This window comes from Meleagris gallopavo, chromosome 31 (assembly GCF_905368555.1).
Source record: "Meleagris gallopavo chromosome 31, MGAL_WU_HG_1.1, whole genome shotgun sequence".
In the NCBI taxonomy this organism is placed as follows: domain Eukaryota; kingdom Metazoa; phylum Chordata; class Aves; order Galliformes; family Phasianidae; genus Meleagris; species Meleagris gallopavo.
In genome coordinates, this window is record NC_139434.1 from 693,328 (window position 1) to 754,674 (window position 61,347).

The 61,347-nt window shown below is 50.0% G+C and overlaps 4 protein-coding genes across 4 annotated transcripts; 3 read left to right on the plus strand and 1 right to left on the minus strand.

Moving 5' to 3' along the window:
* The first annotated feature begins 4,053 nt into the window (after positions 1–4,053).
* On the plus strand, positions 4,054–8,447 carry AQP2 (aquaporin 2). Its single transcript, XM_003206002.5, has 4 exons — positions 4,054–4,495; positions 6,429–6,593; positions 7,380–7,460; positions 8,232–8,447. Exons 1-4 carry the CDS (start codon positions 4,130–4,132, stop codon positions 8,445–8,447), a joined length of 828 nt encoding a protein of 275 aa, XP_003206050.1. The 5' UTR covers positions 4,054–4,129.
* Positions 8,448–16,892: 8,445 nt separating this feature from the next.
* AQP5 (aquaporin 5) lies at positions 16,893–20,535 on the plus strand. The gene is made up of 4 exons (XM_003205980.5): positions 16,893–17,382; positions 18,578–18,742; positions 19,137–19,220; positions 19,765–20,535. The coding sequence occupies exons 1-4, from the start codon at positions 17,020–17,022 to the stop codon at positions 19,948–19,950; spliced, it is 798 nt and encodes a 265-aa protein (XP_003206028.1). The 5' UTR covers positions 16,893–17,019; the 3' UTR covers positions 19,951–20,535.
* Positions 20,536–33,818: 13,283 nt separating this feature from the next.
* LOC100542684 (exendin-3-like) lies at positions 33,819–35,503 on the plus strand. The gene is made up of 3 exons (XM_031553298.2): positions 33,819–33,919; positions 34,660–34,794; positions 35,434–35,503. Exons 1-3 carry the CDS (start codon positions 33,819–33,821, stop codon positions 35,501–35,503), a joined length of 306 nt encoding a protein of 101 aa, XP_031409158.1.
* A 4,864-nt stretch (positions 35,504–40,367) lies between these two features.
* On the minus strand, positions 40,368–59,666 carry SLC4A8 (solute carrier family 4 member 8). Its single transcript, XM_085212104.1, is given in 26 exon segments — positions 40,368–40,532; positions 40,707–40,818; positions 41,015–41,115; positions 41,526–41,663; positions 42,045–42,218; positions 42,765–42,833; positions 43,586–43,837; positions 44,370–44,531; positions 44,864–44,977; positions 45,852–46,013; positions 46,793–46,898; positions 46,994–47,239; positions 48,045–48,178; positions 48,476–48,650; positions 49,297–49,388; positions 49,477–49,493; positions 49,496–49,622; positions 50,131–50,218; positions 50,668–50,825; positions 50,963–51,051; positions 51,215–51,367; positions 52,270–52,430; positions 52,502–52,637; positions 53,557–53,691; positions 54,838–54,919; positions 59,490–59,666. Coding segments are annotated over 25 exon segments (3,204 nt in total). The 5' UTR covers positions 59,535–59,666; the 3' UTR covers positions 40,368–40,532; positions 40,707–40,730.
* Positions 59,667–61,347: the final 1,681 nt, after the last annotated feature.

Below are 61,347 nucleotides of genomic sequence, written 5' to 3' on the forward strand. Positions count from 1 at the left end.
CTCTGGGAGTCTGGATCACAGATGTGATTTGTTTTGCAAACTTGACACAGCGTATGCAGTGAAGGGTGACACTGAGGTCTCCTGCTCACTCCTGTCACCTGGGGATGGTGTTGCAATCTGATTGATTTTAACTGATGTAATATTCATGCCTGAGTAGGTAACGCTGAGCACAAATTACTCACACAGTCTGATAAGACCAAGGGGTCCATCTCGGATCAAAATCTAATGGCTACATGGGTGTCCTGGTCTATGGCTTTGTTTTATCAATCCAAGGGAAAAAGCAATAATTATTTTCCTACAAATGTTTGTGCAAAGTATGTGTTAGCCTTGAACTTCATCATTCAGACAGGAGGAAAATGTCCTCCTTCCTACACCCCTTAAGGAGTGACTGAAGGGAGCTCATCCCCAGGCTCAGCCCTCTCTCTGACCTTGCAGCGTGTTGGGATTGGCCACATTCTCTCCATGCAGTCCCTCTGCAGAAAAGAAACCGTGATTTCTCCCTCTCCTCATTTCTCATTTGTCTCATTTGGGACTCATTAGCAAAAGAAAAACGATTTTTCCTTGCAATAAGACCAGCAGAGGAATGCGGTGATCCTGTCGTGATCCATAACCCAGCTCCACCAACACCAGCCTTGCTATGTACCTTGAACAAAGCCCTGGGCAAACATTCAGGACTGAACTTGCAAGCCCTTAAAATGGGGTAAAAAAAATAAAGCAAAGCCCCAGCCCTGTTCCTGGTCTGTGCTCAAGAGCAATTCATTGAAGTCAGTGAAGGAAATCAGAGCTGCATTAATCCCTCTACTTCAATTAAAACGAGAACAATAAACACTACAAGAGCCAGCAGAAGCTTTTGTATGAATAGGGGTTTAGGCTTTGGCCTGAAATGTTGGAAAAGGTGTTGATTTTCTTCCATTTTACTGTGTCCTTTTGAGGCGACATGACAATGGGAGAATATGATTACTCCTGATGGCTCCTCTCCTTGAGGGACACAGACATTTCACCCCCATCCTTGGAAAAAAAATAAAACAACACATCACAAAGAGCAGAACCCCTCAGATCTGGGGTGCTAGAAAGTTTTCTCAAGATTCAGTCCTGCTGTGGGTTCTCCTGTCTCTAATACATCCCCATGCACAGTATTTGGATCCTTTGTTGTCTAATAAACAGGACATTGGGATTCTCCAGTGTCTAATATTTGCTGAACAGATGAGAGTTCATCTGTCAGGGAGAAAGCAGAGTTGTCTGCAGCCTCTCTCCATCTGCAGAAAAGAGCCCAAAAATGGAGCTTTGAGGTCTGGGCAGCACCTTCACCTCCTGCATCCAAGCAAGAAAACCCACACAGCTCTTTATGCAGTAAATCTTTTATTCTCTGTAGCTCAGAGGTATTTCAGATGGAATGGAGATACCTGAAGGATGTTTATACTTTCCTGAAAGCCAGGGGAGCAGAGATATCTGAGCCATCTAAGTCACTTGAGAAGTACACTGTTGTGCAAGCATGGTTCCCTTGCTTGCAAAACGTTCTTCAAAAACGTGTTCCTGGGCCATGCTCTGCCATCAGGAGGAGGCACAGTGCATCCCCATCCCCAGGGGAGGGCTGATAGTACCGCTATGCTCCACGGGATGTAAATTGAAAGGCAAAATAATGACGTTCCCATCTCCATTTCACTGCAGAGCTCTTTGCTGCTCTTAAGGCTGCAGTAGCAACAAGGCTTTGTTCCTCCAACCAGCACCAGCAGCTCCAGAAACCCCTCCTTGCTACCAGCAGCCCCACACCAGGCTCTTTAGTCTTCCCCATCTCCCATTCTCTGTTTTGCAGTATGGAGGTGGCACAGCGCAGCAAGGCAGGAAACACAGCTCTGCCTGGATCACTGCCTGGCAGCAGCAAACCTGGCTCCGTTCCGTGCTCCCTCTCTGCAATCCAGAAGGATTACATTCCCTGCAATGCTGGAGCTCTCTGGGTGAAAGCTGGAACACATCACTGCTCTTTGCTGGAACGCATCCCGCAGTGATGGTTTGCTCAGCCCCACAGCAGAGACTGCAGTGACAGAGCTTCTTTCAGCCCGTACAACACAGCTCGTGATGCAACATCATGTTCTTCATACGTGGCAGGAACCCACTGTTCATTGCACACAGAAATCCCAAAGCACCGGGTAGGCAACAGCTGCAATCAGCCTTCACATCACCAGCTGAAAGCCAGGAGCATGAGGCTGTGTCAGGGTTTTAAGTTGCTCAGAGCTAATCCTGCCGGCTTCTCTTGCTTTTTTAATTAGTCTTCATTAAGCAGGGACACATCACGCCTTGCTTGCCATGAATAACTATTAATCAAACAGGGTATCAGTGCCAGGTAATTGCCATATTAGTTATCTGACATTCCCTACGCCACTGGCAGCCTGCACCTGTAATCAGGCCCTGACGTAATGCATTTTTGAGCAATGCTAAGTTTGCAAATCCACCCCAGGCAGAGAGCAGCAGGAGCCTGCAGCCGGGATGTGACCACATTTCTGTGCCTTATCAGCACCCCAAATGTAGGCAGCCTCACAGTCTGCTGTATGAGATCTGTTTCAGTGCTGGAAAACCAGAGCCTGGAGCCAAAGTCACTTCTTGGCACTGCCAAAGTCACCGAGGAAGTCAGACAGAGAGTTTTCAGAGGAAGGGGCTGAATCCACATCTTCCATCCTCACCCTGGAGTTGTTTTCCCTACAATTTCTCCTTTGTTAAGGGCAATGCTCTCATCAGCATCTTTATATGCAAATAGAGAGCCAGTATTGTTACCCACCTTCTGTGGAGGAAGGAGCAATACAATTTGAGCGATGTGGAACATTTTATGCCAACTTTTCACATCCATTCAGTGGCACTCACACATTTCCTTTGGAGGGGAAATGTTTTGTCGCGCAGCGGAAGCCTTTGCTGGAGCCAAATAGAAGATGAAACGATCCTCTCATCTCCAGCTCTGCCCTGGGGGAGCACTCTTCCCAAGATGGCTTAAGAGTCTGTTAAGGAGAGGAAGAAAAAGAGGAAAAAAAGACCATTTTTAAGCAAACCAACCAGTCCTTATAGCATAGGGAGCAAAAGGTTTTAGTGACATGGCCAGTCCTAAGCAATGGAATAGAAGGAAATTGGACTTGTTGAGCAATTGGTGGATGGTTTGATGGGAAGGGACCATACTCTGGAGAGGAAAATGTTAATGGGGATCAATGCCAGGAAGTAAAAAAGCGTTTCTGAGCATTAAGTTGGCCAAACAGTTGAGTTGGTACTCCAGCTGTGAGTGCCATTTTTTCGACGCTAGAATTTCTTTCCTGGCAATCATTTATTGGGGTTGGTTCCCATTTTTCTGTGTAGGAAATCTCTGCCTGAGCCATATAATTGTGATTCTCTGAGTTCTAGTAAGTCACATGGAGGTTGGTGCCTCTGTGCATTCAGTTTTGCCTGACTGTTCAATCATGCCCCAAATCCCCCTTCTCACCACAACCTGAAATTATCCATACTCATCAGCAAGACTCATGGAGTGTATCACTTTAAGCTTATAAAATCTTAATTGGGATTGCACAATCTTGAGTCAAAAGCACCAAAATCATTCATTGTCCTTAAATGGATATAGCTATAGATACTAAAGAGAGGAGAAGGGAAAAATCTGTATATATGTGATGCAGGATGTGAGATGGTCAGCACTAAAACAAGTTGTCCATGACGTTGGGTGGGTGATGCAGGGCTCCAGGTCAGCTCCACCTTAGCCCTACAGATTCCTCATTCACTTTCTCTTCTCCCCATGGTGCAGGTGATAGGGAGACAGAGCAAGGAGCACTTCCAAAGGCTTGGTAAGAGAACACTGGGAAGAGGAAACAGCATTTCCTGGCATTGCTCAAGGCTGATTTATGGCCTCCCAAGGATGGTGAGCACTGCATTTCCCAGCTTTAATAGTGGGGGCAGGCTCTGAAGTTCCCTCAGCTGGAACACAAATGAAGGAAAGCATCGGGTTTCCCAGGACCACAACCCCACCTCCTTCAGCGGGCAATCCTCCTGCATCCCATACCCTTATATATAGGGCTTGTACCCCCATCATCCTCTCTGAACCCAGCAGTGCTACAACAATTGCCTGAAGTCCCTGCAGGCAGGGCCAGTCTTTGCAGCCTCCATGATGTGGGAGCTCCGCTCTGTAGCCTTCACTCGGGCCGTCCTGGCAGAATTTCTGGCGACCATGGTCTTCATCCTCTTCGGCCTGGGCTCTGCTCTGAACTGGCCCTCAGCTTCTGCCCCGAGCATCCTTCAAATTGCGTTGGCTTTTGGCTTGGCCATCGGCACACTGGTCCAAGGCTTGGGGCACATCAGCGGAGCCCACATCAACCCGGCGGTGACGGTGGCTTGCCTCATCGGCTCCCACGTCTCCTTCCTGCGTGCAGTCTTCTACGTGGTGGCCCAGCTCCTGGGGGCCGTGGCAGGGGCTGCCATCCTGCACGAAATCACCCCAGCCGACTCACGGGAAGGCTTGGCCATCAACAAGGTGAGGCTGCAGCCCATGGCGGGTGTGAGAAGGAGCTGAGAGGTTTGGGATGGGGCTTGGGGAAGGCTGAGGGGTGTGCAGAAGGACTTTGGGATCAGCAAGGACTTTTATTAAACATTGGATTGGCAGGGTCAGGTGTAGCATGGGTTCTCCCAGCAGCAGGGATGAAGACAGGGCTCCAGACTGGCACCTCTGTTTTTAGGGACTGAAAACAGACGTGATCCAGATGGCTGGAGAGACAGCCAGGTAGGAGACAAACGCTCATCTCAGCCTTATCTCAGGCCCTATTGAGGAGGATCTTGATTCTGTGGAGATACAGGTTAGGGAAGGACATGAGTTGGGTGAGGTTGGAAGCGGATGATTCTAAATTTCCTCTCCAACCTCAGCCATTCTATGATTCTGTGACATTGTCTCTCAGCTCCTCTTTTCCCAGTCCCATCCCTTCTACCACTCTTGGTGTGGGCAGGGGAAGCCTTTTCTCCCCTCTCCATTATACTGTGCCACCACCTATAGGGTGTAGCTGTGTTATGAGATTCCACAGCCTGGATTTTTTTGTCTAAGCTCCAGCTTCTCATCAGATAGCACTGTTCATTTTGTCACTGTGGAGAGATAGCCATCCCAGCTCCACCTACTCCACCCCAGTGCCCAGAACACAAAAGTGCTCCAGCAATGCCACCAGGCAAAGACACAGCATTCTGCAACCCACAGCACAAGGATCTCCCTTTACAGATGTGAGGAGAATAAAGAAAATGAGGAAACACCAGGAAGCCACAAAAACTCCCCAATAATATCCCAAATCCCCTTCTCAAACCATGCACATAGTACAAAGAGACTGAAAGAGAAAGTCAGCGTTCACTGTAACTCCCTTCTCCATGGATAGGAGCAGCTGTGCTTCTGCAGAGATGCTCATGCCAGCAGCAGCATCATCCAGAACTGGTGAGGAGGAGGAAGGCAGTGTGTTTTAGGAGTCAGCACGGAGAAATCCTTTCTCTTGCAGAAGTCAGCTGGCACTGCCAGACCCAGCTTCACTGCCGAAGAGATTAAAAGGGTTGAAAAGGAACTGAGGATTAGTCTGAACAAGACTATTTATATTGATAATGGCTGAGGTTTAATAAACCCAACAAAGTTCTAAGACACTTTCAAAATGCTGTTTTAAAACACAAAGCACCTGAAAGAAGAGATTTTTATTTTCTTTTCCCCTGTGGGCTGTTCATCATGCAGCTGCCTGCACAGATCATCCTTCAAAAATTAGGGGAATATCAGAGAGAGAAGAGCGAGATCCCACTCTGGGTTTGGGCAGGAGGACAATTGCTGCAGTGCTGTGTCACTTAGCAAAGCATTCTTGGGATCAGCATTTGGGGGGGCACCCAAAGCAGGGGTGACATGGGGCAAGAAGATGTAGAGATGTGCCAGGATGGGCTGAGGGAAGAGATAGATGTTTCCAGATCCACCCAGATCCAGATTGAAAGCCTTCAAGGAACTGTAAAGTGCCAGAAACCAGAGTTGGAGGAGAGGGTGTGCAACAGGCACAGCTTTGGACCAATAGAATGGTCCGAATATTTTTGTAGTCTAAGCAAGATGGGATTTTTTTTTTCCTTTGCCAAAGTACCTCTTTTTCACATTTTTGAAAAGCAATTCACATTTTTTTTTTTTCCCAAAAAGCATTTTGCATTTCAAACATGAGGCAAGGAGAGAAAAAAAATCTTCTGGGGGAAAGAGAGAGTGGAAAACAATGCCCGAATGAGTGACACAAAAGCATTTCCTTCCATGTCCATCAAACATTACCCACCGAGGCACTTTCCATTTTTCCTGAGAAAATTCTCCTCCTCTTTCAAAAATCTCACCCGTTTCCTCTGCCCTTCTGGGTTTCCTCTCTAAATCTCCAGTCCAGCACTGAATTTTCCCATTCCTGAGATGTCTTCTCCCCTTCCAGCTGCACAACGAGACGACAACGGGGCAGGCGGTGACCGTTGAGCTCTTCCTCACCTTCCAGCTCGTCCTCTGCATCTTTGCTTCCACTGATGAACGCCGGGAGGACAACGTGGGGTCTCCTGCACTGTCCATTGGCCTTTCCGTTGCTGTTGGACATCTCCTTGGGGTGAGTAGAACGGGTTAAAGAGCAATGCTTGGTGGAGTGTCTTTGTGTTTCTGCCCAAAGGTCTGTAACTCGTGGGGGATTTGCAACTGATGCGGTACTCATGGTTTTGAAGTGGGTGCAGCAGGAAAATTCCACCAAAGCCATTGTACAGCCATAGCCTGAGCTGAGCTCTTATTGGTCACAGAAAAATCCATAACCTGCTGTATCTGCTGCTCCTCAAGTCCCAATGAGAGCTCCCACAGATCCATGGGGTCCTCTATCTTGGAGCGAAGATGTTAGCAACTGTGACTCTCAAGACCATGATAAACTGGGAATTATGTAGGATGTATAGCCAGGGAAATCCCTCACAGCTAACTTTTGCAGGGAAAAAAACACATTATCCTCCAACACTCCCAACCTCTTGGGATTAGAACAGCAATGTTTGCATCACATCTTCCATCCTTAATGATATGCAAGCCTGTGTGGCTTGCTGTGGGATTACTTTCCTTCAATCCTCTGTGGCAAGGAGTAGCAATGTGCTCCAGGAACAGGCATGGCAGAAACGAGTTCCCATTGCAGTATACGTCACCCAACTTGCACCATGCAGATCCATCTGCTTGCACCAGAGATGCACAAATAGGACTCAGGTGTGTTGACTCAGGTGGTTGCATTTCTTTTCCTGGAATGGGGTATGCTGGGATGTGAAACACTGGCTTGGAGGATGAATCATGCTAATAACACACCGGGATATATTAAAATGTGGTAAAAGGGCTTAATGTTAGCACTAAGTGTGATGTTTCTCTGCAGATCCGTTACACTGGTTGCTCCATGAACCCAGCCAGATCCTTTGCCCCAGCTGTAATCGTTGGAGACTTCAGTGACCATTGGGTAAGAATTGTGCTCTTGGTGTTGAGTCAGTGGGATGGGCCCCCCAGGTTATCAGTATTATTAGAAAAACAAAAAGCCAACCAGGCCCAGCACCTCAGCACCAGCTCCTGTTTAGAGGAGAGATGTAGAGATTTGCAGAAAGAGGTGGGGCTGCCGGGTGCTTAATTAGCTTATCTAAGCAGGGTGAGTTGCAACAGAAAAAGGGGTGTGGTTTGTTGACCATGACTTAACAAAAGAGGTAAAACCAATGGAGAATGAAGCTCTTCTCACCATCCTGGAGACCTTTCCTGGTTCCGGTTGGATCCAGGCATGCATTTTCCATCAGCTCTTTTAGGGTCACTCCCAGGCATTGCCAGTTCAGCACTGAAGCTGTGGTCGTGCTTAGAGGTGTCCAAGCTGGGAGCCTCTTCCTCTCCATAGGATTGTGTAAATAGGTAGGATGACATCTTCAGAGCAACACAAACAACTACTGTGCTCACAACAGTGCTGTCATAAGTGGAGATCTTACGGCATGCACTCTCAGAGGAGGAAGAGACAGAAGAGAGCGGGCAAGTACATTCAGGCATAACAACAAGGGAACAGACAAGAGGTGGCCAAGTCAACAGAGAGGGCCAGGGCAGATCTGTCTTCTGCATTTTGTTCTTAATAGCAAAACAGGATGAACAGGTCCATAAGATCCCTGTAATGCTCTCAGAGACCCAGGCTCCTCTTCATCCTCCAAGCACGGGCAGGCTTCTACTTACCACATTCTTCTCTTTCCTTTTTCCATAGGTCTTCTGGGTGGGTCCCCTGGTTGGGGCAGCGGCCGCATCCATCATCTACAATTACATTCTCTTCCCACAATCCAAAACCTTCTCAGAGCGGCTCGCCATCTTCAAGGGCATGGAGCCAGAGGAGGACTGGGCAGAACGTGAGGCACGGCGACGGCAGTCAGTGGAGCTGCATTCCCCACAGACCCTGCCAAGGGGGATGTCTGAGAAGGTATAGCCGAGCCAACCCAGGGACAGGAGAGGAGCTGAGCGAACCCCGATGTTCCAAGCAGTTCTTCACCTCTCTCCTCTCTCCGTTTTTATTTTGCTGGGGTCTCATGTTGCCTCATCATGGGGAGATGCGCTGTGATGGCCCAATTTTGCCACCCAGCTTTATGTCTGTAGGTTTTCTAACTTTAGAGGAAAGCACCTTTAAAGCAAAGCCACCAGTGTAGCAGCAGGGATGAGCACATGCTGGAGTCCCACCTTCAAGTCCCCCTTGCAGGAGGCAGCGCGCGGTGGAGCTCGTTGCCCTTCTCGAGGCGCTGCAGAGAGGTGTTATTACAGGTGTTTGCTGGGTGTGGAGGTTGCCACCCGATGCCTCATTGCTTTTGAACTCTACTCACCCTTCTCCCACTTCTTCTCGCTGCCCAGCTGTTTGCACACACTGGGAGCATTGCTCCTTGCCACGCGGATCTCACCACCTGCAAGTTTTGCTGCTGCAAGGAACCCAAGAACATTTATGACCCACAGTGGAATGCAGATGCCCTTTGCTTTTGCAGATTGGAAGAATGCTCTCGGGTCCCCTCTGACCCCACTGGGGAGCTCTTGCAACTGCTCCCTCCCGTGATGTTGAGAAACCTTCTAATTTTCCGCCCCAGATAATCCACAGCTTGGCTGCTCTTGGACCACTGCTGTCCCTCAGCTTCAATGCTTCTTCTTTCTGCCCAGATTTTGCTTTCTTTCCTCCATTCCTATCCCACCCTGATTTGGATGAGTAATACAAGGCATTTCAGATATGAGGTTCTCTGACTCTTGCTTTCATAGATGCACCACACCAATGGCTCTTGACCATCCCATCCTTTCATCAGAACCTGGTTACAGCCACTAGAATAGTCAAAGAATCTGGGTTTGTCTTTGGGACATGCCTTAGCTCTTTTAAGCATTAAATTTAATCTCATTTCTATTACTCAGCCTCAAAGTTATGCACTTCCCGCATGACATCCTCATGCTTCTTTCTGTTGACAATGTCTCCCTTGCATTGCACCGTCGTAGAACATCTCCACCTCATTCGGGATTCTTCTGCTAAGGTTGTTAATGAAAGTATTCAATAAGATGGTCTCCAATTCCAAACCCTACAGAACGTTACTGATTGTTTTCCTTCTCCCACTGTTTTGACTGGAACCACCATCAAATGATGCTCTTCCTCTGTCCGCTGTTCTCTACCTGTACCCATCACCTCCTCCTCTTGTCCCAGTGGGTCTAGTCCTCCACCTTGATTGTTTAGTGACAAAGGAGCACTTGAATGCTATTTCAAAAACAGTTCGTTTTGCTTTTTAAATAAAATCTGTATCTGTTCTTAGACTGAGCAGTGAGAAATGAAATCGTGGAATTATAGAATCCTCGGAGTTGGAAGGGGCCACTGAAGGCCATCCAGTCCAACTCCCTTGCAACCTTCAACTACATCAGGTTGCCCAGGCCCTGGGCATTCATCACTGATCTCCATTCAGACATGGAGCCATTGGCCACCACTCTCAAGATTCGATCCTACAGTCAGTTCTTCATCCATCAAACCAGCCTGCCCATCAAACCCATCTCTTTCCAATTTGGAGAGAAGGATGTTGTGGGGTACGGTAGGCCTCACCGAAGTCCAGATAGATGACATCAGTGTCTCTTCCCTTGTCCATTGTTGCAGTGACACCAACATAAGAGGCCACTAGGTTGGTCAAGCAGGATTTGCCCTTGGTGAAGCCTTGCTAGCTCTCTTGTATCACCTCCCTGTCTTCCATGTTCCTTAGCTAGCTTCCAGGAGAATTTGTTCCAATATGCAGATTTTTGCTTCATGAAGCTCCTGGACTTCTCCTTTCTGGTTGAGGTACATGTAGAAGCCTTTCTTAATCTTGGCATCCCTTGGCTCAGTTCAAGCTGGGCCTTGACCTTTCTGACCCCTTCCCTACACAGCCTAGCAGCTTCCTTATGCTCTTCCCACGATACCTGCCCCTATTTCTACCACCTGTGCATTTCTTCTTGCTCTCCAGTTTGACCAGCAGGGCCCAGTTCAGCCATACCGGTCTCTTGCCTTCCTTTCCTGACTTGCTATACCTGGAGATGGAGAGCTCTTGAGCGCTGAGAAAAGCTTCCTTAAAGATCTGCCAGGTTTCCATTCAATCACGTTTCTATTCAAACAGAGTGTAAAGTCATGTATAAATCACCAATTATTCATTTTAAAAATTATTTTTGCTGCTATTTGAAGGAAAAACAATCTATGTGTTCCAGGAAAACCCAAACACATTTACCCAGAATTTATCCTGCCAATGAGCTTCTATAGACAACACCATACAACTGATTCATGACTTTTTTTTTCTCCAATGTTGAAGTTAATTGCATGTCCTCAGATCCAACCGTTTAATTTATTATGTACCATGACAATGTTTAAGACACATAAACTGCAAAGAGCCCTACAAATGAGTTTTAGAGTCTAGTAACTCACTGTGCTCTTTCAAATAAAGTGCTTTACATTTACTTCTACCCAATGAATTTATATATGTGTCATTATTCGGTTCACATTTCTGGTCACATAATATATATGTGGTCATATATGTATTATGCAGCCCAGCTTCAAGCCAACAGCCTATCGATCTGCAAAAATAACAGTAAAAACATAGCCCCCATCTTCCAACTACCAACCCACCAAATAAGGACCATTCTTCCTTGAGCACCTAACGCTGCTCCCATTCCTGGCCTGGCTGGATTCAGCTCTTGGCATGCAGTGTTAACATGAAACAATCTCACTGAACCAGATTTTCAGATGGCTAAAGCAGCCTGAGTCCTCTCGAGGCAATCAGGCAGGAAATTTTCCCTCTCCATGCATCTATCATTGTCTTCAATGACACTTCCAAAACTTGCACTGTCAGGAAACCAAGCCAGTCATTCCAGACTTACACCAATGCTGTTCAAATTAGAGATCTCAGCCACCCAGAGATCAGAGCTGCCACAGACCAACCAAAACCCTCCCTAAGCTGATAACACTTTTTGTATTAGACCTCAATGGGAATGCTTTGGCCCAGGATTCAAAACAAGCTGTGCATTCCCACCCATGAATTCATTACTCCCCAGAATGAATATCTACAGTGTTCACTGCACCATAAATTAACCCTTATTAGTGTCATCACAGACTTGTGATAAATAACATGACCATGAAATCCAAACATAAATCACTGTACAAAGTGCCTCAGATCTTATTGCTTCCTATGCCCTGCAATCACTTGTGACCACAAACCTTTTCATCCTCTCCTGTTCGTTCCACCTGTACATTGTCATCTTGACCAGGTTTGGGGCAGCCATCCTGCAAAGCCCTATTGGGTCCTCGAGTTGCTGTGAGAATTTAAGGGCATTTTGGACATGCCTCGACCCCTTTCCTTGTTTGCCATATATTCAGCTCAACCCATTTATTTAAGATATCAATGAAGTGCCGGAATACAGTAGGTGTTCAGCAGGAAAATGTGATTTCATGTAGATACCAGTTGGACACCTACATTGCTACCCAGGGGCATAGTGACACTCTGCCCCATGATGATTTTAGGATGAGAGGGAATGGCCTGAAGTTGTGCTAGAGTAGGTGCAGTTCGGATATTAGGAATAATTTATTCTCCAAAAGAGTGGTGATGCATTGGTGCAGGGATGTGGTGAGGTCACTATCCCTAGAGGTGTTCAAGAGCTATGAGATGTGGCACTTAGGCACATGGTCAGTGGGCATGGTAGGATGGGCTGGGGTTGGACTGAATGGTTTGGGAGGCCTTTTCCAACCATCATGATTCTATGATTCTACAAAACCTCTGGCCCGAAGAAGTGGCTGGCAATAGTGGGGGTCCATAGGGAAATTCAAGTCCCCAGCTAATTCCTACAGCTCCAGAGGGGTCTGTCTCCCAAGACTCTGCCAATGAATCTGGGTATGAGACCAGAGGCTCTGCTTCAAATTTCAGCATGGTTTTCCAGGAACATGAGGAATCTGAAGGTAATCAGGCATTTATCCAGGGACTACTCAATGCAAGTCTTCAGCTCCAACAGCACATGATCATGAGTCTCTTTAAGTCCCAATCAGTGTAAATTATCTGTAACTTCTTAGGGTGAGAAATTTCTCAGTGCCTCCCACCTGGGCCTCAGAGGCAGAACGGGGTAAAAAGAATTGTTTTCTAGTTCACCAGCTAACAGCATATTGTCACCAACATTTTGCTTGGCAAAGTCCTAAGCTCTTGGAGCCAGGATGCAAGAATTTCAGCTTTTAAGAGATTCCTGACTGTGCTTTATTATGTTACCTGCTGCATCCTACTTGCTTTGGAGGCTGGTCATGTTTTCCAGGTCCCTTCTACCCTGATGCAGCTCAGGCTCCTTGCAACCCTACAAAGAGACTATGTGGGCAAAGATGAGACTTCCATGGCAAATACATTTCAAAAGGAAAACCATCTCACAAATGCAGGTCTGTCTAAATCCCAGTGAGTGGCCACTGGCCTAAGAATGCAAAGTATTTACCTAGATGAGCAGAAATGCAGCCTCCCAATGTCACAGATGCAGGTGGCTTCACTGGAAAGGGCTAGACCTGAAAATCAGGACACCAGGGTTTCAGGCCCAGCTTTCATCCTGATCTGCAGAGATCTCTTTTCTAATCAGGCTTTGCTTTCCCTACTACACGTGATTGTCCCCATGTGTCAACTTAATGATTATTATGATGCAAATTAATTATTAAGGATGCTGGCATTTCCATTGCAGACCAGCCCCAAAGCGTTTGCATCCACTTACTTGGATGCCTTAGAGACTGCCAAGTAATTTCTAAGCAAGGAGCAGAGCAATGCTGTTAATTGTGTTAAGCATTAACGCTATTCAGCATTTTGATGGCATCAGCCCTACTTACACACGAGGTCTGGGTTACAAGGTCTGTGACCAGCAAGGGCTGGAGGGCAACTTTGCGACCATCTTTGCAAGCCAAAGTGGCATCTGCTGCATGGTGGGATGGCAGCAAGAGAGATGAGGACATCTCAAGAGTAAATCTGGCCCACAAAGTGCTGTAGCCCATCCCTTCTGCCTGTCCCAAAATCAAAACCCAGAACTGAGTGCTGCTCAACCAACCCCAAAGCTGCCAAGGTTGGACACATCCACAGCAAAGGCCATAGCCAGTTTTGGGTGTGGGTTGGTGGAGCTCAAGGGCTTTTTGCTCCAAAGCACCAGATCAGGTTGCTGGGGGAAACCAAAGCCTCCAGGGCAGGGGAAGGTGGAAATGTCACCTGCCTCAAGCCAGAAGAATAATCCCTTGACTTTAAAGCAAGCACGGGCAGATTGTGAGGTAGATTAGAGAAATCCTTGAAAGCCTCATCTGAACCTGCCTGCACAGAGACACCACGGTGCAATGAGGCTTTGCCCCAACCCCATCGCAGAAAGCAGCAGCCTCAGGAATAGGTTGAAAAGCGAAAAGTTTGCTTGCTCTGCTTTGAATTCCCCACCTGGGTTATTTCATACCTTGCTGCAATATCCCAGAGCTGAGCCAGCAAGAAACAGCCTTTCTTTAAAAACAAACCAAAGCAAACTTTCTCCTCCAGCCATCTAATCCCAACTAATCACAGATTCCAGCAAAAGGAGTTGGCTGCTGTTGCAGCTTGCTTGTATTCCTGTGCCAGCTGGAAGGTCCTTGGTCAAAGTATGGAGCCAGGTGAGAGGGCAAGCCAAAAACTCGGCTAGTCTGGATCTCAGCAGCACTTACAGCCCAAACTCAACCCCATGCAAGCTGGTCTGTTGGGCTTTGAGGTCTGACACAGAGCTGAACCCGTCAGAAATTGGGGCTGCTGTGGAAAAGACAAATTAATAGAAGCATGGTGCAGGTCCAGAAATGCAACCAGCAACCCAGGGACGACAGGGGCTGGCACACGTATCCAGTAATGACACACACACCTCCGTGGGTGAGGCAGAGCTGCAGGGCCCCGGGCAAGGATGAGGCATGGCTGCCTTCCTCCCGTTCAGGCAACGCAAGCAGTGGGTTCAGGTCCCTGTCTGCCTCCTGCACGCTGTCCCCAAGGTGCCACCAAGCCAGGTGGCCCTGCAATGCAGTGGGATAAGTTGGTTGTGCTTTGTTTGCTTGCATATGCCAACGAGGAGTAGAGTGGTTCAAGCCATTCTCCTCGTGATGGCAAAGCCTCCACGTCTCCTTACCTCCTAAATCCACTGGGAGAAGTGAGGTATGCATGGCCCTGGCACGTGGGAGTTCATCTGTCAGCAGGGCCCTGTGCAACGCCTGCTTGCCCAATTCAATTACATTTGACACATCCAAGACACTTTCAGCTCACTCAGGTTCTTTGGAGGGCATATAGAAGAGAAGAGGAAGGAAGCCTTCCCAACACCTCGTGGTCAGACATCAGAGAAGCCGAGCAGGAACACCATGACAGAGTAACAAAAATCATAAAGCCATGACAACCCTGGAAAGTCTTCAAACAACCACGGGAAAACCATTTTGCAAGGTCTATAGTTTGAGAAACATCCTGCATCTCTCTCTCATAAGATTTTCCCCATCATTTTCATCATGATTTCATTACATCCCCTGCTCTGGTGGGAGGACTTTCTTACTTTTGGAGGTTCTTATCCACAATCTGGGAGAGTGAGTTCAAGCTCAATGCTGCCAGTGTTGAGCTGAAGCTGCTCTGTCCCCCGAAATCACCAGCCTATATCAATACACATGGCAAAACTCGGCCACCACACAGGCAGAGCCGTGTTATGAAAAGGGTGGGAGGATGAGAGCAAGGTGCATCCAATCCAGGAGGAACCACAGGAAGATGGAAGGGAAGTGGTGAGCAATTACTCCAACTGGAATCCGGCCAGGGTATCTTGAAAAACCAGCTTGCAAAACTTTCACCAAAACACGCCAACGGACCAGGTGCTTCTAGGATAACAGAGCTGTTTTTTCACCCGACCAGAACCCCAGGACCAGCAGAACCGGGAGGAAATGATGAGGAGGAATTGTGCTGTAAGGAGTGCTGGATCTGTGTGCTGAGCTCAGGACTCTGGGCCCAGCTGGAGGAAGAGGGTTCCTTTATTTTTTGGCTCTGAAGAAGGGAATCCCTCCTGGCTTTGACCCCAAACGGAACGGCTACGTGCAAATCTGACTGCACCCAGCAGAAGGCAGCAGTGAATGCAATTTTTCAGCACTTTTTAAATTCAAAGAGGGATTTGAAATGCTTTTTACCAAAAGTGCACGTGGAGCTTTGCCTGCTGTGTGCTGGAGGGTGGCTACTTCTGCAGAAGTGCACTGCAGCCTTGGATATTCCCTGCATGGAGAGATCAGTTTGCCTGAGAAAAGCGAGATGCAATCAATCAGCTGTGCTGGAGAACAGCAAGGTGAGCAGAGGAGAGCACCCAAACCCATTTGGAACAATTGTAAATCCTGGCACACAACTACAAACGGATCAAGAAGTCGTTGTGAAGTGTCACCGGAGCCATTTTCTGCCTCCAAACCTCAGCCCCCAGCAGCTCCCTGCCAGCCAAGGATTTCCAGCCAGATGGATTTGGAATGGAGTCCAGTGCCGTGCGAAATGAGAAGAGACATGTAAATGTGGCTTGTGTCCATGCAATGCCTGTAGCTTTGTGCTGGCATTCCCATGAGTAAAATAATTGACTTTGTTGAGCAAGAGCTTGGAAAGCAAAAAGAAAAGAAAGGACCTGAGATGACGGGGTAGGATGCACCCTCCCTGGTATTGGCACGGAGCACCACCGACTGCCAACGCTGGTGAAACCCACACCCGATGCTTATCGGTCTCTGGAAGGAGCAGCAGAGTAGAAAGGCAGCAAAGGGGCTCAGAGAGTGAAATCAGCCTCCTGTTCTTGGGCCACACCATCTCCTCCAGCCCCCGTGTGGGCACCTCGGGGAAGCTCCTGTTTGACAGTGTCCCCCAAGCCCTGCCCTTGGGGTGATCACAAAACACTTGCTTTCTGACTCTGAGCTATCTTGACAGCCCGGGAGCAGCTCCAGGTGCTTAACTTTGTTTAACATTTCGTTTCTTATCTAAATCCAATGCACTTGGCCAAGCGTGGGAGCACAGCCCTGGGACAGCTCCTCCAGCCCAACAACAGCAATGGGAGTTTTCAAGCAAAGCTGCAGTGTTCTTTGCTCCACGAGCACATAGAGGAAGGGAATAACAGCTACACCTCAGCTAACAAAACACTCGGCACCTGACAAGAGGTAGTAAAAGGGAAAAGCAGAGGAGGGAGCGCGGCATCGTTATGCAACCGTGTTATCTAACGACCACGGAGACACCCTATAGGGGCTCTTTGTTTGCAGAGGGAAGAAGAAAGAAATACCACCAATATCTGAGTCATTGGTTCACCAAGAGGCTCCGAAGTTATTTTCAGATGGAAACTTTTCCAGTTTCACATGATAATTTGGGAGGACTGGCTAACTCCTCGGCTCCACCCACCGCCTTGTAACACAGCTCCCTGCTGCTGTTGCATATATAGATAGGTATGGCCCTACAACTCGGTGCAGACAGAAGAGCCTGGAGACAGAGGAAACCTAAACTTTCTTCCTTCCCAGCTGCCCTCCCCCCACTCCCGCCATGAAGAGGGAAATATTAACTTTGGCCTTCGCTCGAGCCGTCTTCGTCGAGTTCATCTCCACTCTCATCTTCGTCTTCATCGGCCTCGGCTCGGCACTGAAGTGGCCATCTGCACTCCCCAGCATCCTGCAGATCTCGCTGGCCTTTGGCCTGGCCATTGGCACACTGGTGCAGGCTTTTGGCCACATCAGTGGTGCCCACATCAACCCCGCTGTGACCATCGCCTTCTTCGTTGGGAATCAGATCTCCTTCCTCCGGACGCTCTTCTATGTGATTGCTCAGCTGGTCGGGGCCATCGCTGGGGCTGGCATCCTCTACGGTGTGACACCAGCCAATACCCGTGGCAACCTGGCCATCAATTCGGTAAGTCTCCGACTTGGAGATGATCCACTTGAATGCTTACCTTACGTGCAAGCTTTGCTTCTCTGGCACCAGTGCCGACCTGGAGAGCCAAATCCTTGAGGATGGTTGGTCTTGGCGTGTTGTCCCATATGCAGAGGGGACGGGAATGAGATTGGAGTAAATGCCGATGTAGCCAGAGAGCACTGACAGATTTATTGTGTGGTGTGATGGATGGTGTGGTTTTTTTTCCCTTAATGAGCGCTTCCTTTATCCTAAGGGCCCCAGTGAGTCACCAGCACCATTGAGCTGTTCTTGACTGCATCCTCTCCACCTGGAGATTAGTGTCAGGAAAGGAGCTGCGCCAGGAGACGGAGGGGGGCAGGGAGCAGAGCCCAGCCAAACCAGTGCAGGCAGCGGGAGCTCAGCAGGACCACGGGGAGCTGGGAATGGGAGTGAATGGAGAGGATCTGTGAAGAGCTGGTGAATGTGCAATGAGGAGCAATGCATGGGAGGGCACGGAGGGGCTGTGAGGGGCAGGGACTTCTCCTGGCAGAGGAGGGGATGTGGTGAGACCCTGCAAGAGCAGCAAAGGCAGACAGTGTGTCCCAAACCCTGGGGGCAGTGCTGGGAAACAGCTGAAATGGGAGCAGTAGGATTACTGCTCTGCCTGATCCCAGTTCAGACCCCTCAGAGTACTACAGACACTGTGCAGAAGGTTGGATCGCTGGGATGAGGTGCCACAGTGCATCCTGCTGCCATGCAATACGTGTCCCAAATTGGTAACCTTGAGGTAAAAGAAAAGAAAAAAGGGGGGAAAAAAAAAGCAAAGAAAATAGAACAAGCTCAGATCGCCTGGCTTTTTCCATGCCTGACGAGGTTGAGTCCACCTCGCAGCAAACAGCCCTCATGTATTATCCCTGACATCCCCTGTTCTTCTGGCAGTGAGAGACCTTCATCTCAGCCCCCTGCACCCGCTGCAGTGGTTGCTCCCCCACCTCTTGGGGAGTTCCTCCACAAAGTGGATGGGGGATGAATCAGGTTAACATGGCTTGCAGCGAGCAAGACGGGGAGAGAAATGCAGGGAAAAAGTGGATTAAGCATGCAGGTGGGAAAACATCAAGTCCTGAGGGAGCAGACTCAAATCCACCATAAAGGGAGCTGAGAGCACTCCCAGCCTGGCTGATGGTTAATTATTTTCATTCTCAATGGCTCACAGCTCAACAACAACACAACCCCTGGCCAGGCAGTCGTGGTGGAGATGATTCTCACCTTCCAGCTGGCTGCTTGCATCTTCGCATCCACGGATAACAGGAGGAATGGCAACGTGGGCTCCCCAGCACTGTCTATTGGCCTTTCTGTCGCTGTGGGCCATTTGGTGGGGGTGAGTGTCCAGGGAGGGCGATGGGGCTGGCATTTCTCTACAGTGGGACTCCCCAAAATAGTCTCGTGCAGACAGCCCCGGAGGGATTTGCATTAAACAGACCTCATAGGCTCCTTCTCCATACCATGGGGATCCCCAAATCTCTGCAACAGAAATAGCATCGAGGGCCGTTTTGGAATTGGGTTAGAAGGGTTCTTAAAGATCACAGAACCATAGGATGGTTGGGTTGAAAAGGTCCTTAAAGATCACAGAACCATGGAACTGTAGAGTGGTTGGTTTGGAAGAGATCTTAAATCTCATCTAGTTCCAAGTCCCTACTGCAGGTAGGGTAAAGTCGCTCATATTTGTTAAGTGACACAGCATCCTGACCCCCATCTCCTTTCCTCACCGACAGATCTACTTCACTGGCTGCTCCATGAACCCAGCACGGTCCTTTGGGCCTGCAGTCATCGTGAGGAAGTTCAGCTCCACGCACTGGGTGAGCCTCAGCTGCATTCTGGGGTGGGCAGGGTGAGGATCCTCCGGAACCAGGCATGAGTGACAAAGGGACCGGGCAGTAATTCCTATGGGAATATGGGACTGGGAGTTTCAAAGCTGATTCTGGAGCTGAAAGAATAAACAGAGGGAGGTTGTTCATCCCAAACACAGAGTGGAGAGAGGAGGTCAACCCCTGGGACAGAACAGGAATACAAGGATAACCCTTGGTGCAATGAAAAACATCACATAGGACATCACATGAGGTCAGCACAGCACACAGAAAAGCCCTGCTCAGGCTTTCCCCTCACCCAGCACTGCCTGCAGGCTCACCATCATCCTTCCAGAACATCACATCGTTGCCCTCAAGGAGCTTGATGTCTTCAGTTGAGGGGACTTCAACATAAGTCCACTGGAAGGGGTATTTGCACCTCTCCCGGGGACAGGATATGTGGAGTAGTAGTGGATGCTGCGTGATGGCTGCATCTGGTTGTGTGGTGTGCTAGCCTCCAAGACCCACTCTCACTCTCTCCTCTGTTGCTTTCTAGGTGTTCTGGGTTGGGCCCATCCTTGGGGCTTGCCTGGCTGCTCTGCTGTACTTCTACATCCTCGTCCCCTACTGCATGAACATGTCAGACAGGGTGGCCATCGTCAAGGGCACCTACGAGTCAGAGGAGGAATGGGAAGAACAGAGAGAGGAGAGGAAGAAATCCATGGAGTTGACCCCACCATAGGAGCTAACGGAAAAACGAAGCAGTATTGGAGGAGGAAACTCCACACATGGGCTCATGTGTGCACATGAACACATCCAGCTACAGCAGACTCTTAAGCAAAAGCCTTCTAACTCAAAGGCCATCCGTGACTAAGAAGGAACGGAGCATTGCAGTGTGTATATAACCCCTCTACATGAGCATGAGCACTAGTAGCTCTCCCAGCTTTACTGCAGCCAACTGAGCCCAGCAAAGGAGGTTGCCCAGAGCAGCCCTCCGTGGTGATCCCACACCCAACAGCTGCATCCCTTCAAGCCCTTCAAGCTGTGAGATCTGCACAAGCCAGGGATGCCTGAGACCACGCATTTGGCACACGCAGGATCTCACCCCGCCTTTGGTGACCCAGGAGATGGAAGCACAGTGCAGACACCAGCAAGAGAGGAACGACCACTTTGGGCAGGTGGGCACAGCAAGTCCCCCCTAGTTCTCTCCCCACCTATGCTGCTCATCAATGCTCTTTCTCGCGTTAGTTGGTGCTGGTGCATCCTGTTTATTTGTTGCTGCAGAAAGAATGCGATTATTATTATATATATGTATTTTTTGATTTTGTGTGAGTTCTTTGTAATTTCATCTATTATTTATTGTGAATAAAGGAAATTCAAATCAAACTATGGGTGCAAGCACACTCAGATATCAAATTTTAGGAACAAAAATGGACTAAACCAGATGCAAACCATCCCAATGAGTGGCACTTGATCCCAAGCCCTGGGGCACCCAATGGCTGAGGCCACATAGGCCATAGGGGAAGCAGAACACCAAGGGTTGCCTTCCCCTGAGGGCATCTCCCAAAGATTGGAGCTGAAACAGAGATTGACTGGAGAGGTAACATCTTCAGATCATGCTAGAAGAAAGTCAGCCCTGGGCAGGACCCAAAGGGGGATTTGGCAATGCAGATGTCTTGGACACATGAAGCAGAGAGCCCATCCCAAGGTCTGGTTTGATCATAGTCTTAGAATCATAGAATTGTTAAGGTTGGAAAAGACCTCTAGATCAACTAACCCAGCTATCCACCTACCACCAGTATTGCCCACTAAGCCAGTTCTTAGGTACGTGCTCCTTAGTACCACATCTCCACCCTCATCTTGCTGTGGGTAAAGGAGGGCGATGAGCAGGGTATAAAGGCATCAATCCTGAGAATGGAGGAACAGGCACCAGTGTGGGGTGAGAACAGGACTGTGCCCAGCTCTGGGCATCCTGAAGCCCTTCTGGAGGAGGGTGCAGCTGGGAGGAGCCCCGAGCACTGCTCCTTCCCTGCTTTGACTCAGGCATGGCATTCTGCCATTCCAGTTCTCCCACACGGCTCCACGGGTGCCCTGAAAAACTGACCTGCACCACTCCCCAGCCCCCTCGCCACTGCCAAACACACCCCTTCACCCTGACCTTCACCAGGGCCCTGCTCTTCCAGTTCTGCCACAACCTTCTGCCAAAGCATCTCAGTTCATCTATCCCGGGCTGCAACACGGCACGCTGCACTGGCACTGCGGGCTCATTGCATCCACCCTGGGCAGAGCTCGACCACCGCAGCCCCTCCGCATGCTGCAGGGATGAGGAGAACGATGCTTGCCTGCGTGCACCTCAATACCATTTGCAGCCTGACTGCAATAAGACAGGTTATCCCCAGCTGTATTTTAGCATGCCAAATTGTGCGCCAGCCAGGTGATGGCACTGCATGAGCCTGGATAGCAGCACATCCCTGTGCTTTGTTTTCTTTTGCCACCCCCACATTCTCTGTAGGAAGGGTAGATGCCAAGCAGGAGGAGAAAGGGATAGGGAAGAGACTTCAGATCAGTGGCAAGAAGCAAAACCATAGTGACCACGTGAAAGATGAGGCTGGAGAAGCACCCAGCGCTCATGGAAGCAGGTTGGCATCCCAAGAACTGCAGCACACAGCCTCTGGACCCTGAGGATGTAGGGATCATCCTTGTCCATCACTCCTTGCTTCACTGCTCCAGATCCCATCCACCTTTACGCTGAAAAGAGACACAGCATTGCTCTGGCAGACCACACACCCCTTGGCATGGTGGGGAAAGGCAGGAGGGGATTGTACCCACTGAGGAGCTGACCCCACAGCAGCACTGCCATGTGATCTCAACTGGGAGAAGAAGCCCAGCCTGGCTGTGAGCCCTCCATGGGATGAATCAGAGGATTCTGAAGCAGCAGCTCTGTGTCAGCACTAAAATCACCCAAAGCACAGATGGGAAACACGAGCGGGACGGACACACGCAGGGCTGGGGGCAGGTGGAAGGGGGGCACTGGAGGTGGAGACCCTTCCCCAGTTCATAGGAGGGACTGGTCTCTGCTAAGGCAGAGGGAATACAGGACATGGGTGATGCCAGCAGCATCCCCTTGCAGGGGAAAGCCTCACATCCTTTCCAATGGTCCGTGCTGCATTAAATCTGGGCAGAAGTTGCACTGAATGCATCCAAAAGACATCAGGGTGGGCTCAGAGCTCATCACCTGTCCCAGTCAGAAACCATGAGATCCCCCCACCTGCTCCCACCCATCCATGGGAGAAAACAACGCTTTAAAACATATGAAAGATGGATTTTTGTTTGTCCTCCTTCCCCCAGCTCCACCCCCCCCAGCGTTCACAGTTTGTCCCTGCTTTTAATGGGATTATTACACCCAAGCACCTTCCAGGGTTTTCTGCACCCCTTTGCAAAAATCTCCATTTCACGGAAAACAACAATTTCAGCAACTTCTTAAGGGCTGGTATAATCCCCACACATTTGGAACCAGATTTACCTGTCGTGCCTATTATGGGCTGCGTTACACAGACGATAACACAAGGGTGGCTGTGCCACACTCGTTCCCCAGCTCTGCCAGAAACAGGAATTTCAATGTCGGGAACAGTATCTCCACTCTTACACTGACTGCATCTCCTTACGGCCATACACAGTGCTTATCAGTCAGCTATAGTGGTGGGTTCCATTATCAGCTGTCTGGGTTTTAAGAACACGTAGATATACAGTCAAGCAAAACACATAAATACACCCCGACACACCGTTCTCGTCCATATGTGCCATAATTAAAGGGTGGGAATGGATGCAGTTATTTCCTAAAAGTACCTACAAGCAATTTTTTTTCACACTAAGAAGATTATGCAGGTTGTTTCTCATCCTTGAGCATCTCTTCCATTGGTTGGTAGTTACTGCAAAGCTTTCAGAATTTCGTGTTTTTCTGGCAGGGAGGAAATACTCAGCTATTTTCACGTGTTGTGACAGCTCAAACCTCACGTGTTTATATGCACCAGCAGCCTTTATTCTGTGCAAAGAAGGTCTGCAGCGGCTGTTTGTGAATCACTTGGTGTCCATCAGGTTGTTGAAAGGGCAGGGATGGACCAAGTGCTTGAGAAACAGTGAGATCCAATGGGAATATCTCAAGCAACCAAAGGTTTTCAATGTGTTGCATGGGGCGGAAGCACAGAGGAGGCTGCAATGGGACAGTCCCTGCTTACTCCAACACCACCCAAGTGAAAACTGCTGATATTTGGGATTGTGTCCACTCTGAGAGTGGGCTGCTCTGCAGCCCTCAATGCTTTGCTTACAGCCATGGTTTCCAGCTTCACGGGGAAAGCATAAGGCTGTTTTTCAGCTGGAGAGCAAAGCAGAATGCTGCTGGTTGGAAAGAGGATGATGGATGAAAAAAGGCAGAATGACACAGTGCTGCAAAGATATTGCAACACTGAGTGCTGCCAGAAAGTCAGAGCAACACAGGACAGCAGACCCCTCCAGGAGCACTGCCACAGCTTTGCTGCAGAGCACAGAGCACCCAGAGACCAGTGTAGGATCTCCACAAACCACCAATAAGCAGAGACATCCTCCTTCTGCACTAGGAGATACCCAAGGCTTGCAAATAAATAGAAAACTTACAGTGCATCCTGCAAGGATTGTGCAGAAACCCTGCATGCAAGCATGGCACAAGCTGGCATGGGTGTTGGCATGAGTCATGGCACAACCCATACCAGCACCCATCTCCTGCTGGGCACAGAATCCAACCTCCCCTCCCACTCAGCCCCTGCCCAGCCCATGGATGCTGCGGTGCTGCTTCGTTCCCAGCCAACAGACAGCTCACAGCCACCCTTCCTGTTGTCAACAGGCAGCACCCCGGCTCCACAGCCTCCGCCTGAATATCAGATGCTGCCATTTGTGTTGGGGTTGCTGGGCACATACCAGGGTTTGTCTGGGGTTGGACAGAGCTGAGTGAGCACTCTGAGTCAGGTTGTGGTGGATGTGGGGCACTGGGGCCCTGCTTGGTTCTCGCTGCTTCCAGCAGTATGCCTAGTCCTTCTAATTGCATGGGTGGGATGAGGAGGTGCAGCACTAGCAGCACTAGCACTGGAAATACAGGTAGAGATGAGTACTGCACCTGGAAACACATGCAATTACGGAAAAGATTGGAAGGAGTTGTCCAGGGACCAAGTAGGATTGAAATAGATCTTCATGGAGTCTCAGTTCCCACCTCAACATCTCCTACAGCCCCAAAGTGCCTCTTCTTGGCAGAGCTTAAAGTTATCAGTGTCACTGTGGGACTGGAGAGGATGGGCTCAGCACACCCAACACCCAAAGCAGCACCCATAGGTGCCCAGGGCACCTCCTGCTGCCCTCTGCTGGGATGCACCAAGGAAATGGGAAGCAGCACCTGGAAATCCTCACTTGAGCCCATGGAAAATCCTAATGCTCCCATCACAAAGCTCAGGTAGAGACCTTGTGTGAGAGCAAGGCTTCCTTGCCTGGCATGTGGGAGCACTGCCTGGATCATGGCTGCTTTCCCTGTGCCAGCATTCCTCTTACTCACAACTTTGGCCTCAGCTCCCCATTATATCTCCCACTGCAGCTCCTAATCTCCTTTTTGCCACCAAGCAAAGTCCGGTGGCAGTTGATATAATGGGTCCTTGTGTGGCTGGGTGGTGGTGACATCAATAAAATAAAGAGTGATAAAGGAAAGAAGGGAAAATAACAAAGCAAACCTCAGCCCCAAGGTCTGTCTGACAAAGGGGCTTTGTTGGGAAAGGTCAACGCAGAGCCAGGAGGGTTTCCCCGAGCAATGAGGATGCAGAGACTTAACAAACAAGGAGAGGATTAAATGCATCTTTGTTACACCACAGACCCAGAGAGCCGTCAAGCTCCCATCCAAAGAGCAATACATGCTCAGCATTTAGGTCTGCAGCAAAGCAAAAGGTTTCCCAGGTCAGTGCCTGCCCTCAGCCTCCAGCAGCACAGTGTTTTGGGATGATGAAGAAACAAAGAACAAATGCAGAGCTGCACACAAGGGCTGGGAAACCAGCTCCAAACCCACCCCTAGAAGCAGCCATTAAAGCAAAGCCTCTGGCACACGTCCTCCAGGATACAGCCCTCCTCTGCTGGCACAGCACTAATCCTGCTTGGCACGCCAGCAAGAGCTCTGTGCCCACGAGCAAGGTGCAGCTGCAGGTTTGTATAATGCCCTCTTGTGCAGCCTGGAAAAAAAAAGCCTGGATGAGAACGAACTCAAAGCATCCCACACAATTCACCCTTTAATTCGAGGCCACAAATAAATCGATTCCCCTTCCCCAGTGGTTCCTTCAGCTTTTGGCAGCTGTGATTTTCCGCCTGTCCCAGGGCGGCATTTCCTTGGTGGCAGAGCAATGGTAGCTGCAGGCAGCGAGTCCTGGCTCTGCTCCTTTAGGACTTACTAGTTTATAATCTGGTTATCAAAACGGCCAACTGCTTTCCCACACCGAGAGCCGTTGCCCACCCCTCCCCTCCAAACTCAGAGTTCATATGAATTATGGACTCTTTAATCAGCACTAATTGCCATCAGAGAGGAAAAGGATATAAACGCTATCAGCTTGCTTTGTTCCAAGGGCATAAAAAAAAAACATTTGTCAGGTGTTTCACAAAGAAATCCCATAAGAGCACTTAATCAGCAGCTAAAGCCTCCCATTTAAGTGGAGTGTGTAAATATGCACCTATTACCACCGCTGACATCAGCAGGCTTGTTTTCCATACGGCTTTGTCCTTGATTTCGCCGCGGTGACCATCTCATGATTTTGCTTTGGATTTTGAGCAAAAAGCCACTGCTGAACGTCAGCCCCCCGCAGGCAGCATCCCTGTTCTCCAGTTTACTCATCCCTTCTGTATCATCCAGCCTCAAAATACTCTTTTTTTTTTTTTTAAACATGGAAATAGCAACGCACCCAAAGAACGCATCTTTGCACCGGCAACCGCCGCATCTCAGCAACACCAGCTTCCCAGTGGTTCAGCAGAGCAACACGTTCTGAGTTAATAAGGCTCTTCCTCACCGCAGAGCACATCCACCCACATCAAAGCGTGCTGCAGGACTGTCTGTAAATGAGACTTCCTTTGGCACTAGCATCACCAAGAGCTGATTAGCTGCTGGGCTTCAGCTTGTGTCATTGCCACTTAGCACCAGTTCTGATGTCTCAGACACAGACCAAAGCAGATAAAATGGGTGTCCATGGCCTCCAGGAGGGCACAGGAGCTACAGGTCTGGAGGCAACCATTGCCTTCTACCTCCTACCTACCTCTGCTCAATTCCATCTGCACAGGGCTTGAGCACGTGTGGAAAAGGTGGGGAGTTTGGCAGAAAATAAGCCCCATATATTCTCATTTGTCTTCAGAGGGTTGGGGGTGGCTGGGAGTGGATTCTGAGCAAAGCCCAATTTGGTGCATAGGGGTATCATAGGGGGTGCAGGGGACCTCTGGAGATCGTTGAGTTCCCCTCCTGCTAAAAGCAGGTTCACTCCGATAGGTAACACATGCAAGCACTTCAGATGGGTCTTGACTATCTCCAGAGGAGGAGATTCCATCCTTTCTTTGGGCAGCTTGTTCCAGAGCTCTGTCATCCTCACAGGAAAGGTCTTCTGAGCGTTTGTATGGAACTTTCTGTCTTCCAGTTTCTGCCCATTGACCCTGATCCTGTGCCTATCCACACCTCTCACAAGAGCCTGGTCCCATACACTTGACTGTCGCCCTTTAGGTATTGATCAGCACTGATCAGATCTCCCTTCAGCCAGGCTGAACATTCCCAGGGTTCTCAGCCTGCCTCCAAACGGGAGATTCTCCAGGCCCCTAACCTTTGTGGCCCTCCGCTAGACTCTCCCTAGAAGATCCTTGGTTGCTTTGAACTGGGAAGCCCGGAACTGGACACAGCATTCCAGACGTGGCCTCCCCAGGGCAGAGCAGAGGAGGAAGATCATCTCCCTCAATCTGCTGGCCAGAGCACCCCAGGGAACCATTGGCCACCTTGGGCACCAGGGCACACTGCTGGCTCACAGACAACCTCTGGCCAACTGTTGGTCAAGTGTTGCTCAATCGCTGGTCAGCTGGGACACCACTGCCCTTCCTGGCCGTGAGAGCACACTGCTGGCTTGTGGTCTAACTGTCGGCCACCAGAACACCTCCACAGAGCTCCTTTCCAGCAGCTCAGCCCCTGACCCACGACTGACGTGTGTGTTCTTCCTCCCCAGGTGTTCCCCACGTTGAACCTCGTCAGCTTCCTCTCCACCCAACTCTCCACCTGTCCAGCTCACTGAATGGCAGCACGGCCTTCTGCTGGCTCAGCCACTCCTCCCAGCTTTGTGCCATCACTGAGCATGCTGAGGGTGGACTCTATCCTTCATCCAGGTCGCTGATGAAGATGCTGAACGAGACCGAACGCGGCACTCATCACTGGGGAGCAGCACTAGGTACAGCCTCCTGCCAGGCAGCACGGCTGGTTGCAGCCCTCTGAGCTCTGCTGGCCGCCAGCTCTCAGCCCACCTCACTGTCCGTTCATCTACTGCACACTTCCTAAGCTTCATCACAGAATCGCCAGTGTTGGTTGGAAGGGACCTCAAGAATCATGAATCTCCAACCCCTCTGCCACATGCCAGACCAAGCTGCCCAGGGCCCCATCCAACCTGGCCTTAGATCACAAGAATGTTGTGGGAGACAGTGCCAAAAGCCTTGCTGAAGTCAACTATCATGATTACAGATTTGCAAATAGCACAGTGCCCAATCCATCCAACCATGTTCCAGTGGGCTCTCACAATCACCCTCAAGGAGTTTGGCCATGCCTAGTGAGACCTGTCATGGCTTGATTAGTGAATGATGCAATTTATTAAAGCAACAGAACGTATGTTCTTTTTATTATCAGCAAAGCATGTGAAGTTAACCAAGAACATGAGTAATATGGCTGACTATGATCAATTTAAGTCACGGAATAACTCTACAGAGATTTTTAGATTCTCTGGGGGAAGCACTCAGCACAACTGAGTATGCAAATCTCACCTAACAGCCTTCCCTATAGGGGTGAAGAGACCTCAGCCCATTGACAGGTCCTGGAAGTCAGCAGTGCCTTGTACCTTCTTCCAAAATCCCTCTCTTAAGCCATTTTATACCATTTCTTACTTTCAGGTGGAGCTTCAGTGACTCCATTCAAACATACCTTTGTCTTGTAACATTTACTTGAGAACTTGCTTTTGTGTAGGTGGAAAAGTGCTGGCTCAGGGCTGGCTCAGAACAACAAGATAGTTTATCAGTTCCAGTGGTACCATCACATCTCCATCCCTGCAGGATCTCCACCCGCCCCACATTTTGCACTGGCTTTATCTTCTTGTCAGCACACCAGGCTCCCAGGTGTTTGCTAACAGCAAGGTCGCAGGTCATGTTGCTTAGGGAACTATCACAGAATGGATTATCCCCTGCATTCCACCATGGAGGTTTACCTTCTGTTAAGAGGTGGACGTACGAATAAGTCACCTCCAGGAAATACTCCACAACGTTGCAAGAGTAAACTATTGAATCATTAAGGCTGGAAAAGGCCATTAAGATCACACATTCTGCACTCACGTCATAGGGAAAGGAGAGCTCAGATATTCTGGTTATCCGAAGCAGCACTGATGCTTGGTGCAGGCAAACCTTGCACTGATGCTTGCAAGCAGACAAACCTCCAGTCTGCAGGGCAAGGAGATGGAGCTCTGAGTTCTGAGATGCTGCTCCCTGAGTTTATCACTCTGCATCCCCTGGGGTGGATTGAAAGCCACAGCCAAACATCCCTGGCTGAGCAAACACAGCTTCCCTATCTAAACAAGCAAGTGAATCTCGAGGCATAATTTGTCATCTAATTGCATTAACACACCCAGGATTAATTGTTACATTTGAATGCGAAGAAGTTTTGATTTATGGCAAGATCAGGTTTAATCAGCTGGTTAGCAGAGGCGGCTGCCAAGCTGGAAGCTGCATTGCAAACAGCAACAGGAGGACTTCAGGAGGTGTATTTTTGCAAAGCTGAAGGGTTATTGGATCACACACAGCCTGTGAGGGGCACATAGAGACCAAAGGGGTGAAATTAAAGCCTCTAATGCATTTGTCACAGACTGCACTGTGGACTTTTCAACCTGTGCACAAAGGTAAACTTCTCTCTTAGCTTATATAAGATTTTGATAACATTATGGACAGAAATAGAAAGCCAGTAAGAGAAGGCTGCCAAAGTTTTCCACATATCAAAGCCATTAACCACCACCCCTCTGCCTCAGATAAGAAAGTGTAATTAAACAAGAACCTGCAGCCCTAAATTGGGATTTTGGCTGCAGGCACACAGCTGCTGCAGCGACCAAACCCCACAGCCTCACAGCCCCGGGAGCAACCAGTCCCACAGGCAGCTCCCCATGTGCTTTGCATTTCCAAATGCAACAGGGAAGCACCCACCTTTCAGTGCATTGCAGGGCATCGTGCTGAGTGCCCACTAATGCATGAATTCACCCAGTAGTGAGGACAGAGCCTCTGACTTGCCTTCACGTGGCCCCCAGTGACCATCACTTCCACTGATGAGAAGTAGCAGAGAGGCTTTTCAGGAGGTGTCACTACTTTCTCCTCCCTCTACCAGCTACCAAAATCCATTCCACTTCTCCAGGCTTGCATTCCCATATGGAATGCATGCCCTTGGCCATGACAACCAACAGCATTCCTTTTCATGGACTTCTGGTGCTCGTGGAGGATGCTCAGGGCTAGGAGAGCAGTGGGAGCTGGGAGATCCAGAGAGATCTCATCCAGTTTCCTTCTGCTTTGTTGGCACTAAAGGGAGAAATACTACAGATTCATCCAAAATGGGGATCCACCGTGGGGGTGGATACAGCCTGGAAGTGCTTTTGGGAAGGGCTACACAGCAATGATTCCCCATTCTTATGGAGTTATGGTTCCCACCCAGCTCATCGTAGCCTGCCCCACAGCTCAGCCCCATCTCTGCCCCTTGTTACTCTTCCTCCTGGCAGTGAAGGTCAACTATGAGCAGGAGGCTGCAGCATCAAAGGCAGATACTGGGTTCTGCCCCAAAAAACATGCATGAAGGTGAAAAAGAGGCAAAAAAAAAAGAGTAAAATAAGCCAGGATCCTCAAGAGTTGCCAACATACCTTGCTGGGAACATAGAGTATCTTTTTTAATGGCTTTCCTTTTGCTTTTAAAGAACACCTGTGAAGGAAAACAAGGAAAAAAGTCCAAAACGATGCTGAAACTGAAACCATGCCCTCAGGGTCACCCTGAAGGAGATGTTTCAGGTGAAAGCACTGACCCAAGGAGGGCTTTCTGTGCTCTGTTATGCCTTGGCAGCAGCAAGCTCTGACAGAACGGGTATAAAATTGCCTCTAATTGTGGCTGGGGAGGGGGAGGCACACGGCACCTTCAGACACAGGGGCAGGGAGAGCACAAAGCTGATTCATGGGGCTCTGCGCCGTGGGGAAGGGGCTGCACAGGGATGGGCTTCCCATCCTCTGCTCTTTTCAGCTGGCTTGGACCCGACATGATCCCCACGGAGCTGTGTGGAATGGCAGAGCATCCAAGAAGGCGAAGTCTCAGCCTTTATTCTTTCTTAATCACAGTAAATCCCTCCAAAATTAACCACTGCTCAGTTTGGCTGTGCCTGCAGCTACAGGATGGGAGTATCGGGGTGGTTTGTTGCTTTTAAGGTACCTTCATGGTTGCCTTCTAGCTTTGTAAGGGATGCCATCCTCATCCATTCGCTCCAGGCAGGGAATCCAAGCCCCAGAGCTGCTGGCAGTGTGATATTCAGCAGGTCTTTGCTGCACTTCAAGCCTAAACTTATCTTGTTTCTGGCCTGATTTTGGACAGCCCTATAAGACCATGTCCCACTGTTGCCATCGGATCCGCATGGCTACTGCTGCTTCTCCCAAAGATCCAGATACCAAAGCTGGTAGATCAATCACATGCTCAGTCCTGGGGGAACTTAATGGGAAAATGCCCTTCTTCAGAGGATGGATGAGCTTATCCAAGCGCTGATGAACCTGAGGTGTGCAGTATGGCCCAGGCGTTTTCCCAACCCTCTTTCCTTGCAGGCAAGGTGCAGCAAGCAGGACAAGCGTGTTCTTTGGGATCCACGGGGAGATGGTGGCAGCAAGGCAGAGGAAGGGCAGATGGACAAAGGGCAGGCAGAGAGAGGCTGCCACCTGCTGCCCATAAAAACCTCTCCGAGCCCTAAAAAAGTGCAAAATCCAGATCTGTGCGTGCAACTTAACACACAGGTCTGTGCCCCCACGGTGCCATCATCCAGCATGGGAGAGCCACTAACTGGTGGGCTAAAGATGCCTCGAAAGGGAAGACTATCATAGGAATTGGACTCAGTGATCTTTGTAAGTCCCTTCCACTCGAGATGCTCCATGAATGCGTCCCAAAGGGCCAGAGAAAATTACCTGGGGAGGGGAGAGGAAGAGTCCCACGGGACACATCACTCTGGAATCCCTATAGAGAAAGCTGAGACCATGGAAGCGTTGCATGGAGTGAGTTGGATTTCTCTGCACTGCCACGGAAATCTCGTGCCCCTTCCCAGGGGCACCACAAACAGTGCCACTGAGAGCTAATTTGGTGGCATTAATAAATATTCCATCCAAGTGATGGGTGGGACATCTGGACCTCTCCTCTGAAGGTTGAGTTAATTAATCTCCTACCTTTCTCCTCTGATGTCAGGCTTCCTCGTAAGGCCATTGTTGGCCCTAATTAAAAGGATCTTCAAGCTGAGTGTCCCCTGAACACCAGCCGTATTTTGACAGTGACAATAATTACAGAAATCTCTTCGGTAGAATAATAATAACTACCCAACAGTGAGAAGAAAGGTCCCAGGGGAGAGACAGTAAGCAGTGGGGAAGCTGGGGATTAGAGCCTTCATCCCCTGGTGGTGCTGGGTGAGGGGGAAACGTGGCCCATCTCCCTCCTTGCTGCTCTCTGCACCTATGAAATGGGCACTTGGGCTGAAATGAGCACATTCAGCCCCTGAGCACTGAAACGTAGATTTCCCCCAGTGCTCCCTCAGGAACCCCTGCCCTGGGATGGCCATGGAGCTCAGGGCTGTGTCCATCAGGGGCTGTCAGCACCCTACAGCTGGCAGTTCTGCTCCCCTCCAGCCTCGTTTCCATGGATTTAAAAGGGATGAGCCCAGCTCTCAGGAGACACCCCAGCAGAACCATTGTCCTTGTTCTGATGAGTTCCAGACGTTCCACAGCCCCTGGTCTGAGCCCAGATGTCCCATGGGACAAAGCTCTGACCTCAGATCCGCAGCTGCTTCTGCTCACCCCCAATGGAAGAAACGGTGGTGAACAGCCCCATACCTGACCTGGCCTTAAGGGACAGCACAGGGCTTGGATTGAGAGAGGTGTCAGCCCATCTTTGGAGCTCTGAGCCTAAATTTCACCTTGCAGAAAGCAGCAGCGAGTGTTCGTGCACCCAGATGCTTCATTTACTTTTCCTTTCCCTTTTTTTTTTTTTTCCCACCTTTCATTTTTAATGTTTTCAACTCACACCAAAGGTGTTTGGAAGGGCAGTCCTATGGGCACAGAAATCACCTCCCTGTGCACGATGTGCTGTGGCAATGGTGACCATTGCACCTGGAAGCTTGAAACCCGTGGGTCACTCCTTTGGTCCAAGTTATGAAAAAAAAAAAAAAAAAAAAAAAAAAAAAAAGAATTTCAAAGATAAGAGAAAAAGAAATGACCAAAAAATGAAAAGAAGAAGAAAAAAAAAAAAAAAAAGCAACCAAATCAACTCATTGCTGAAGGCGTAAGCTGAAAAATATGGCAACAACTATATTTTTGCAACAGCCCCTCTTAAAAAATCCTGTAATGATTCATAATGACCCATCCAACTAAAAAGAGGAGCACCGATGACCTACCTGTCAGCTTTTAGCATCCTGCTAACAAGCTTAAAAGCACCAGGAAGGAGTAGAGTTGAGCCACAACCAGCAAAGGAGGGAAATAGGATCTTGCTTTTAGGGGAGCGGTTGTCCTCGCAAGAAGGTAAGTGCCTTTCCTCCCTTCTTTCCTACCAGTCTCTGAAGGAATTAAAGTAATGAGAGTGCCTGATGATAGACCAAAAATCTAATTTTCTGCAAATGAGAGGTTGGGGGGGGGGTTGTATTTTAATCCCTCTGAGCCATGGAGCCCCGTCAGAAAATGTAGAACTCTAATTAGCCAACTCTTTGGAACACGGCTTCTCTGAGCAGCTGATGGTGGGGAAAGTCCCACAGTATCGTGGTGATGACTGTGAGACAGGAATGTTGCTCCTGGATAGAAAAGGGGGTGGGGGGGGTGGGGGGTGGCTGGCAATGAAGTTTATAGCATTGAATTTTGTCTTTGGATCATACAAACCCTGTGTGCCTACAGCCAGGACCTGATCCATCGCTGATGGATGGCGATGGGAATGGGTTTTAGCTGTGCACCCATCACTGCTGGCACTCCTGGAAGAGATCTCTTATTCCACATCCATCCTTACCATGCTGGAAGGGTTGGAGGGGTCTCTACAGCGATGGCAAGCTGTACTTTTCTATCTGAATTTCAGGAGGAGAAATGAAGCTCATCCTCTGGCTGTACCTCTCCGGGCTGGTGTTGGCTGTGCTGATCCCAGCAGCGTGGCAGGTGGTTCCGAGGGACACAGGGGATGCACTCAGGTATGGCACTGGGTGGTTGGCTGTGGGCAGCAGCTGCTGCAGGCTGAGAGCTGAGCCCCTTGCTATTGAGCTGTGCCCGATTCCTTTGGATTCGTCTGTTCTGCCAGCCTGCATTGCTACGTCCCACGGGGGTTTCACGTTGCCCAGACCCAAAGGTTGTGTTGGCAATGTGGTGAGCAAGGCTGAGTGCCTCTCTCCTTCCCATCCTTATGGGGACAAAGGCAACTGGCCCCCCCGAGGCCAAAAGCAGCGTGTGTCAGGAGCTGTTAGCTGTGGCAGAACACTGCAAAGAGCAGGGATTTCTGCTGCATGGGAAGATGCAGAGGCAGACACCGAGAGCGGTGCTGAGCCCATCTCCGCACTGTGCAGGTGGGAAACCCTCTGTGGTCTCTGTGCCAGGAGGGGCTGGCCCTTCTGCTCCCCATCTGCAGAGGGCTGAGAGCAGCAGTGATGAGATCCCTGGAGCTGAAGGTGTCTATAAAGCTGCAGCCAAGCGAGGTCCAGGGCACAGAACAGGACGTCTCACGTATTTAAGGGACAATACTGCCTGTCTCACGTATTTAAGGGACAATACTGGCCAGGCTTGTCAGATCCCCGCTGTTATTTTTATGTGTTCTTACAGATTTTCTGGACACTGCTCCGCTCGTTGCAGCGTTTTGCAGCCTCCTGCAGGGAGGGCACAGGAGCCCTTCTATTTGATGTGCATTAATCCCTGCATTTTGCCCCATTTTTGCCATCAGATGGCCCTCCTACGAAGCCCCATCCAACACAAAGCGGCACTCGGAGGGCACCTTCACCAGCGACTTCACTCGCTACCTGGACAAGATGAAGGCCAAGGACTTTGTGCATTGGCTCATCAACACCAAACGATACAGGTAGAGGGGAGAAGGGAGCAGGGTGATACAGGGAAACACCCCAGTGCAAAAGGATAACAGCACTAGAATCATAGAATTATGGAATCATTGAGGTTAATAAGAAATCTAAGATTACCCAGTTCAACCGTCCACCTACCACCAGTATTGCTTCCTAAACCATGTCTCTAAATAGAATCACAGAATCATTGAGATTGGAGAAGACCTCAAAGGTCATCCAGCCCAACCTCAACCCATTCCACCATGCCCACTGCCCACATCCCAAGTGCCACATCTCCATGTTTTTTGAGCAGGGATGGGGACTCCACCACCTCCCTGGGCAGCCTGTGCCAATGCATCACCGCTCTTTTGAAGAAGAAATGTCTCCTAACACCCAACCCGAACCTCTCCCGCTGCAACAGTTATTTTCTGCTTTTACTAATGTCATTCTTGCAGCAATTTTGCCAATAGCCAAAAAACAAGCTTCAAAGCGCTGAAACCCAACAAATACCAGCCACGTTGGGTACAGTTGGATTTCTGGCTACACATCCTCCTTCATCCCATTTCCAGAGGCAATGAAAAGCATTTCATGAAGTCCCCAGCACATTTTCATTGGAGCATCCCCATGTTGTGGCCGCTATGGCTGTTGTCTTATTTCCACAGCTCCAACAAGAGGTACATGAGGGAGGAGCCCCGCAGTGTCCCCTTCCTGGCCATGCTGCCAACACCGTAAGTCATCCAACCCCAAAAAGGATCGTTTCAAAATGCATCCACATATTGGGTGCGTTTGGTGCAAAGCTTCCCAACACCACCTCTTCCTTTTGTTCTCATGTGGGTTTTATCCAGTGCTTATTTGCAACGGAGGACAATGAGAAAAGTGAAGCTTTCAGGGTGGGGGGTTAAATAGTTTATGAAATCAAAGAATGATAGAATCATTAAGGTCAGAAAAGACCATCAAGATCATCTAGCCATCAATGCAGCCCAACCATCAACAAGGGGGCAGAAGTGGTTTTGCACTCACTGAGCTGTGCTCAGCCATTTTCACTTTGTGTTTGGGAGAGTTTCTGTTCTGTTAAACTGTTTGGTGCTCAGTTGCTTCTCTTCCTTCCTTCTATCCCTTCTTCCGTCCTTCACTTCCTTCCTTCCTTCCCTTCCCTTCCCTTCCCTTCCTTCCCTTCCCTTCCCTTCCCTTCCCCTTCCTTCCCTTCCCTTCCCTTCCCTTCCTTCCCTTCCCTTCCCTTCCCTTCCCTTTCCCTTCCCTTCCCTTCCCTTCCCTTCCCTTCCCTTCCCTTCCCTTCCTTCCCTTCCCTTCCCTTCCTTCCTTCCCTTCCCTTCCCTTCCTTTCCCTTCCCTTCCCTTCCCTTCCTTCCTTTCCCTTTCCTTTCCTTTCCTTTCCTTTCCTTTCCTTTCCTTTCCTTTCCTTTCCTTTTCCTTTCCTTTCCTTTCCTTTCCTTTCCTTTCCTTTCCTTTCCTTTCCTTTCCTTTCCTTTCCTTTCCTTTCCTTTCCTTTCCTTTCCTTTCCTTTCCTTTCCTTTCCTTTCCCTTTCCTTTCCTTTCCTTCCTTTCCTTTCCCCTTTCCTTTCCCCTTTCCTTTCCCTTTCCTTTCCCCTTTCCTTTCCCTTTCCCCTTTCCTTTCCCCTTTCCTTTCCCCTTTCCTTTCCTTTCCTTTCCTTTCCTTTCCTTTCCTTTCCTTTCCTTTCCTTTCCTTTCCTTTCCTTTCCTTTCCTTTCCTTTCCTTTCCTTTCCTTTCCTTTCCTTTCCTTTCCTTTCCTTCCTTTTCCTTTCCTTTCCTTTCCTTTCCTTTCCTTTCCTTTCCTTTCCTTTCTTTCTCTTTTTCTCTCTCTCTTTCTCTCTTTCTTTCTTTCTCTCTCTCTCTCTCTCTATTTCTTTATTTATTATTTCCTTTTTAAAAGGTACAATTAAACAGCAAATCCCAGGCTTTCCAGTGTGCACCCATGGCTGTTGGACCCCTGCATCACCAGCAGCAATCAGACCCTCTGCAGAAGGATTGATCCATGAAACAACTGCACGAACCCGCATGGTGTTTCCCAATCCCCTGCTGAAATCAGCGCTGCAGCTCAGCATCCCTGCCCAATTCATTTCCTCTCTACCCCCATTCCTGCTGTGCTGCCCTTCCTAAATCTGGTTCTGGGAGCTCCGACCCAGCCCAGCACCCCATGGGGATCCTGCATGCTGCTGCCTGAGAACTTTGGGAGAACCAAGCTCTGACCAGGGGTTGGTTCAGGTGCCCCATTTTTCTCCAAATTCCTTCAATTTTAGGTAGATGGTAACCAGGATGCACCCTCCTGACCCCCCTGAGTATCCCATCTGCTCAGACCTATGGCTCTAAGATTAAATAAAGGAGTATATGAAAGACAAGTAGAACATATTTTGTTTAATTCTGCCCTTTGTATTGAAAATGGTACCAAAAGAAAGCCTCATACGACAGAGGGACTGCTCTCTCTGGATGGGGTTTTGCTACAGATCGAGGACATAAAGTGATGTCGCTCAAAAAAAAACCAATAATATCACATCTTTCCCATCAAGCCCCAGCGGGGATGAATTTCCCCCAGATCAGTGCTGCTCACTCCCCAGTCTTCTGAAACATTCATAAGCATCTCCAGGAACACCTCCAATCCTCTCCATCAACACCACAGCCCTTCAAAAGACACCGGAGCAGCACAGAGACACAAACAGATTTTATTGGGTAATTTTCCCATCGTGGTCAGTGAACGACAGAGAAATCCCACAGCAGATGGGGCTGGGATGGTGGAACATGTCAATAGCAGCATCAATTCGAGACAGGAACCACGAGACAGCAACACAGAGTGATGGCATTTGGGTTTCACAGAATGAGCCCTAAATAAATCAAAATCCTTTAAAAATATATAAATTAAAATTCGGACCTGGGAGACAACACAGATTTGGTCGGATGTTTTCTTTTCCTCCCCGTTTTATTTACAACACTGTGCGTTTCCAAACTAGATCATCTCTTGCAACAAAAATAAATTCATTTCAGTATCTCCGGAACAAAAATAATTCCTCTATTTCTACATTTAGAATGGCAGAAGGGAGAATATACCGGGACAAAACAGAAGTGCCAGCACCAAGCTTATTACCCTCTTACTTTCCTCCCACCCTTCTTTACTTAGGACTCTCCATAGGATTCATTTGGGATTCTTTTTTTTTCTTTTTTTTCTTTTTTTATCCTATGGGAGAGGGGAGCTTTGCTTTTTGCATTGCTGGTGGCGAGCCTTCTTCCTCCTCCTCCTACTCCTCCTTCTTTTCCTCCTTCTCTTCGCACCCCCAGTGCTTCCAAAGCCCCCTAATGTAACAGAGCTGCCTTTGTGCATGGCCCCAGGAGCTGTTTTAAGGCACCAGAGATGAGGATGACCCCCAGCACCCATCTTGTATCAGGGGAATGGAGTTTGCTGCCAACCAAACCAACACAGCACATTGCCAGGAAGTGATTTTAATCCCATGCCAATTCCAGGGATGCCCTTGGGATGCTCCCTGCCCCCTACATGGAAATATCAAATCCTCCCCAAATCGTGGTATCATTACGGTTGGAAAAGACCTCTAAGATCACCAACCCCAACCCAGCCCCACCATGCCTGCTCATACAGAGCAATCCATGGGTTGGTGGTGAGTAAACGGAGCAGCAGCACCAGGAACTGCAGCTGCAATTGCAATAATGGCATTGCGAATTAGAACTCTGCTTCCTCTTAAATCATAACTTCAAAATAAAATAAGGGAGAGGAGACGAGGCCTGCAAACAGGGGAAAAAATCATTTGACATCCAGATGTTTGTGCATCCTGTGCCAGGGGACTCTGAGGAAGCCTGGTTTGCTTTTAACATAAGGAACCAACAACATTTGCCTTCATGGCTGGGACTTTTCTGGTCCTTCAAGGGAGCAATGCCAGCTGTGGGATGCTGAGTGCATGTAGAAAACAATCCCAGCCCCTGGCCCCAGTGCCTTCTGGGGTGAACAGGAGTGGAGACCGACTTTCTGCTCATAAATAGAGGCAAATAGACAGAAAGCAGCTGCCCCGCAGACAGAGGGTGAATAATTCCAAGGTCAGAGCTGCACTGCTGTCATGCAATGAGCAAACCCAGGCTTTGCAGCTCTTCCTTCCTCCAACTCAATTTTATTTTCCCCTGCAAGAGGTAAATCTCTTTCTCTTTCTCTGACAACCACCAGCCACCAAAGCACGGTTTGCAAATCCAAATCAGTGACTTTCTGCCCCGTTTGCTGATGCACCACTGACATCCTTACAGAAGATTATTTTCCCCCATCCATTTATTAGTGCTCTGGGTTCGTCTGATGCATGGAAAGGTTGAACCAATGGATGGGACAGCAAATGGGATGAGGAGATGGCAGCAGCTCCAAGTGCCTGGAGCCACTTCACATGGGGATGGGGACAGGATAACTGTCCCTTCTGTGTTCCCTTTCCTCCCAGACTCCGTGGCCACCCAAGGGAGTCTGTCTCTGGGATGAGACCACAGCCCAATGGCTCCCAAAATGTGAGGAGCACGCGGGTACCATCCCTGCTCAACAGCATCTTCCCGCAGGGCAGCAGGGAAAGCAAAAAGGAAAAACCTCTTCCTGCTTTCATAGAATCACAGAATGGTTGGGTTGGAAGGGACACTGAAGATAATTTATTTTCCTGATGATCCATGCCACCTTGAAAGAGAAAAGGCTTTTTGCATGGGGTGGGGGGGGCAAAGAAAATGAGCAGAGTATTCTTGAGGATAAAGCAAGGAAAGCAATGGATGTGGCTGGCTGCTCCCGTGACTATATGGTTTATTCAAAGCAGTGAGTTTTAGGAGTTTCCTTATATCAGCTCACAGCCAGGGACAAGAAGGTGGCATTTCTGCTTTTTAGAATCAAAGCACCATAGAATGGTTTGGGTTGGAAGAGTCCTGAAAAATCATAGAACCTCAGAATGGTTGGGTTGGAAGGGACCTCAAAGATCATGGAACCATAAGACGGTTGAGTTGGAAAGGATCTTAAAGGCTATAGAATCATAGGAAGACTGGGTTGAAGGGACCTCAAAGATCGCAGAACCACAGGATTGTTGAGTTGTTAAAGATCACTCGATTCCAACTCATTCTGTGGGCACCTGCTGATTCTGGGGTCAAAGCAAAAACATGATGGCAAAACTGGAACAAACACCTCTCCTTTCTCTCTGCACTTCCCACCACAAAGGACATCTCTCCCACACCAGTAAGAGATAGAAGGGAAGAGCGAATCCAAGCAAGGACTCCGATCCAAACCCAAAATCTGGCAGTGACGAAGAAGGAAGTGTAGAATGCGTCAAATATAACAGAAAATTATTTTGTACATTCAGAGTTTATATTTGGACAGAAAAAGGGAAATGGGGGGAGTGGGGGGGGAAGATTAGATATTAAAAAAAACCTAGATAGCACTAAATGACCAAGCGGCAGCTGTCCCTCTACCACCACAGACCGCGACGACACACGCACACACACACACGTACACACGGAGGCTGAGCAACACCGAGCTCCCACTGACAGCAAGGTGCACCTCAGATTGCTGGTCTAGAGATACTGAATGCCTGAAGCACACCAAGGATAACTGGAAACGTCTTAAATGGCTTTAATGGGAATCCTGCTACTTGGAGGAGAGAACCAGGGAGGGTGTGTGTTTGCTTCCTCCACCCAACATAGCTGCGCTGGCTCATCCCTGAGTCACGTTCTCGCTCCTCTCCTTCAAAGCCAAGATCCCTAAAGAGGACAACTGAGGGGGAAAAAAAGAAAAAGAGGGAAACATAGAATCATTAAAGTTGGAAAGACCTCTAAAATCATCCATCCTCCAATCTAAATTTCCCCGGTACTTGCTGCCTGCTGCTGAGGATGAGCTCTTTGGCACTGTGGCTTGCAGAGCAGCACGGTCATTCACCATTACCATTACCTTTTACCTTTTTCCTCCTCGGATTCAGAGTTTTTCTGCATTCATGGTGAGAGCCTTCCACACAGTTGTCTTCGACATTTCATCTGAGATGTTGATCTCAGAAGGGTCAGTCCTGCAATCATAGAACCAATTATTACAGTTGGGAAAGATCTCGTGAATCGTCAGGTCCAACCGATGACCCGTCCCTACCAAGCCCACTCACTGTGTCCCTGAATAGAATCACTTCACTGAGGTTGGAAATGACCTCTAAGATCATCCAGTCCAACCCCAACCCATCCCACCATGCCCGGCATGTGGTGGGGCTTTACCTGTCCCTGCTGTTCTGCTTGGGGACATCCACGTAGCTCGTCTTCCCCAGGCTCAGCTGGACTGAGTTTGCAGCAGCAGCTTCCATCATTTGCTGAGACTCCTGCAGCAGAAGGGCAGATCAACCCCCTGTCTTTGAGCAAAAACCCCACACAGACATTGCATGCTGCCCCTCCTGGTCCTTGGTAGCTTTAGCACTGAGGGAGCAGGAAGAAAACCTTTCGCTCCAAACATTTTGGGGGTTTAAAGACCCATTATGAGCAAATCTTTCCAATAATAATGATAAAAATAACAACAATAATGAAACAATTTTATTTTAGAAGGCATTTTAAAATTGCATGATTGTTCAACAGTTAAGCTTATTGTATGTCTGTTCAAGTGATAATTTAGAGTTTAAAAAATGGTTGCCAAAAGCCATTGGAATCTCCTTCTGCCTAGTTCCAGACTTCTCACACCATTTAATGACTGGCTGTGACAGAAATTTCACAGCCCCCAGGCACCCAGCAGCATTACCTCTTCTTCTTTGGCTTCATTTTTGGCATCATCCAACTTCTTCTTCTTGCTTTCTGGCATGAGGTCATCCAACCAGCTGAGCTCTCGTTTCGAGAAGCAGAAATCCAGGACTTTCCGGACAAAAACGAGAGCCAAAACCTTCAGAAACAGAAACATAGGATGGTTGGGTTTGGAAGGGTCCTTCAAGATCGTAGAACCATAGGATGGTTGGGCTGGAAGGGACCTTCAAGATCACAGAACCATAGGATGGTTGGGCTGGAAGGGTCCTTCAAGATCATAGAACCATAGGATGGTTGGGCTGGAAGGGACCTTCAAGATCACAGAACCATAGGATGGTTGGGCTGGAAGGGCCCTTCAAAATCATAGAAAAATAAGATGCTTGGGTTGGAAAAGCACTTAGAGGTCACAGAACCATGGAATGGTTGGGTTGGAAAGGACCTTAAAGGGAAGCCACAGTGAGACCAGAGGCATGACTACACCCCACTCAAAGCTGCAAGCATCTTGTTGAGAGCCACCAACCATCATGGGGAAGACGATGGCCGCACGGGACGCCTTGATGACCCAGAGCAGCACGAGGCAGGTGAGCTGCACCAGGGTGAAGAGGTGCACTTTGCGCAGCGGCACGTGCCGCAGGTAGATGAAGTCGGGCTGATGCTTGGCCGGCATCCCAAACAGCTTCAGGCGGTCAAAGAACTGCAAAACAATAAGGAGGTGCCACCATGGGACTGCAGGGAGTTGGTGGCCTTATTGAGACCTGTAGGAATTCATTAGGGCTCTCACAGTAAGTGCTGATCTCTTCTTATGGGAACATAACCCCCACAGAGCTGTCACCAAACTGCAATTATCCCACATGATTCTGTAATTAATTTTCCTTTGCCTAGTGAATCCTCCAGCAACCACTTCCACGAGAGGGAGATATTTCCTTCCACTTGCATCAAATTCTCCCATTTTCACGTAACAAAGCACTGAGACCATAACACAGAGAGCACCAAACCCACCTGGTCCTCCCAGCCTTGCAGACCCCCTGTGCCTCTACCACCTCCAACCAAGAATTTGGGCTCTACGACCCTTATGGGTTCCTTCCAATTTGAGACATTCTATGATTCTGTATTTCCATCTCTTGCACTTGAAGAGGCTTTTCCCTTTTCCCCTACCCTGACTGCAAGATCTTTTTTTCCCCTTCTCTTGGTAAGATGAAATATCAGGGAGCAAACATCTGCGTGGTGCAGCAGTCCATACCTGGATTCCTCTGAGCGACGATACACCCATGTAGAGAAAGACGCCATACAGCACAGGCATTGGTATAAACTGCAAAGGGAATGCTATTTTAAGAAAAGCCACTGCATTTTCAATCTTATCCTTTCATTCTGCATAAAGTTGCCCAAAGCCTTCCAGTTTCCACAGGGCTGGAGATTGTCAAATTTTATCCACTGGATATTTTGTGCATGCATGTGAGAAATGCTCTGCTCTAGGCAGAACTTTTGAGTGACTTTTTCATCAGAATAATCCAATTTTCCAGAAAGATTGCAGGAAAATAGGTGATTTCACCCATGCTACCATATGCTGCGCTCTGCGACGGCAGGAAAACAGCTCTGCATATTCCTGTGGCAACATGCAGAGGTGGTGTGCCTGCCTTCAGCCTGGAGGTGAAATTGCTTTGTGGGAGGAATGTGCATGAGATGATTGCAGCATGTTTAGCCACCAGGGACGGCAGCTCTGAGGCACTGGGGAGCACAATGCAACCTGTCCACTTACAGCCTGATGGAAAGAGAGTGGATGTAGTGGTCTGAATGCACGAGGTTGTAGCCCATAAACACAGAAACACAGGCAGGTCCAAAAGACAATCAAAAAATGATGTGGCTCGGTGCCCTCAATTATGCCCAACTGGGGTCTGAAGGGTTGGGAAGTGTAAGTGGGGCCAGTTGCTATTATGGGTCACACCTCAAAGCTTGGGTTCACCTCCTGTTCCCCTCGGACCTGGAGAGAGGGGACTAGGGACTACTTTTGTGCAATCTCCGAAAATCCTCCAGGCTGTTGGGTGCTTTGCATTTTCCTCCTACCTTTAACACAGCAGTCAAGAAGACAGAGCAGCCCATGAGCACAAAGATCATCAATCCCGTGACCCTCTGCTCTCGTATCCCCAAAAATCTGGGTTGTTCTCCAGGAGCTGAGCAGCCTGACTCCAGTTTGAGGCTGTTCACGTGGGTGATGGAGAGGACGGTCGCGGCCACAAACCAGGGCAGCCCCATCACTGAGCACACCCCGAGCATCACAGCCACCATGAAGAGGTCCAGGTGGTACCCGCATCCTTTCTGCAGAAATAGAAACAGAGCATCCCACAGCAGAAGAGCAATGAGGCAAACTTGCAGCTTGAGTCAACTCTTTGAAAATTTAAAATAATTGGAAACAATTACAGATATGCTCAGGTTTGCACAAGTTCTCCCTGTGAAAATCTGTCAGGAGTTCAGACAAAGCAGACTCTAGGGTGGGTTTTTTTCAGTACAACTCCTAACTCTTCAAAAAACATTGACGTTTTCCCATTCTTACAGCACACTCCCACCACTCGCAAGTGAGACCTGACTGGCAGATTCCTAGCACTGTGTTAAAACGATTCATTCCCCTACATTTGCTGCTGACATTTTAAAACAGAAACACTCCTCCTTATTGTTACAAGGTTAATTTGCTGCCTCTGAAAGGTTTTCCTGTACAAATTGCCCTCTTGTTTGCTCCCTGTGACATCAATAATGCAGAGGAGCATCCTGTCAAGCAGCGTTGTGTTGTCCCAAACAAATGTGTTTGCATTTTTGGGGGTTGGGGTTGGATTCTCCTCTCGCAGCCCCTTACCTTCAGCCTGTGCTCCTTCCTGTTTACAATGACGGCGGTGATCTGCTGGTCCATGAATATCAGGATGGTGCAGAGCAGAGCTGGGATGAGTGCAGCCAACACCGTCCACCATGGGTTGGGTCCTATGGGGTTCATGAGCCACCCACGATCATCCCTGGTGGGCTGGGACAAAGCGCCAGCATTAGTGTCACCTGCCAGCTTGGATTTCCCCTCCATCTCCACTTTGAAGCATTCTCAATGCTTTGCATCACTCTCTGCTACAGGGTTCAGCAGCACTCTTTGCAAGCACCCATAGATATTTCTCCTGTACATATCAAGTTTTAGGGTTGTTTTCTCGTTTCCAGAGAAAAGTGATGCATTTGAAGGTGGAAGAAAGTCACACCACCAGCACATCCCTCAGGCTCAGCCCTGTCCAGCCCCATTATCACCAGGTTGATGTCCCCAGCAGCACAGGCGTGGGGTGAAGCCAAACCCGTGCCAAAGCTTCCCATTACCTTGAACATATGGGGGACGTGGAGCTTTGGTGATGGGATCCCAATGAGGAAGTCAATGACCACCATGACAACGATGGTGAGGAAAACAGCAAAGTCACTTATCGTAGACCGGACCTATGGGGGCAAGAAATCAATGCTGAAAGAAAGGGTCAAGGCAAACACAGGAGCAGCACGAGATGAAAAAGCTTAGGGATGTGCACAACATGAAGGCTGATTAACAAAACCCCACCACTCTGAGGACGTGAGCTGAATCTCTTGGTTAGAAGCTGCTGCTGTGTTTGTCCCTGTGAGATCAGGTGTCACATAGAAAACAGCTTAATTAAGGGGAAAGGGATGTTTTAGTTCTTTTTGTTTTAATCATTATTAAATATTTGGAAATAAACATCTGCCACTACAGCCTCTCTCACTGCTGAAATGGGAATAAGGCACTGAGGTACATTTGTTCCCTATAAAGAAGAAATATCTCTTCTTCTATAGCAGCTCCTCATTTGAACCAACCTTCCCCTGGAGTACACAATGGTGAAGGGAAAAAAAATTACTTTGGAGGATCTGATTTCATAGAATCATGTCATCATTTTACAGTGCTCTGGAAGAGGCCTTAAGGCAGGTGGGAAATGCAGAGGTCACTAAGCTCACAGAAATGGTGAGGAAACATGTTGATGGGGATCCCATCCACGCCAATGGAGATCCCATCCAAGTCGATGGGGATCCCATCCACGCCAATGGAGAACCCATCCAAGTCAATGGGGATCCCATCCACGCCAATGGAGATCCCATCCAAGCCGATGGAGATCCCATCCACGCCAATGGAGATCCCATCCAAGCCAATGGAGATCCCATCCAAGTCGATGGAGATCCCATCCAAGCCAATAGAGATCATGGCCTTCAAGGCTCTTCCATCAGCAGTTCTTGACCCAGTGGTGGCAAATGCTCCAGTATTTGGGGCAATGAGTGTGGGCCCCACTGCTGGCCCCCACCTTCTACCTACTCTGGTTGGGAAGTAGCGGCTGGTTTTAAACATCTTCAGTGAGCTCGAGAGGACAAAGGTGGAGAAGAAGAGGATGCAGGACCAGAAGAGGACATTGGGTGTGTAAGGGCCATCGTGTCCACAGGCGGGTCCATGAAATTCTCCATGCAAATGTCGACATTCCTGGAGAAACAGAGCATGAGGACACAAAAGAGGTGCATGTGCTCAAAGGAAATGTTGGGTAACTGGGGCAGGGTTGGGGGCCTGGTCCAAGATCCATGACCTTGTGCCTGCTGCTGGCAGGGGAGATTTATATCTCAGGAGCAGCAGGAGCTTAACGAGTGACACATCAACAAAGGGGAGAGGGAGAAATGGGCTGTGATGGGGCACAGAGCCATGGCACGTTCTCCATTTGGACTGCATGCAGCCATGGCTGAAGGCACCACAGGGGAATGAGACACCCAAAGGGGATTCCTGGGGCCAGAGTAAAGGGAAAAAAAGGAAGGAGGGCGGTGATCACCATGGTAGGAAAGGAGAGACAAAGCATCATCTCCCAGGGCTCATCCCTGGGACACATCAGACACACAGATGTGTGCACGCTCAGATATGCAGATATATGCACAGACAGTAAGACTTATGCAAGGAGGTGCAGACAGCGCTGAATAAGAACTGGCCCTGGAGTTGCTGAGGACCAATTAAAGAACCAATTACCACCTTCAGGCATGAACTTAAGACCTCCAGCTCCTCCAGTGCTCACACCACCACTGACCTCACTCCCAGCCCTGCAGCGTGCCTGGGGGTGACAGCCATCACCACTAGAGCTAAGAATATGGTGCACTCCTTCCCAAGCCCGCAGGTGGGTACCGCACACACGGCACTTCAGCGGTGATTTTTCACATCAGTTTGAAGCACAACGTCACCCGAAGGGCTTTGGCACCGCCTTGACACCAATGGGCACTTACAGATACGGTGAGGTTTTCCCAGGCGATGGCTGCAGGCTTGACCTCATTGCTCTGCCAAAAGTGCAGCGTTTCATTGGTGGGATGGGTGGGAGCTGCACACTTACAGCTGGGAGGAGAGAACCAAGGGGAAGGGAAGGAGGAGCAATGGAGGTGCAGCCCTAAGGTGCTGCCAATGGGGTGTTTTAGGGGAAAATAACCCACTAGTAGAGGGTGAGGAAGTCGAGCTGGCTGTGCATGTGCACCGGGTAGGTCTCTCCCAGGCAGATGAGCTTCTCCAGAGCCTCGTAGATGAAGATGATGCAGATGAGGGCGGCGAAGGCTTCCTCAGTGAAGCGGGTGATGTAGCACACCAGGCAGCTGGCATCCGTGGCCACCAGCACCATGCAGAGGAAGGCAGTCCACAGCCCGATGCACGTCCGCAGGGACAGGTAGGAGAGTGCGTAGTCCCTGAGATGGGAGGGAAACCTAATGGGTTTTCCTTCAGGGAAAATCCAGGGAGATGTAGGAACGTGCCAAGGAATGTGGTTTGCATGTACTACGGACAGCCGCGGGGCTGCAGGGTGTGGGCCCACGGGTGGAGAGGCCAATGAGGTAATTAGCATTATTTAACAGTGATGTGGTGTTAATATCTCAGAGGCTAATCGAGGTCAGGTCTTTGTAGGGGAGCACACTGTGTTTGCCCATCACCCTATGCCAACACCAAAACCCTCTGGCTGGGCATCCAGCAGCTGCTACCTGAAGGATGTGGGTGATTAATTGCAGCAAGGGTCATCTTGCTGTGATGTCATCACAGCCATCACAGCAATGGCTGTCACAGAAAGCATGCATTTTGCATGAAAAGCTCCTACTTTCTCAACAGAATCATCAAATCTCAAAATATTTCAGCAGAAGGGAAAATTGTTTGGCTGTTTGGGCAAAACGTATTTCTACTTTTGGAAAAAAAACTTGCTTTTGTGCTGAAAGCAAAGAAAATCTTCCTTCACGCTCCCAAAACAGATTGATTTGTCTCCTTTCACTCACGCGTCCCATCTCGGACATCTTTACACACGTGATTTCTCCTCCTCCTGTTTTGCCTTAACCCTACAAACCCTGCACAAACCCTTGCATCCTGGAGGCAGGAACATGCAATGCACTCGGCGCATGCCACAGAAGCCAACTCCAATCAATTCCAATCTTACAGCTACCATTATGAAAAATAGCAGAAAAAAAATCTCTTCTCAGCCTTCAGAAGGCTCCGTGCAGCCAATCTTACTTGCAGAACTTGTAGAGGATCTTCTCGAACACGAGGACAGGACCGGTGCTGCCAAGGATGGTGAGAGGTTGGCCAGCAAAGAGGGAATACACAACGCCAGTCATGGACGCGCCCAGCAGCGACTCCATGGCACTCTGCCCAGGGAAGAGAAGAGCAATTAAATCACGTGGGTAAAGCATTCATGGATAAAAGCAAAGTGAAAAAGCCATGTGAGAAAAGTATTATTGTTAAAAAAAAAAAAAAAAAAGAAATAAAGTAAATTTGCAACTGGAAATAGAAATATAGAAATAGCAAATAGAAACATAGCGTCATTTAGGTTGGAAAAGACTTAGAAGGTCATCAAGCCCAACTGCCCACCCAACAAGTCCCATCGCCAAGCCACGTCCCACTGTGTCACGGCCATGCACACCTCCCCATCACCCCACACTCACTATGTGGCCATCGGTCGCCTCCCCCAGCAGCCCCCCAAAGGTGATGACAGGGGACATGCAGGCACAGTAGAGGAAGAGGAAGGATGCCAGGCACTGCAGACTCAGCGCATCCCGAAAGTCACTCCAGAACCACGGTGCTTTCCGCTTCACGTCCAGGATCAAACCTCCAAAGAGTCTGGAGGAGGAACAAGAAAATAGACAGTGCTGGCGGAACAGAGAATTTTGTGCAACTATGGGCATAGATCAGCTTTCATAGCTAAAAGGCAGTGTCTTCCTCCCATTTTACACACACCAAAAAAACCCTCCAACAGTGAAAAGGAGCTAACCTGAGACCCCATCATAGAACCATGGAACCATAAAACCACAATATGGCTCGGTTTGGAAGGGAACTCAAAGATCACAGAGCCACAGAATGGTTGGGTTGGAAGAGTCCTTTGAGATCACAGAACCACAGGGTTGTTAGGTTGGAAGGGTCCTTCAAGATCACAGAACCACAGGATGGTTGAGTTGGAAGGGATCTTAAAGATCATAGAACCACAGAATGGTTGAGTTGGAAGGGTCCTTCAGGATCACAGAACCATAGAATGTTTGAGTTGTAAGGGTTCTCAAAGTCCCTCCAGCTCCACCACCTGCCCTGGGCTGGTCCCACTCCTCCATCAGCTGTCCAGAGCCCCATCTATATCCTTGAGCATCTCCAGGGATGGAGCACCCACACTTCTATGGGCAGAGGTGGTCTCACTGCCCTCTGGGTAAAGAATTTCCACCTCAAATCTCACCCAAATCTCCCCTTTTATTCTAAATAAGAATATTGAACCTCCCACCTTCCCGTCCGCTCCAGTTCAGGGCCGCTGTGTTTTTCAGGCTTTCTGTGAGAAGCATTGTCATCCAGAGCTCCGGGCATCTTCCTTTTTTTCTGTACAAACAGCCATAAGACAGAGAGATGGATTTATTTATAAGTCTCCCCCCCATCCCCTCACACCTCCCTCCACAGCAGCACCCACCTGAGAAGGGACGTTTTTGGGGGCTCGATGCGGATCGATGGGTCCCACTCTCCTGGTGGCAGAACCGTGACCTGATCCAGGAACTCATCGATGCCAGCCACCAGGTCAGCCCGGTTCTTGGCTTTGTAGGCAACGTCATGAAAAACCTGCAGGTAGTGGACAACTGGTGAGGGGACGATGCAGCACTGGTGTCCTAACCAGCGCAATAAACTCCCAGATAAATGAGAAAGAGTTTTCTCCCGAGTCTCCCCAAAAGGAAAAATTTGTGCATCGTGGGATTTGGGGTCATCTCCTCCCATCTTTCAGTCAGCTTAAAAAGGTTTCACATGTTGGGGATTCTGGAGAGCAGGATGAGGTGCAGGATTGTAACCAGGGTGGGAATGTGGGCTCTGGGATAGAATCATAGAATCACAGAATAATTAAGGTTAGAAAAGACCACTACAGTCATCCAGTCTAATTGCCAACTCATGTCCACCATGCTCTCTATACGAGGCAACGCAGACCCCAGCTGCTGGCTTTAGGTGCAAAATTTGGGAGCTTTCAGCTCTCCAGATCTGCTATAGTGGAGGTGGTCCGAAATCCACTCTGTAGTGGAGATGGGGAGAGAGGAAGAAAGCCAAAAACGACCCTGGGATCTCAATGATCTCATCACACCTCGTCCGTCATGAGCGTGGCCATGGACCTGCCGATCTCGTGGTACTGATGGGCTTTTCCTTCTGGTCCCAACAACACAAACAGAAACCTGAGTGAGAAAAACGAAACAGAAAAAGAGAGAAGAACAGGACCTAGCTTAGGGAGCGCCCAAAGAAATCCCAGCAGCTCCCAGTCCAGAGCACAACCCGAGACTGGGCACATGGGTGATGGATTTTAAACTCATCAAAACCGATCACCTTTGCCAGCTGACTACTCAGGCTGAGTTTCATTAAAGTTGGCCGAGGCAGTTTTTAATTTTTAGGTTGATGTTCATTACAGCTGGCCAGTGCATTTTATAATTTTGGGGTTGATGTTCACTACAATCGGCCAATGCCTTTAGAAACCACAGCAGGGAAGGGAGAAACGAAGGTGGAGAATGAGGGATGGGGGAAATGTGCTTGTAGACTCGCTCCTGCTGGCCTCATTCTCTCAGGATAAATTTAGATGTTGGTTTTTGTTGTTATTTTTAAAGAAGAACCTTGTGCTTCTCCTTCAGACCTGGTTGGGATGGGGACTTCAGTCATGCCCGAGAGGAGGACGGCCGGGGTGAGGCGGGCGAAGGCCATGATGGGCTGCTGAAGGAAATCCAGCTCTCCCACCAGCACGTTTGCTGCTTCAGCCCCAGTGGGAATTTTCTTCATGAAGTGCAGCTCTGCCTGTTTTGTTATTTGCACAACAAATAAAGGGTTTTTCAGGCTCTTACCCCAAAGAGAAAGCCCACAGCACTCTGCTGTAGACGCATTTTCAAGAGCAAAACCAGCCCTCAAGGACAAAGAAAGCTACAGGATCTCACCTTGCTTAAATCCATGGGGCTGGTGTCGTGGCTTACCCCATTTTTAGCTTCTATGGTGGTGGGAGGAGGATGGGGGATGAGCGTTTGGGCTGGGAGGAGAAAGAAAGACTCAGAAAGACAGACAAGGAGCAATTGGGACACGCATCCCTGTGCAGGGCAAGTCCAATGGGGCCAGATCCTACAAGAACCTTCACCTGGTGCCAAACCCTACAGGAACCTTCACCCAGTGCTTGGCCCTGCAGGACCCCTCACCTGGCTTGTCAGCGAAGGAGAGGACGATGGGGAGGAGGTTGTTTCTCTTCTTCTCATTCTGGTGGTGGTGCTTTTTGAGAAGGACCTCCCGGACCTTCTCCCGCATGCTCTCATCAAACTCACTGGAGTGGTTCTGCTGGTCCAGGATCATATCTGAGGGTGGGAAAGGGATGTGAGAGGAGAACCCCTGCAGAACCCAAGAGGAATGCAGCACAGCTCAGCACGGGCACAGCTTTACTCCATGAGGTACTTTAATGCAATCGAGCTTTTGCAACAAAAGCAAGAATTTTCTTTTGCTAAAAAAACAGCATCAAAGTGCTTATTCGTTGCTCAACTATGATAATTATTTCTCCTTCTAAATAATGCAATTTCCTCGCCTGGTCTGGTCTTTCAGTGTTGCTCCACGTACCTAACCAAATTAAAAGCAACCCACAGCACAGACCTTCCCTGAGTTCCCTCCACCAAATGACTGCAATTTGCTGAGAAATGTGCTGAGAATGGCTGTGACTCCACCGCCTCCTGAAAGGGCTGAATGGAGACCACCAGTCAACCATCATTTCTCCAAAGCTGCTTTTCCAATTTACTTCTATTATCTTCCTCCTCCCCTCACCCCGAAAAACACTGCCTGGTCATCTGCCAGATAAACTCTGCCTTCAAAGCTCCCAAATCCTCAGTGTTAAGGCAGAAGGGGAAAAAAGAATGCGAGGAAATAGCTGGTAATAACTAATTTATTTAACGAGGCTCAGCCCTTATGCAGGCTGTGTTCATTTCTAAGAGGTTCAGCTCCATGCAAACTCCGTGTTTCCATGAGCAGACTGCTGAGCCCTGATTGCAAACGCCTTTTTTGGATGGAAAATATTCTCCTCATTGTTTCTCCAGCCCCACAAATGGCTCTCAGCAGGGTCCCACGTTGCAAGAAAACGCTCAGCCTGCCGCCAGGCCAAAGCAAACCCCAACAAACCTCTGAGATAGAAAAGTGCAAGGGGATTTCTGAAAGATAGGATGCTCTGGGTGAGGTTTGCAGGGCTTGGTCCTACCCCGACACCGAGCGGTACCTGCGATCTCCTCGGTGCTGTTGGCACACATATCCAGCAGCACTGTGCCTTTGATGATGCAGTTCCTCAGCTCAAAGAGGCTGTGCAAGGAGAGTGTGGCCACGTAGGGTTTGCTCCAGCGCTCGCCGCCGTCTTCCACGTCCTCCTCGAATTTCAGCCACCTGCAGGCACCGCTCGGGGTCAGCCCCGTGGCACTGCAGGCAGCCCTGCTGCAGGAGGAGCTGCCATTTACCTCGCTGTCTCCTTCCACTCTGTGCCCTCGCCCTCTTTCACGCGGATCTCATCCAGTTCGGTGAACAGATCATGAGGGACGTGCTGCTCGTCCTCCTCGGTGCTGAGGATGAACTGCACCCGCTGGGATGGCGTGTCTGTGGGAGAAGCACAGAGCCAAATGCCCCATGCAGCATGTTGGGGCCAGGTCAGCCGTAAACATCCATTAAAGGCAAAACTTGAGTTGGAAAAAACCTCTAAGATCACCAAGTGCAACCATCAGTCCATCCCCACCGCGCCCCATAACCGTGTCCCTAAACAGAATCATAGAATCACAGAATCATTAAAGTTGAAAGAGACCTCTGAGATCACCCAGTCTGACCCCAACCCGTCCCACCATGCCCACTGACCACATCTCCAGGTGTCACATCTCCATAGTTCTTGAACACCTCTGGGGATGGTGATCCCACCATTTCCCCGGGCAGCCTGTGCCACTGCATCACCACTGCTTTAGAAAATAAATTTTTCCCTCCTCCAATCCCTCCCAGTCTCCTCCAATCTATTCTACATCCTCCAATAAATGTGATTTTCCCACATAAAGATAGCCTATGTATTTAATTGTCTGGAAAAAAAAGCAAATCCCAAGAAAAGTTTGCAAGCAGAGGCTCTTGCTCTAAATAATGAAAATTTCCCCCAAAACAGCAGCTCTCCAGGCATCAAATCAGCATGAGAATCATAGAATCATCGAATCATAAAGGTTGGAAAAGGCATCTATAAGATCACCAAATCCAACCACCAACCACCCCCCACCACGCTCAATCAATACAAGAATCACAGAATCACGATGGTTGGAAAAGACCTCCAGGATCATCGAGTCCAACCATCAACTCACCCCCACCATGCCCAGTAACCACATCCCTAACTCCCACAACTCCCCAGCTCCAGCTCTGCAAATAGAGACCCTTGCTCAGCAACGCAATTTTGACCCCAAATAGCAGCTATAGCCCTCGAGGCCACCCCACAGACCTCAAACATGGAACCCCCTCGGTCTCAAAGCTCCTCATCCCCAGGACTCACAGTGGTAGCCCTGCTCTTCGGGGGCTGCCTCCTTCGCCCGTTCGCGCTTCCGATGCTTCTGGCTGCGGGGCCGGTGATGCCGGTGGCTCTGCCTCACCAGGGGCATCTGCACACCCACGTACAGCGTCCGGTGTCCTGTGGGAGAGCAGCACCGTGACACAGTTGGCTTATTTTACTCGAGTTTTGCTACAACACAACAGCAAAAAAGCCATGGCTCTCGGTTCTTTAAAAGTAACACCGGAGCGTTGAATCTCTTCTCCAACTCAAGCTTTGCCTGGACAACGCTCGGATTTGCTCATTACGAAATGGGATTACCCTTAAAATCTCTGTACAGAACAAGGTGGTGAGATGATGAGGTCACTCTCCTGATAATGAGCTCCAGAACAACAGGAAAACAAAGAATTGAAGCCCTGTCTGATTCAGTCAGGAGCAACCTCATTGAGAAAGGGAGCTGGGATGATGGAAGAAAAGGTTATCAGAGGCAGTCAGTGCAGGTTCACCGAGGGAAAATCATGCTCTCCACCTGGGGAGGAATAAGGGCACGCATCAGTGCAGGTTGGGGGCTGAGCTGCTGGAAAGGAGCTCTGCAGAGAAGGACCTGGGGGTCCTGGTGACCAACAAGGTGACCGTGAGCCAGCAGCGTGCCCAAGACGGTCAATGGTGGCCAACAGGTTGACCAAGAGTTGACCAAGAGTTGATCAACAGGGTGTTTGTGAACCAGCAGTGTGCCCTGGTGGCCAAAGGTTCCCTGTGGGGCACTGCACAGAGCACAGCCAGCAGGGCAGGGAGGTGCTTCCTGCTCTGCTCTGCACTGGGGAGAACACATTTGGAGCACTGGGCTCCCAGTTCAGGGCAGACAGGGAACCGATGGAATGAGCAACATGCAGGGTGCAGAGCTACTGGGGGTCTGGAGCCCCTCCTGGTGGGGACAGGCTGAGAGGGCTGCTCACCTGGGAGAGAAAAGGGGAGGGGGGGTCTGAGTAGTGCAGATCAACATCTAAAGGAGGAACCTAGAAGGATGGGGCTAGGATCTGCTTGGTGCTGCCCAGAGCCAGGACAAGGGCATCGAGCCCATAGAGTTCTGTCTGAGCAGGAGGAACCAAAGATTTCTTTCCAGCTCTACTGTTCTGGGATTCACCCTGCCCTCCTCCATTAAAAAAATAATAATAATATGAAAATCGTGAAAGGAAGCGTGTTTCTTGGTTAACAGGCACAGCAGGTTCTGCTATAGCCTAACAGAATCATTAAGGTGGGAAAAGATCATCCAGCCCAACCTCTCACCTTCCAGCTCCTCCTTCTCATAGTGGATATTGACAACGTTGCTCGTTCCTCCTTGGTCAACCACTGCCTCTTCATCGGGTCCCTGCTGGACAAGGAGCAGGATTACATTTTATTCTTGTGTTTTTACAGAAATTGAGTCTGCCAGTATTTATTGCAGAAAGAGAGGGTAGCGTGTGTTAGATCCCCTCAAAGACAAAACCTATACTTCTTTGCTTTTGCAGCTTTCTAGAACAGACAGAGGCCGTGGATGCCCCGTCCATCCCTGGAGGTGTCCAAGGCCAGGCTGGATGGGGTCCTGGGCAGCCTGATTTAGTATTAAATGTGGAGGTTGGCTGCCCTGCCTCCATCAGGGAGTTTGGAACTTGATGATCCATGAGGTCCCTTCCAACCCAAGCCATTTTCTGATTCTACGAAATAAATAGATTTCAAGACTAGGGGGGGAAACGCACTTTTCCATGCCTGAAGATGCAGTGCAGCTGTGCTGGATGGAGATCCCTGCAGGGCTCGCTAGGTGGCACTTGGCCACAGGACATGGCCGTCACCAACTCCAAAAGCAGAGACCTGCAAGGGCAGCTCCATCCCCAGCACGGTGGGGGCACAGGCAGCCCTGGTTGCCTTCCATGGAAAATGTGATTTTTCCCCTTGCAAAAGAGCTGATGCTTTCCTGGGCTGAGATACCATTGCTGCATCAGGAGAGCATTTGTGCACCAAAAGCCAAAAATCTATTCCTCCGTTCACGTCCACTCATGGACAAGAATTCACCCACAACGACCGCAGTGCTTTCATCAGTGCAGAGAGAAACTGCGACCTCCAAATGAGCACCGCTGTGTTTCCACTGGTTTCCAAATTATTCCTTCATGAAGGGGGATGACAAAGGGCTGGAAGCTGTGAATTCCCATTCACCATACCCAGCTGACATCACAGCCATCAGAAGATTGTGGGCTGCTCAAACAGACGATAACAGTGCACTTTTTGTTGGAGATTTGCACCCGAAATTGATGCAGCAGAGGTGCTCAGGAGGATGCTCACCCCCAGGTCTGTGGTTACGTGTTGGGAAGGGGAGCGGGGGTCTCTCCACGCCTCCGCTCTACAGATTGATGTACTGGACAGCAGTGCTGCTCTTGGGGTTGACCTGATGCTCCCATGGCCAAAGCAGCGCTCATGGCTCCCTTATTTGCTCACCTTCAGCCCATTTTAGCAGCAAATTCCACACCCCCAGCCCGGATTTGTACAAAACAACCTCAGAAAAAAAGCACGGGATGAAAGCGCAGAATAAAATCACTGCCAACTTGCAAGCTTGAGTGTGTTCAGTGTGTACCACCAATCAGCACCACCCTGACCACCACAAACCATCTCCCCGGAGCACCACCTCTGGGTGTTGGTGCAAGGAGCTCCGGCCAGCTACCTGCAGCTTCTCCACAAGGGTTATCTTGCAGCTGCTCTCTGGCTCAGCCCCTTGTTGGACATCACCTTTGGGGACAGGTGGAGCCTCTGAGTCCTGCATTTAGCCAGGCTCCTCCGGGACATCCGAGCGGATCCTGCACCCCCCGGCAGAGCTGTCCCCACCAGGAGGAACCCAGCGACGCCCCCAGTCCCAACCGCACAAACACGGGTGGGTTTTCTGGAATCAGAATTCATGGGGCACGGCCACGAGGTTAATTAAAGACTCCGAAACTGGGAGATGCTCACCAACACGGCATCCCCGCCAATGTGATGGTCCCATCAAAATGATGGTCTCATGAACGCGACGTCCCCATCACCATGATGGTCCCGTCAATACAATGATCTCACCAACTATGTCCCCACAAAAATGGTGGTCCCACCAACACCATGTCCCCACCAACATGATGGCCCCACAAAAATGATGCTCCCATTAACGCAATGTCCCCACCACCACGATGTCCCCACCACCACGATGTCCCCACCACCATGATGTCCCCACCAACACTTCCACCAGCCAATGCCCTCCAACCCCTGAAGCTGCTGCAAAGTTCTGATCCCACATCCCACAGGAACTGAGGTCATGGCCAAAATACTGCTGGAATTCCATCGGGATGAGGGATTTGGTTGAGCCAAGGGCAGCGGTGCCCAAAGTGCTCCTGGTTGGAGCCCATCTGTTAACGGGGCTGAAAAATGGAGCGGCTGAAGGTCGTTTGGGCATTTAAAATCTGAGCTGCTGACGTGCAAACTGTTGGGAAAAACAATATTATGGGATGGCACTGGGTTTTGTGGCAATTTCTTGTGAAAACTGCAGCATTTCAGGAAGGTCTCACTTTGGCACGACTTCAATTAGCCCCGGATCCTTATTAATCAAATTGAGCCCTAACACGGGACTGAAGGTGGTGAAGGATTAAAAAAGCTTCTTCCAAATTTCCAAAGCAAGGCAACCTATTTCTAAACAGCAGAACCTCCTCCCGGGTGAGGATGCAGCAAAGCGGAGCCCTGTGCAAAAGTTTCTCATTTCCATTCCCTGCAGCTTTGCACCCCACATTGGTGAAACCACTGCCCAGAACCCTCACGGAACACAAGAATGTGGGATCCCTCTGGGTGACCACCTCCCCTCTTCCCCAGCTCTCCACTGCCCTGCGTTACGACCCGATCTGAGCTCATCCCTCTGTGCTGCACATTTCCCTCCTGCTATCAACTCAGGATGGAGGTGAAGTGCTGGCCCTGAAAGGTGAGGCAGCTGTAAGACAACACGGCGAGGGAAGCCGACACCGAGCTCTGCTCAACACAAATCCCATCGGGATCCAAGCTCCAATCCTGCTGCTTTTGTATTATTTAGCATTCGGTGCAACTATAGAAAATGGACGTGGGGGCACCTCCTTGTGCCAAACCCGCAGTCTGACTGGGGTCTGAGCAGCCCACCCCCCTTTGAAGCACCGTGTAATGGTGCCATCAGAGTAAAGGGCCCCGAGAAAACACTCTGTCCCTTAAGGCACGGACCCCGAGTGGTTATTTCTCTGGGGAAATGGGAAGATTTCATGGTTTCGTAGAAAACATCCAATTGTCGCAATATGGGAAAGAGGACTCTGAGTTTCAAGGATACGTTTGTAGCCCTGGAGCAGCAGGCGATGTTCCGTGCTGCTGTTTGCTGAGCAAAAACTTCTCTTTTATTTTCATGTTGCCATAGGGATTTGTGGGTGTCCTGCCTCAGTTTCCCTGCCTCATTGCAGCTTCTCCAGTTAAGAAAGCACTGCATGAGCCCCATCCCCAGTGTCCCACCCCACACAAGCAGAGCTGCAGTGCTGTGAGCACGGAGTCCGTGAGGGTCCATGAGCCAATGGGAGCGGATTAATTGCACCCAAATGGAATTAGAATCTTGGGGTTCTTATGGGATGAGGACAGTTGCCTGCATGGAGCCAATCTGGGAAGGAGGCAGAGGGGGTCTGGGAGCAGTCCCTGCTCCGTCCCCATCCCTACATCCTTATCTCCCCCCATTTCAGGGAAGGTGAATTCATTCCCACAACCACATCTGGCACTGAGGGCAGCTCCTCCAGATACGAGGGGGGACCCCAGGCTGCTGTGGGGTCCCTTGGGTGCATGGGTTCCCATAGAGGGTGCAGGATCTCATGGGTGCATGTGTCCCATGCGAGGTGCAGGGTGTCATGGGGTGCAGGATCCCATGGGGTTCATGAAGTCCCACGAGGGATATGGGGACCAATGTATGTGGTCCCATGGAGGGCACAGAGGGGTGCAGGATCCTATGGAGGGAGCAGGGTCCAATGGTCATATGGGGTCTCACTGGGGTTTCACGGAGTTCCATGGAGGGTGCATAGGGTCCCATGAGGGTGCATGGTGTCCAGTGAGGGATGTAGGGGGTCCCTTGGGGTGCAGGATCCCACAGAGGGTGCAATAGAGGTATGCCGCCCAATGAGGGGTGCAGGCTTCCCTGGGGTGCAGGGTCAAATGAATGGGATTCTATGGGGTCGATGGGGTTTGATGGGTTGCATGGAGTCCCATGGGAGGTGCCAGGTCCCATGGGGTGCTGGGTCCCATGGATGCTCAGTAGATGGGTGCAGCGGGGCCAGGAGATGCTTCCTGGGGACAGCCCAGATAAGACGATGCTAAAATGGGGGGGGGGACCTCCCTGCTGCTTCCTGCTGCACTCGACCCCTCCCGGTTCTGCGTGCTGTGGGGCTTTTGTCCCCGCTCCGACGGGCTGTGGCCACACAAAGGGGACGCGTCCAGGTGTGGAGGGGACGGGGGGAGGGGGGGCCAGGGAGGTGCTACCAGCCAGGGACGCCCCCCCATACTCCCTCTGTGCCCCTCCCAGGCAGGCGCCTTTCACCTCTCTTTGCATCCACCTTGTGCATCCCCCCGTGCCCCCCCACCTCCACCCCTCAGCCTTACATCTGCCTCCTTTCTGCACCCCCATTTCAGAGCCTGCCCCCACCCTCCCTCCACTCGTTCCTTATGCCTCATTTTACAGATTCCCTCCCCATTCCTTGCAAGCGCTCTGCACCCCCACTCCTCACCAACCTCCCACCCCCTCTTTGCAGATACTCTGCCCCCAACCTAGCAGACGCCCTGCATGCCCCCATCCCGTATCCTTCCCCGCTCCAACCCAGCGCCGCTGGAAATGCCGCAGTGAGCAGCCACAGAGCATCCTCCGGCCGCACCGGGTACCCCCCCCCCCATGCACCCCCCACCTGATAGCTGAGGATGCCATCGGGCTCGGTGCTGCCCGCGGGCATAGCTGGGCTGGGGGGGGGCCGGGCTCCCCCCGGGGCTCGGGGCCAGGGGGGGCCGCAGCCGCTCTGCACCCCGATCCGCTCACATCGGCTCCACCATCTCCGGAGCGGGGACAGACCCCGCCCAGGGCCGGGAGGGGGCGGGGGAAGGAGGCAGAGCCCGTTGGGGGGGGTACTGGGGGGACACTGGGGGGCAGCGCAGCGCGGCCCGGTCCGCTGACAGCCTTCCTTCTTACCCCGGGGTCCCCCCGCATAGATCCCCTTCGGCACGGCCCCTATGCCCCCCGAGGCCCCCATCATCATCACCCCCATGCCTCTGTGCCCCCAACAATTCCCTTCCTGCCCCCCACCCCTTTAGCAGCAGTCCCACAGCACTCAGACAGCACCCACTCCTGCTCCCTCCAGCTTCAGCCTTACAGCATCACCACCCTCAGCATCAACCTCCTGTCCAGCATCATCCCCCAATTCACCCCCCAATTCACCCCTGTGCAGCACCACCCTCAATTCCTCCTCAGCACCACCTCCTCTCCAGCATCACCCCACAATTCCCCCCCAACATCACCCCCCTGTAACATCTTCCCCACCTCCAGCATCGCCCCAATTCCACCTCAGCATCACCCCCTTTCTAACATCACCTCCAATTCCCCTCCAGCATCACCCCACCTCCAGCATCATTCCCACAGCATCACCCCCTGAATCCCCTCCAGCATGACTCCCTCCTCCAGCATCACCAATATTCCCCTCCAGCATCACCCCCCTGAATCCCCTCCACCATAATTCCCTTTCGGTATCACCCTGCTCCCCCTCCAGCGTCCCCCAAGCTCCCATCAGAATCACCCTCAGGCCCCCTCCAAGCATCCACCTCCCCCCTTCCATCCTCATCCTCTGTTTGCCCTCCATCCTCATGCCCAGCTCCCTGCCACCTCCTGGCCTCCTTCAGCATCCTCCCCTCAACTTACCACCCCTCAACACCCCCTGCGTCCCCCAGGGACAGGACCAGTCCCCCCCTAGAGGCCCCATTTCACCAGCAGAAAGTCGTCAGAAGCACAGGGGGCTGGCAGACACTTCCCCCTCTGATGGGCATTTTGCAGAAGTGTTGGCAAAAACCTTAAAAACTGCTTTTCCCCAAAAGCTTTGGGAACTTGATATCCTCCACGACCCCCAAATGCAGTGTTTTCAAGGGAATCCAAGCCCTAAAAGATCCTCAAATCACACCCAAAGCTCACCCTGCTGCAGGGACTGCACTGTTACTCCCTTCTGCTGCTCCCTGCTTTATTTTCAGTGGCAAATCCTAAAGTCAAAAGCCCGTTCCCAAATCCCCTGCCCAAGACACGGCTCTCAGCCCTCACACATAACACTCTGCGGGTGATAATGCTCTGATGTTTTAATTGATTGGAAACACCCTTTGTTCCGTGCCCCAGCTTCAGACTCCTTGAGTTCATGTCCGGGATGAGGAAAACATTTCTCTTCCATTTATGGAGGATGTAAACAGAGGCTCAGTTATTAATTAACAGAGCCATTAGCAGTTTCCTACCCTCTCTGGAAGCGCAGATGTGTTCCTGCTGTGGGTTGTGGGGTGGTGAACCCCTTCCCCTGGGGATGGGGAGCAGTTGGGGGGGATTGGGCACAAGTGCAGCTTCCTTCCTTCGAGAAATATTGCTATTGATGGAGGAAACGCAAATATTTCACCACATTCCCCATTAGAGGTATTGCATTCCCCCTCCTGTGTCCGGTGGGATCCTGATTGCTTTTGGGTCCTGTAAAAATGTGGTCGTAATGTTTCTGATACTGGAGTGTGTGGATGATTGTACATGGC

Coding starts and splice junctions, on each gene's coding strand:
- AQP2 (XM_003206002.5), top strand. CDS start 4,130: ATGATGTGGGAGCTCCGCTCTGTAGCCTTCACTCGGGCCGTCCTGGCA. Junction 4,496..6,428: donor AAGGCTTGGCCATCAACAAG/GTGAGGCTGCAG, acceptor CTCCCCTTCCAG/CTGCACAACGAGACGACAAC. Junction 6,594..7,379: donor CTGTTGGACATCTCCTTGGG/GTGAGTAGAACG, acceptor GTTTCTCTGCAG/ATCCGTTACACTGGTTGCTC.
- AQP5 (XM_003205980.5), top strand. CDS start 17,020: ATGAAGAGGGAAATATTAACTTTGGCCTTCGCTCGAGCCGTCTTCGTC. Junction 18,743..19,136: donor CTGTGGGCCATTTGGTGGGG/GTGAGTGTCCAG, acceptor CCTCACCGACAG/ATCTACTTCACTGGCTGCTC. Junction 19,221..19,764: donor AGTTCAGCTCCACGCACTGG/GTGAGCCTCAGC, acceptor GTTGCTTTCTAG/GTGTTCTGGGTTGGGCCCAT.
- LOC100542684 (XM_031553298.2), top strand. CDS start 33,819: ATGAAGCTCATCCTCTGGCTGTACCTCTCCGGGCTGGTGTTGGCTGTG. Junction 33,920..34,659: donor GACACAGGGGATGCACTCAG/GTATGGCACTGG, acceptor TTTTGCCATCAG/ATGGCCCTCCTACGAAGCCC. Junction 34,795..35,433: donor ATCAACACCAAACGATACAG/GTAGAGGGGAGA, acceptor TTATTTCCACAG/CTCCAACAAGAGGTACATGA.